General features: G+C 49.2%; 2 protein-coding genes across 5 annotated transcripts; one reads left to right on the forward strand and one right to left on the reverse strand.

Annotated features, from left to right (window-relative positions):
* Positions 1–2,246: 2,246 nt before the first annotated feature.
* Zbtb5 (zinc finger and BTB domain containing 5) lies at positions 2,247–22,486 on the forward strand. Of its 3 annotated transcripts, none has more exons than XM_032891372.1 (2): positions 2,247–2,407; positions 18,340–20,508. In XM_032891372.1, the coding sequence occupies exon 2, from the start codon at positions 18,344–18,346 to the stop codon at positions 20,354–20,356; it is 2,013 nt and encodes a 670-aa protein (XP_032747263.1). In that variant the 5' UTR covers positions 2,247–2,407; positions 18,340–18,343; the 3' UTR covers positions 20,357–20,508. The 3 variants fall into 3 exon arrangements, with proteins under 3 accessions (XP_032747263.1, XP_032747256.1, XP_032747274.1); XM_032891365.1 differs by lacking the exon at positions 2,247–2,407 and adding an exon at positions 3,191–3,695 and having other exon boundaries at positions 18,340–22,486; XM_032891383.1 differs by lacking the exon at positions 2,247–2,407 and adding an exon at positions 13,045–13,887.
* A 606-nt stretch (positions 22,487–23,092) lies between these two features.
* Grhpr (glyoxylate and hydroxypyruvate reductase) lies at positions 23,093–32,530 on the reverse strand. Of its 2 annotated transcripts, none has more exons than XM_032891395.1 (9): positions 32,396–32,530; positions 30,886–31,016; positions 29,984–30,056; positions 29,342–29,458; positions 28,327–28,415; positions 27,360–27,464; positions 26,161–26,296; positions 24,687–24,817; positions 23,093–23,401 (listed from the first exon to the last, which is right to left on the reverse strand). In XM_032891395.1, the coding sequence occupies exons 1-9, from the start codon at positions 32,497–32,499 to the stop codon at positions 23,280–23,282; spliced, it is 1,008 nt and encodes a 335-aa protein (XP_032747286.1). In that variant the 5' UTR covers positions 32,500–32,530; the 3' UTR covers positions 23,093–23,279. The 2 variants fall into 2 exon arrangements, with proteins under 2 accessions (XP_032747286.1, XP_032747297.1); XM_032891406.1 differs by having other exon boundaries at positions 32,216–32,430.
* Between the last annotated feature and the right edge of the window lie 33,429 nt (positions 32,531–65,959).

A 65,959-nucleotide genomic window follows, 5' to 3' on the forward strand; every position in this document is an offset into this window, starting at 1 on the left:
CCTAACAACGGGGCCACTTCCTCAGCCCTATATTATGTGTTTTGCACGAGACAGATGAAGAATCTTTGATAGGTTTGTGTGGCCTGTAGGCCTTTTCTCTGTGGTGTGCTTTCTGTGATGTTCCCCGAAAGTGAAAGCATTGAACCCAGGACCTCATTCAGCCAGGCAACCGTCCTGTCACTCAACTACATGCCCTGCCTTTTTTCAAATTCTCTCTCTCTCTCTCTCTCTCTTTTTTTTTTTTCTTTCCTTTGCAATAGAGACTTATTATGCAGATCTGGCTGGCCTGGAATTCACTACAGGACAGGCTAACCTGGAACTCCCAGAGATCACCTAGGAAGGTGCCAGGATTGAAGATTTTCTACTACTGATGGAGCTATACAAGTCCCATCCCCAGCCCCACCAGTGCAGGTTATTGGATTTAATTTTGGGTGTTAGTGACAGAGCCCAAGTGAGTGTTAGGCAGCATTCTACCACTGAATTAAGCCTCTCAGGAGACCCTTATTTTGGGGGGACAAAATCTTGCTCAGTAGTTCAGGCAGGCCTCGAACTTCTGATTCCCCTGTCCCTGCTTCCAGAGTGTTGTGATTATTAACAAGGGTGGAAAACTACCACACCAGGCTGGTATTATTTTGAATGTACATGGGTTCATTTAGTCAAGAGGAAAGCATTATATGCATATACCGGTATTTAAAAACTCTTGTCCACACACAGATTGTATCCTTTTCTTCTAATTGCTGTGGGGAACAGTCTGAGCTGTACTTCCCACGTTTCCCCTGTTTCAGTTGTGTACGGTTTTAGAAAGAATTTGCCAGCAAGAAGAGAATGTATATTTTAAAATTTGAGATTTCTTCAAGGAGAACATCTATGGCAGTCCCACCAAAAAATGGGAAAGGTGTCGACTTACAAGCTTTGTTGTCCTTTGTTGTTTACTAATAGGATGATAGGAAATATTATCTAGTTACAGAATTACCATATGATCTACATATGGGAAAGGGTTTTTCATTAGTGCTTGGCTTATTGTCAGCATTTTATATTGTCTTCGTTAGTTTTTACTGTAGCCACTTGGGAAGAGGGATTGCTTGCTAACTGATTTAGTAAGGTCCATCCCTTGTGGCCTGTCCATCCTCACACAGGCGGTACAGAGCAAAAGAAAGACAGCTGAGTCCAAGCCAGGAGGCAGCGTGAGTCTATGGTTTCTGCTAGAGTTCCTTCCATGACTTTCCGAAACCATGGTGATAAGCCCAATAAACACTTTCCTCTTCCAAACTGCTTTGGTCAGTTTTATCAAAGCAACAGAAAAGCAATCCAGAACATATATCTTGATTTTACTGCTCGCTGGTGTACACGTATGTGAACTGTAAAACGTCAAGAATTGACCATCAATTGAAAGTCACCAACTAATGAACCATGGCCTTAAACAAAGCCAAAGACACAGACACTTCCAGGCGTTAACGTCGGAAGGGACTTGCAAGACACGGTATTCGATCGTTCTAACTGTATTAGAAGCCTGCGTGTCGCCTCCTGAGGTCACTCACTTCAGAGCTCGGCGGCACTCGCCGGTTCGGACCCTCCCGTTGCTAGGCTGGGACGTCTGAGCAACTGAGACGTGATGCGGGCGACGATCGGCCCAACCACCATTAGACCAACGGCATTTCCTACTCATCGTGAAGCTTGCCTTTGGGATCCATTCGGCTCAAATGGCTCCTTGGGGTTTCGTTTTTCTCTTTTCTCAAACAAGTTAGAAATAACCTACAGCTCGCAGGGTGAGGAGGCCACCAGCTCTTCAGATTCCAGGTCACTGCGGGACGAAGGTAGGAAAGCCGTCAGCACCAGCCAATGGAGGGACTCGGGGCTGGGAGTAGTCATTGCGATTGGCTCAAGCAGATGGAAAACACTAGCTTTCCTTATTCGTGCTGAGTCTTGATTGGGTGTAACACAAAAATAGCTTTTCTACAGGCCAAACCTGGTGTTGCTAAGTGACAAGTCCCGCCTTCGAAGGCCTTTGAGATCAATTTTACATGCTGTAAGGCAAATTGTGATTGGTCAGAGAGCTCACGGATGCTGTGGTAGTAAACACAGCCAGGGTTCTGGGGCTGCGGATTGGTCAGATTTTCAGGACGTCACTCCTGCCGTGGCCCCGCCCTCCTGATGATTGGCCATTGGAGGTTTGTGGGGGCGGTGACATGTGTACCTCACATCCGTTTACTGTCGGCCTCCGCCGGGTTCTCAAAGAACCGCGCGAACGGGCTGAAGGACCCGGGAGCAAGGGGCGGGGCGGGGCGGGCGGAAGTCGCCGCCGGGGACGCTAGTCTGGACCTTCCCGCCTCCTTTCACAGGGTCGGTCCGAGCGGAGGAGGGCCACCGCCTCCTCCTGCGAGGAGAAGGGGGGCGGAGCCCGACTCAGGTGAGGCGTCCCTATCAGCTAGAGTGGCCTTGGCGCGGCGCGCTCACGTGCAGGCGGTTGAGCACCAGGAGCGCGCCGAGGTATCGGGGAGCGCGCAGACATACCGGGGCCGCCTGTCCACCTTGTCTTGCTGCGGAGGGGTATTGTTACCCTTCGCCTCGGAGGGGCCAGGCGGGTGGTAGCCCGGTTCTTGTGCGCAGGCGTCCCCTGTGTCCCGACGCCCGGCGTCTGTGCGGGGTGGGGCAGGGACTAGTGCCCTGCGGATCTCCCGCTGGAGATGGAGCCTCTCCGTATGCAGTGGGAACTCGCTCCGGATCTGCATCCTGGCGGGATGAGCCGGGGAGCGGCTGCCCTGCGGGATGGAGACGAGTGGCCCTCTTGCTTCTGTCCTGGGTCTTCCTGAACGCTGAGGCTTCGTTTCATCTGAGCAAGGCCATAAGCTGTCTAGATTCGGGAGCCGGCGGCCGACAACAGGGGTGGAGTCAGCGTTTGGGAATGCCCCAACTTGTTAGACAAAAGTGTTTAGTAAGCATTTATTGAATGGCCACTTCTTCCAGGCTTCGTGCGAGGACCTGTGGGGTGCGGTGTTAAGAGACAGCGGTCCCATCTTCCCTTTGGAGGACCGACTGCTTTGCATGTAAACAACAGTAGAAATAAGGGAGTGGGTTAAGGGTTCCTGCTTTGTTTTGTTTATCTAAAGTGCCACTTACTATGGTCAATCTATCTCTGAGCATAGTGGAGAATATTGTAGGAGCCACATTTTGGGTTTTTTTTTTTTTTTTTTTGGGAGGAAAATTTTTGGGTCAAAGACTCAGCAAGGTCTTGATTACCTTAGTAGTGTGCTCTGAGTCTGGTTAATTTAAATTACTAACACTCGTAGCTTTCAAGGACTGAAAGCAAATATTTCCAAAACATGTACTTGTAGTGTTGAGTTGTATTTACACACATTTAGCTTATAGAGATTGAAGAGAATACTGTGCCTTAATCCTTGGTGATTTGTCTTTGTATGACATGCTGTGCTTTATATGGTTTTAAAAAGTGGACCGGGCACTTGATTGTTTTGCTAGAGATTTTTGTTTTCATTTGCTGAAAAGTCTTGTGGTTGGCAGTAAGCTAAAGGCTTACTGGGTAGGGGAAAGGACAGAGGGCAGAGGAGAGTGTTAAAGAAAAGCTTGTAAGCCAAAGGAAGGCCTTCCGCTGTCCCTTTAACCCTTCTGGAAATCTCAGCAAGCTTGGGAAGACAAGAGAGACAGAGCTGGCCGCTGCTGCAGCCTTGGTGACCCGCCAGGTAAGGTCAATAGCTCGCGGGCTCATTCTGGGCTCTTGGGGTTTGCAAATAAATGGTCCAGGGCTTTGTGAGAAGTCTGTTTTCTGAAGATTTGCCTTTTTTTTCCTCCCTAAAAGTTGGGTGGAAACAAAACTTTTTTGTCTGCTGGGGTGCTGGCCATATTTTATTCTAGGTAGTTAATGTGTCTCCAGTAGAATTCTGCTGAACTAATAAGTAATAAGATTTTGGGTAAAAGCACGTTATAGATGGGGCATTTTCCCACTTTTAGGGGTCAGTGTGTTCAGAAGAGACTATTCTAGACTACCCAAGTGTAAGAATTAAAAAAAAAATTGTTTGGACAGCAAAATGCACGTTTTGGTATTTACCAAAATGCACTTGGTATGTCAAGTTCTTAACATGAATTATATCCTATTAAAAAAAATACTTTAAAGTCCTGTGTTCCGTGGTGAGTGAGAGCAGCAGAAGGTGGTGTGGTGCTGACTCCTGAGTTGGCCTCCAGTTTCCTAAGAAAGGGGAAAAAGGACCCTAAATACAGCTTCCATGTCAACATGCAACTCAAGCAATGTCTCAGAATGTGAGTTAACTGTAAATGCGCTTTCCTGGTGTTGGTTGTGAGCCCGCGCTCTTTGGCTGCACTTGCTCTTGTTAAACAGGGATGGAGTGAGTACAGCACCACACTGCACCTTTGTCTGAGGTGACCGTCTCACATGTTCAAAGACCTGGTGCTTCTTAGATTCCTGCTCCTTACAATTTTCTGGTCTTGCCTTTGGGTTCTAGTTATCATTCTCTTTGCTAAAACACTTTTTTTTTTTTTTTTTATGGGAACTGGAGAGATGGCTCAGTGGTTAGGAGTAATGCCTGGACTTCTTCTGATGCCTAACACCCACATGATAGCTCACATTTGTAACTCCAGTCCTAAGGGATCCCACACCCTCTTCTGACTAAGCCAGGTCAGTCAGTCAACAGAGTCTCAAGGGAGGGAGTGAGGACTGAAAAGGGGGGAAAAAAAAACTAGACAAAACTATACCATGACTTCAGCCGGTACTGAGGCTGAAGCAGCTTTATTCTTTCCCAGTCTGCTTTTATATCATTCTGGGTACATCCAAAACACATGGTCAGTTCTTAGATCAAAGACAGAGTAATCAAGCGAAGTAGTAAAAGAGATCCCACAAGGTAGTTAGATTGCAAAGAAGTAAGCGGAACCCCACGGTCACTCTTTCTAATATTCTTATCGGCGCCTACTTCCTTGTCCAAGCCCAGCGACAAATGCCAAATTCCTAGAAGCAGCCCCCAAAGCTCTCAACGACTGAGGGAAACTTTTTCAAAAGCTTTTGTTACTGGCCTGAACAGATTAGAGATGATGTGGGAGAAGTGACTTGATTATAATAGAAAAGATGCTAGGATCTTAGTATTCAAGCTTATCTGTAGATAAGTTTTCTTCTGACCTATCATAATTGAATATGTGATAGTTCTAGTGGTTCTTCAACTCTAAAACTAGGCTTTAAAAAATAATTTATATTTTAGGTGCATTAGTGTTTTGCCTGCGTGCATGTCTGTGTGAAGGTGTGGGATCCCCTGAAACTGGAGTTACAGGCAACTGTGAACTGCCATGCTGGGAATTGATCCTGGGACCTCTGGAAGAGCAGTCAGTGCTCTTAACAGCTGAGCCATTTCTCCAGCCCTGAAACTAATTTATTAAACTTTACTTTCTTTGAGGAGAGGATGTCATAAGTAAGCTTATTATAGCTTAGTTGATAATGTTTACATGGAGCTCAGACCTTCGGTTCGAGCACCCTGGATGCCAGGTCAGGAGACCCTGTCTCCAAACAAACAAACAAAACCAACAGCATTCTTTCCATCTTCTTGTGTTACACAGAACCGTTCAGTTTATAGCCACTGGCATTTCAGGCTTAATAAAATGTGGAGCAATTAAAAGACTTGTCCTCAGTTACTTCGTTGTAATCGTAATGAGTGAGTTTTACCAATCTGCCTTCATGCTCTTGAAGTTTGTTACTAAGAAGAGCTGATGAGGAGCGAGGCTCTCCCTTATATAAATGGAAATTAACAAAGTATTTGTTTTGCAAACTTTAATGAATGATTAAATGGTGGTGTACTTTTTGGAAATTATACATGATAATTGTTAATTTTTATAATCAAAAAGTGGGTTTATAAATCCTTTATAGTCAGCTTTTCAAATTAAAATGACTAGAATGAATTGCTTCCTGTTTTCCCCTGTATATGATATTGTTAACATGGTATAATTGATTTTTCAATACATCTTAATAAAATGAAATCATCTCAACATATCTTTCTCTAAAATTGCCTGACATTCACCTTTTGTTATCCTACTTTAGTTTCTACTACAGAGAGGTCAAGGAAAGATGTCAAGGGAAACAAAACCTGTTTCCTCCTCCCAGAAAGGCTACACATATACACACCCATAACACGTCTAGTGCAACATATGTCGTATTCCTTATTGACCAGAAGCTCAAAAGCAGCTCAGCATGGTCAGATACTGAACATCATAAATTTTATGTGACTCATACTGCTTTAAAAGCAAACTCAATATAAGAAATTAACTTTTTCTGTCCTCTACCTTTTTACTGGTAAGAGACTATTACTAGAGGTTTAGGGCAGAAGGCCTCTAGAAGGCCCAGTAGGCCAGTCCCACCTGGCCCAGCATTGCCAACCAAGCACAACATTGGTGAAGGGTGGAAAAGCAGCTTTAATCGGTGTGAGCACATAGGGCAGGGCAGACGGGTTCAGTGATCGCGGATCTGTCTTGTCTCAGCTGACAAGAACTTGAGATGTTGTAGGGAAGGGAAACAGGCAGAGACTGAAGTTTGCACAGCTGGCAGAGCAGGTAATCCTGGTCAGGCCAGTGGTCTGACTGGTCACTGTCCTTGTTCTGGTTCTAGAGCAGCTGCTGCCCCATTGGCATTTGCATCTGCTTCCCACAAGATTTCTCTTGCTTTAGGAGAACCTCTGTTCCAGTCTTGGGGTGATTTGCTCCTGTTTGGGCCTGGGAGACCTTTCCCAGCCATTGATAGGAGGGTTAGTTCCATTTCTCTGTTCTAAAGACGATTTTTCATCTGTCGTATTATTCCTAGAATCCAAGGTAACTGCAGAGCGGGAACCCAGGAGGACAAAGTTAGAGAGGGGCAGAATGGAATCAGTGAAGGCTGTTTGTCAACCCTATAAATATCAGTGTCCCCATTACCTAGACATTGCTTTCTTTCTCAGAAAATGTCACCCCAACCCCCACTCAGAAATAATACTCTAGCCAGAGGAAGTGATGCACACCTTTGAACCCAGCACTCAGGAGGCAGGCAAGCAGAACTCTGAGTTCAAGGCCAGCCTGGTCTACAGAGTGAGTTCCGGGACAGCCAAGGCTACACAGAAATCTTTATCTCAGAAAATCAAAACAGAATTAAAATTTCCTTCCTTTACTTTCTTTTCCTTGTTTTGAGACAAAGTCTCCCTCTGTAGCTCTGTGTAGCCTGGAACTTGCTCTGTACATCAGGTTGGTCCCAAACTTGTTGCCTTGTTGCCAGCCTCCTACCTCTCTGCCTTGTAAGTACTGAAGTTATAGGAGAAAGCCATGGTGCCCAGCAAGAAGTAAATTCCTCTGTTGGGAATAAAATGCAATGGAAGGTATTTGTGCTCTGTGCACACCGTTGTGCAAGCGTAGTGTAGAGGTAAGAGAACTCTCAGGAGTCTGTTCTTTCCTTCCACCTTTATGTGGAGTCGAGGAGTGGAACTCTGGTTGCTCACTTGCACATCAGTGCTTTTACCTGCTGAGCCGTCTTGCCTCCTCCCTGCTCCCCCCTGAGACAGGATCACATGTAGCCCAGGTTGGCCTCGTGTGTTGGAGGACGACCTTCTTATCTTCCTGCCTCCACTTGTTGAGTGTTGACATTGTGTGTGTTGGACACTGCATTTACTTTACTTTACTGATTAATTAGTTTCCACCTTTATTTTTATTTTACGTTTATGGATGATTTGTCTGCTACTTTGTGCACCACTTTTGAGCAGTGCCTAAGGAGAGCAGAAGTTGGATCTCCTGGAGTTGGATATACAGGAGGTTGTGGGCCACCATGTGGGTGCTGGGAATCAAACCCAGGTCCTCTAGAAGAGCAGCAAGTTCTGGTAGACACTGAGCAACTTCTTCAGCCCCTACTTCTTAGTAGTGTTCTAGATTTATGTATGTCTATCTTACGCATGTGGCTGTTTTGCTTATTTGTGCCTATGCACTGCGTGTATGAAGAGGCCAGAAATGGGTGGGTCCACTGGAACATGAGTTAGACTACACAAGTCTGTGGCTGCTGGGAATGGAACATTTATATTCATTCTCTCTCTCTCTCTCTCTCTCTCTCTCTCTCTCTCTCTCTCTCTCTCCCGCCTTTAAAGATTTCTTTATTGATTTTTTTATATAAGTACACTGTAGCTGTCTTCAGAAACACCAGAAGAGGGCATCAGATCCCATTACAGATGGTTGTGAGCCACCATGTGGTTGCTGGGATTTGAACTGAGGACCTCTGGGAGAGCAGTCAGTGCTCTTAACCACTGAGCCATCTCTCCAGTCTAAACATTATTAAGGAAGTCAATCTGTAGAGAAAATGGCCAGTTTTTTTGAGTATTCACACTGATGTCCTAAGCAGTGGTGTTAATGCATTTTCTTCATCATACTTTAGACATTACTGAAAATCTGTTTTTCAGGTAATAATTGTACTGTACACACACTGTGGGTCAGAGGAACCAAGTAATAGATTGTTTGCTGTTCTTCCAGCCATACATACCCATAGTGAATCATTTTTTGAGGTTTATTTAAGAAACATGAACCTCCCCGCCCCCACTCATTAGAAGGTTTTAGAAAGGCCGCTTTGGGGTAAAATTCCTATCTGCTCAGTGAGAGCTCACATACAACTTTTATTTTTTATTCGTATTTTTTAAGATTTATTTTTATTTACATGCATGCATGTGCAGTCCTGCTGAGAATTTGGTGTCCATCTGTCTTATCCTCCTGAGAGGTGAGGTTACAGATGTGATCCATTGCACCTGGCTTTAAAAAGATGTTTTGAATAGTATTTCAAAGAAGGCATGGGTCTCCTGGAGCTGGAATTTCAGATGGTTGTGAGCTGCCCAGTGAAGCTAGGAACATGCTTAGGTCCTCTGTAAGAGCAGCAAGCACTCAACCACTGAGTCACCTGTCAGGCCCTGAAAGCCTTTAGACTGGACCTCAGATTCTCTTAGAGTTGCTTAATAGTTTTAAGTAACAATGATCTTGATTTCCAGTTGTCTTCTATCAGAACATAGAGTAGCAAATTCTATATCTTACAAACTAAGGGAATTTTAATATTTCTTTTATCCAAAAAGTTTTGCCCATATGATTATTGAGCCAGTGCTTTGTTATGTAGGCCAGGCTGGTCTGAAACTCACTTTGTAGTCTACTCTGGCATCAAATTTGGTGTCCATCTGTCTTATCCTCCTGAGAGGTGAGATTACAGATGTGATCCATTGCACCTGGCGTTAAAAAGATGTTTTGAATATTATTTCTATTATATCTGTATGGGTGTTTTGCCTGTATATATATCTGTGATCATGTGAGTGCCTGGTTCCCACGGAGGCCAGAGTGGGCACTGGACTTCTGGAACTGGAATTACAAAGGCTTGTTAGCTGCTGCGCGGGTGCTGGGAATCACACTGGAGTCCTGTGGAGGAACAGCTTGTGCTCCACCTTTAACTGCTGAGCCATCTTTCCAGCCTCCCTCCAGAACAGTTTTAAAAATAGCCGTTTCTTAGATTTTTTTTTTTCAGAGAAGTGTAACTTGAACCTCATCTTTGACTACATGGCAAAGATCCGACATGAGCCAAGTACTATAGTTTGGTTGTCGCCTAGAGATTCATATATTGGAAGTTTGGTCCCCAGAGTAGTCACGTTAAGATGTTGGGCTCTCTGGCTTCCTATGATCTCTTCCTCTTGCTTTATTCTTATTGTTGGGATGCCATCCGTCACAAGGTGAGATAGCCGCTCTGACCAGAGGTGTCTTATATGAGAGCTTGTATTTCATTATAGTAATGAAAAAGGCACATTGATATACACTAAAGTAAAAGGAGAATTCTTCAGCTCCTGAAATCAAGAAGTTCTATGGTGATACTAGCTTTAGTCATGATTGGGTCTTGGGGTTTTTTAAAAAGATTTATTTTATGTATGTGAGTACACTATAGTGTCAGACATCAGAAGGGGGCATCAGATCTCATTATAGATGGTTGTGAGCCACCATGTGGTTGCTGGGAATTGAACTCAGGACCTCTGGAAGAGCAGTCAGTGCTCTTAACTGCCAAGCCGTCTCTCCAGCCCGGGGATGTATTCTTTGAACACTGCTTTTTCTTGCTTTGGTCTCATTCTCCAGTTGGTAAAAGTGGCTACCGTCAGTGCTAGACTTAAATTCCCTCACGGTTTTTATCTGGATATCAGTATCTCCTTGATAGCATCAATTAAAAGTCCAGAGAGCAGACTTTAACCTGCGCGGCTCGGGTCATTATAACTCTCCTCTGTGCGGTGGGTGTCAAGTTGGCCATGCCACTCCAAATCACCTGTCAGAACCGTGGGCTCTATGACCTTTACTACATGGCTCAAGAGTGGGCAGGAAAGGGCCGGATGTAGCTGAGTTGGTAGACTGTTGACATAGCATCCACAAAGCCCCAGGTTTGATCCTGATGTCATAGACCTTAATCCCAGCATTCTGGAGGTAGAGGTGGGAGTGGCAGAAGTTTGAGTTCATTCTTGGGTGAGGAGATAGCTACATGAGACTGTCTCAAAAAGGGGGGAGGGGGTAGAAAGCAGTTTCCTCCAAAGACATTGTAGACAGACAGACGAATCAAAAACAGCTTTTTAGAGGTACTAGTTGACTGTTGACTTGTGAGGAAGTGTTAACAGGTTTCCTACCATTTGGGATATTCACCTCACAACTTCATTTAGTTCTGTCTTACAGTCTTGGAGGATGAATGGGCTTAAAATGAACCTTGGAGGTTGCCAAGGCTGAAATGGTCTTGAAGTCAGGCTTACAGTCTGGAAGGATTCTGTCACTCTTAAACCATTGAGCATCTCCAGCCTCTGAGGCCTTTTTTTTTTTTTTTTTTTTTTCTTTTCTTTTTTTTTTTCCGGAGCTGGGGACCAAACCCAGGGCCTTGCTAGGCAAGCGCACTACCGCTGAGCTAAATCCCTAACCCTGGGGCCTTTTTTTTAATGCTCCAGAGCTCCCCTTTTAGAAAAGGCCAAGGCTGAATTTGCCATAAAGTTGGGCCCTTACTTGGCTGCTGTTGCTTCCCTCTCCTACTTCTTGGTTCTAGCTCCTCCCAGTAGCATACATCTCTCTCACGGAGTCCCCGTGAGGTCTGCTGTGGGGATTACAGATGAAGGCAGCATGAATCAGAGCCTCCTGCACGTTCATGCTCTTGGCTGGCTGCTGAGAGTCACAGTGATTCATTCCTCTTTGCACGTGCATTTGGAATATTGACTGTGGCACTTAGGGACAGAGAACATACTGAAAATGACACCAGTATTACCTTCAGGATTGTTGGCTTTAACTCATGGCTCTATTTCTGCCTTTATAAGTTACGCTGTGTCAATGTAAAAATGAGCTCTTGTTCCGAGCAGTATAAGAAATGGTTTATTCCGAGTCAGAGCAGTGAACATAGATTATTTACCCTGAGTAACATACTCTGCTGGAAGAGGTCGCATGAACTTTTGTCGTCACAGAACAAAAGGAAGTCATGAATTAGTGTGTTTACCATGTGCATTGGTGGGGACATCAGGAAATGTCTTCTGTACACTTCCGATACTTTGACATTCTTAGCTTTGGGTTAGTAGAAGCTAATGGTCTGCTAAATTTGACAAAACATAGGTGTTGTGGGGCATAGTGGTGCATACCTTTAATCCTAGCATCCAGGGGGTAGATCTCTGAGTTTGAGACTATCCTGAGTCTACATGGTGACTTTCAAGACAGCTAGAACTACTTAGTGAGACCTTGTCTTAAAAATAACAACAAGAGTTGGAGAGATGGCTCAGTGGTTAAGAGCACCGACTGCTCTTCCAGAGGTCCTGAGTTCAATTCCCTTCAACTCCATGGTGGCTCACAACCATCTGTAATGGGACTGATGCCCTCTTCTGGTGTGTCTGAAGACAGTTACAGTGTACTCACATACATAAAATTAATCTTTTTTTAAAAAAAGATTTAAAAAATAACAAAACCATTCTAGATGTTTTTGAATTTATTTATTGTGGGTAGGTAGCATGTGTGCCATGATATATGGATGTGAGAGGACAACTTTGTGGAGTTGGGTCTGCCCACCTTTATGGCCTTTGTGCATTGAACTCAGGGCCTCAAGCGTATGCGGCAAGCACCTTTACCCTCTGAGCCATCCTGCCTTCCCTCATACGAAAAGTTGTACCCAATAGTCACAAGAATGTTGGGTTAGATACAGAAGTTGTTTAGAGATGGCTATTGAAAGGGACTAATGGGTGGTGGGGGCAGGGACTAGAGCGAGAGCTCAGTGGCTAGGAGCATTTTTTCCTCTTGTAGAGGACTGACCTGTGTTAGGTTCCTAGCACCCACGTGGTAGATTACTGATTCAGTAACTCCAGTGGCAGGGGATTTAGCGCCCCCTTCTGGCTCCTAAGGGTACCAGGCCCATGTGCAGACAAGACACTCATATGCATAAAATATAAATAAATCTTTTAAGATGGGGAGGGAACAGTAACAGCATTTCGGTCTCAGTTTGAAACAGTCCATTTCTTCGTAGTCTTGATGGTTATCAGTTTCGATGGCCTTCAGTGCAGATGTGGCTTCCTTTGCTGCTGTTATTGGGGAAGGGGGTTATTTAGATTTATGAGACCACTGCTTCTTGAAGAAACTGGGAAACAGAACAATAAAAGGAAATGGGTTTATTAATGGTTGCAGCAAACCAGGGAAGGCCCTTACTTTCACCTTTTCAGAACAGTGCTACCAGTTCCCAGGAAGCTGACACCACGACAGGGACACACTTATGTAAGTTGTCAGACCGTGAACTTTTCCTGGGAGACAGGTGCCTCTTCTAGCTGACAGCAGTGTTGGCCTCTCTCTCTCATCGCGGCGTTCTCAAAGACAGTTTAACTTCTCTGGGGTCTGTTTAGTAGCATATGATAGCCAAGTGGAAGCACACAAGTATCTCTCTCTTTAAAAATGTATACACACATATTTAAAGGTTTATTTTTATTTTTATGTGCATGGATGTTTTGCCTGCCTGTGTGTCTGTCTATGTATGTGTGTCTGTCTATGTACACGTTCATGCCTGGTGCCCTCACAGGCCAGCAAAGGGTGTCAGGTCTCTTAGAACTGGAGTTAAGTTTTTGGTGCTCAGAATTGAACCTGGGTCTTCCAGAAGAGCACTAAGCCCCTACCCTGCCCTTTTCAGTCTCTCAGTCTGACGGCCTCATCATGCTGCTGCTGCTGTTGTTGTTGTTGTTTAGATGTACAGATAAACTAATACAACCCACTGAGACTTGTTGTTGTCTGTGTGTATATTAAGGTCTGAACACTTTTATTGGCTAACCAGTTAGGTTCATCCCGAGGAATGGATAATTCCCTCTCTCTGTGGTCATTCATTGCCTGTGGATCTTTGTCTACGGGTGGGACTCAGATTTTCAGGTAGCTCCTGAATATCTCCTCTCCTACCAAAGTGGTTCCAGTTCCCACTCTTTGATTTTAGTCTTGAGGGATTGGAGAGCTATGCTGGATTTGGTGTGAAAGTTCCCAAGGTATGTCTGAGACAGACCATAAACAGAATACAAGTGGGAGCTATGGGAGGTTGTCCAGCTAGTGTCAGGTAACAGTACCCAAGAGCCATCTCTCTATAGCCTCTCAGCCTACTTTTAGAAGTGCTGGGACCAATGGCATAGGCAACACTGGCTGGCATCAAGTCCACAGTTGGCCTGCTTTAGTCTAAGTGCTGAGATAGCTGACCACCATGCCCAGAGTAAGTTCATTTTATTCTGGCCAGTTCCCCTCTCGCCTCAGGGTAGTTTTCTCTGAAGATACACATCACGGAATAACTGAAGAATGAAACTGGAATCTTGAGCTTGAAGCATTCTACCATTGACCTGAATCCCCAACTCAACTACACAAGTCATGCACATTTCTAAGGAAGCTGAGGTAGGAAGATAGCATTTGAGGCCTGCGTGGGGCTATGTAGGAAAACAACTTTTTGTTTTTGTTTGTTTTGAGACAGGGTCTCTGTAACCCTGGAAGTTGCCTGTCTCTGCCTCCCAAGTGCTGAGATTTAAAAGGTGTGCTATCATGCCTGGCCCTGTTGCTGCTGCTGCTGCTGCTGCTGCTGCTGCTGCTGCTGCTGCTGCTGCTGCTGCTGCTGCTGCTGTTGTTTTAAAGATATGCCCTGTTCTATCTCCCACTATTATGTAAACCTTTGTCGTGGGTCATTTTCGCCTCGTCAGTAGCCTCTTGTTAAAGGTCTGTGGACCATGGGAAACTTTCTTCAAAGCAGTGCTCTTGGGATCCCACCTTCAGGTTGAAAGTGCTCTGTAGAAAGCAGGGCTGGCATCAGACCTTGGCATTTTAGTGAGTGACCTTCTATAGAAAAGTGGTCTTTTCTTCTCAATAGTCCACTGACATTTTAAAAAGTAAGCAGATTTTTCTCACAACTGCTGCTTGTTGAAAAGGCACCAAATAGACTATTATCGTCTGTCGTGGTTTGAATATGCTTGGCCAAGGGAGTGGCACTATTTGTAGGTGTAGCCTTGTGGGAGTAGGTGTGTCACTGTGGGTTTGGGTTTTAAGACCCTATCCTGGCTGCCTGGAAATCAGTCTTCCTTTAGATGAAGATGTAGAACTCTCAGCTCCTCTTGCACCATGCCTGCCTAGATGCTGCCCTATTCCCACCTTGATGATGACACAATTAAATTGTCTTTTATAAAACTTGGTCTCGGTGTCTGTTCGTAGCAGTACAAACCTAAGACAGAGGTTGGTCCCAGGGACTGGGTACCGCTGTGATTGCTGACCACGCCTTTGTTCGGAAGAATGGATTTTGAGATTTTGGATTTGGGTGGCGGTAGAATGCTTTAATAGGGCTTAATGGGCTATCATAGGGGGCATATGGAGGACCTCATTACTGAGAGTGATTTGAATTGTGCAGACCTGGCCTGAGAGGTCTCAGTGGGGAATTTCAGTATGGGGCCTAGAGACTGACTGTTGTGGTATTTTGGTGAAGAATGTGGCTACTTTTTTGCCCTTGTTTGAAGAATCTGCCTGAGGCTAAGGTGAAGAGACTCAGATTAATTGCATTGGCAAAGGAAGTCTCAAAAAAGCCCAGCCAAGAACAAGCTTAGCAAGCTTAGAAAGGAAAAATATGAAATACATGGTTCGAGTATTAGAGACACCAGGAAGTGGAATGGAGCTGAATCCTGTGTGCTAGGAGACGGCAGGTTAAGGGAGTGGGGCTTTGGGGCTAGATCCTACCCAGCCAATTTAGATCCAGGCATGGTGGTGTGCACCTTTAATCCCACCTCTGGCTCCCAAACTCACCCTTTTTTAATTTAAAGTTTCATAATATTGATTGGTGATTGTGTGCTTGTGCACACACAGTTCAAGGACAACTCGCGGTTATCATTTCTCTCCCAGGACTGAGCCCGGTCTGGGCAGGAAGTGCCTTACCTTCGGAGCCACTCACCAGACCCTGCACTGTTTTCTCAATCACGTTTCCATTTTCCGTCTGAGTTTCTGAGGTCAGAGTTAGGCAGCTCATTAGCTAATCTTGTGTTTGTTCAATTTTGTTTCTCCTTTGTCTTAATCTGGGAGGTTTGCGCAACCATTTTCTTCCAATTCTGTTAATACTCCTTGCCATTTCGAATGTCCAGTACCTTTTCTCCTTCTCTCTTCCTTCTCTCCCCTCCCCACAGGCCAGCGTTGAACTCAGTCTGCCTGCCTCAGCCTCCCTGGAGCCAGGATCTCACACACGCCACTGCAGGCACTCAGAGGAGCACTGCTTGGTCTCCAGGTTCAGTGCCAGCACCACACGGAAGCTCACGACCACCCCCAAGTCAGTTCAGGCCGTGACTTCTGCCTCCACAGTACCCGGCATGCACACGGCCCACAGACACACATGCAGACAAAACTCCCCTACACATAAGATAAAGAAATCATCTTTTAAAAAAGGAGGAAAAGTACTTTTATGGGCATATTATCTCATCTAAGGACATTGGTCGCAGGTGCTTTGTTTTGTTTTGACCTCAGTTTCCCCCTAATCATTTCTGTTTGTCCCAAATGGTCCCCGACTCTGTTCTGTTTATTTGGTGCTTTGCTTTCATCAGAATTATTACTCCATTTTATGTGTTGTGAGTATTTTCTCTGCATGTATGTCTGCATTACTTGTGTGCCTGGTGTCAGTGGGAGTCCAGAAAAGGGTGTCAGGTCCCCTGGAGGTGGAGCTACAGACAGTTGTGACCAGCCACACAGGAGTCACCTGTGTCCTCTGAAGAGCGGCCAGTGCTCTTAACCAGTGAGCCGTCATCTCCCCAGCCCCTGGTGCTGGCACTGTGTTAGAGGCTTTTCCCCAGTGTGCTGCTCCTTCACATTCGCAGTAGACGAGAAGGCTAGACTGAGGGAAGCTGAGTGATTGGGCTGTCCTTGAAGATGGATGTGTTTTACCATATGGGAGCCAAGTACTTTATTGGGCTTTCCAGTTATCCCACACATACAAAAGTCCAGTCTCCCCGGGAAGGACAAGCCTGGCCACTCACACTGCGACTCATTGAGCAGGTCGAGGTGGGAGTGGTGGAGGTGAGGAACTGCAGACTGACTCAGAGCTTCGCTTCCACTCAGCACTCCTGGGCCCGCCCTCGGGAGAGTCTGCTTCAGCACCCCTTCCCGGCTATCAGAGGCAGGGGCCCCCGCATCTTCCTTAGAATTGTCTGTTTATTAGTCTTTTCTCCCTGAGGGGTAGATCCATCTTGCTGGTCTGTTTCTCTATGGTACTAGACATGCTAGGTGTTCTGCGGACATGTCTGTGAACCAGGCTTAGTTAGCAGTTCATTCATTCAGCTCCCTGTCCTCAAAGACAAAATGGACGGCTTGTGTTTCTGTATAGAGCCAATAGGAAGCCCCAGAGGTGCCTCACTAGGGTTAAAGTAAACCTACTGTTTTATCTGCGAATATTTCCCTATCTTTTAAAAATGCTACTTTTAAAAAAGAAACGACACATGCTACCTAAAGGAAGACTTATTTATCAACCCTAAGTGAAATTGTAAGCAGTCATTTTACCTAGTTCTGTAGGTGCCCTGTCATTTCTGAGAGCATGGCTTTGAGTCAGGCTTCTTTGTGGCCTCACTTCCTCTTCTGTTATTTCCTATTATTTTTCAGATAGAATCTATTGTTTTTTGTTTTGTGTTTTACATTGTAAGGTATTACTGTAAAACATTTTATCCATGTGATCCATGTACTTCTAGCAAGTTTGTAAGTTACAACACTGAGCACAGCTGAACTTGATACATTTCTGTCACACACTGGGGTCCCACCATCCCAGCTCCAGTTCAGTATTAACCACTGTACATTTACCTTTGCTGTGCCCTGGTTTTATTTTATTTTTTAGCTTGTATTTATTTTTTTATTTCATGCACATGAGTGCTTACTTCTACATATGTCTTTGTACCATGTGTGCAGTAGGCCAGAAGAGGTCATCAGTTCCCCTGGAACTGGAGTTACAGAGGTTGGGAGTCACCATGTGGTTGCTGGGAATTGAACTGGGGTCCTCTGGAAGGGCAGTTACTGCTCTTAACTTCTGAGGCATCTCTCCAGCCCTGCTTTATACCTTTAAAAAACCCCAACCCCTCCAAAAGACAGTGTCCTTGGTGCTGGCTTCAGGACTGCAGTAAGGGGTGTGGGGGGGGGCATATTTGCAGTCTGCCCCATCTCTATAGCTAGTAATCCTCTCCACTATAGACTCGGCCTTTTCACTAAGGTTGCTAAGGCTCCTGGAATTCACTGTTCTCGGGAATGCTGGCTGCTAACAGCTTTCAGTGGGGCTTTTCTAACAGAGACCCTCAGTGTTCTAAGCAAGTTACATGAAGGGCTAATGGATCTGGAGCTCGAGCTGAACTGACTTTTGCCCCTTAGTTGACAAGGTCTTATATGTAGGCCCGTTACTAGACGTCATAGGCTTTAAAAGCTCCGAATGTGGCCAGCCATCCTTTTAAGTTGTTTAAAATTGCACTGATTTGTATGCGTGCGTATGTCTGTCTCCTGGTGGGTGTTTAGTGGTCACAGCTCAGCTTTTCTCCTTTTCCTCCATGTGGGACCCAGGGATGAAACTTCAGTTTGTCAGCCTTGGCATCAGGAATATTAACTAGCTGAACCTTCTTGTCAGCCTCCCCTCCCCCTCCTTTTTTTCTGAGACAGGGTTTCTCTGTATAGCCCTGGATGTCCTAGAACTCACTTTGTAGATCAGGCTGGCCTTGAACTCAGAGATCTGAGTGCTGGGATTAAAGGCTTGTGCCACCGTGGCCTGGCTAACACACTTCTGAGTGCATTCGATGTTCTGGTTCTGAGTTGAGCTTTGTTAGGTCTTAACACAGTTTTCCTCTGTGTCTTGTATAGGACAATGGATTTTCCTGGTCACTTTGAGCAGATCTTTCAGCAGTTGAACTACCAGAGACTTCATGGGCAGCTCTGTGACTGTGTCATCGTAGTGGGGAACAGGCACTTCAAAGCCCACCGCTCTGTGCTGGCCGCATGCAGCACACATTTCCGGGCCCTGTTCTCAGTGGCAGAAGGAGATCAAACCATGAACATGATCCAGCTGGATAGTGAGGTAGTGACAGCAGAGGCCTTTGCTGCCCTGATTGACATGATGTACACCTCCACCCTCATGCTAGGGGAGAGCAACGTTATGGATGTCTTATTGGCAGCCTCTCACCTGCATTTGAACTCTGTGGTGAAGGCGTGTAAACATTACCTGACGACCAGGACGCTCCCCATGTCTCCCCCCAGTGAGCGTGTCCAGGAGCAGAGTGCCCGCATGCAGCGCTCTTTTATGCTGCAGCAGCTGGGACTGAGCATCGTGAGCTCAGCCCTTAGTTCCAGCCAGAGTGTCGAGGAGCCATCAGCCCCCATGAGCTCATCCATGCGCAACAATCTGGACCAGCGGACACCCTTCCCCATGAGACGCCTTCACAAGCGCAAACAGACTGTGGAAGAACGGGCCCGGCAGCGCCTCCGATCCTCCATGGATGAATCTGCCATTTCAGATGTTACTCCAGAGAGCGGGCCTTCGGGAGTTCATTCCCGGGAGGAATTCTTCTCCCCAGATTCTCTGAAAATTGTGGATAATCCTAAACCTGATGGGATGGCTGACAACCAGGAGGACAGCGCTATGATGTTCGATCGGCCTTTCGGTGCTCAAGAAGATGCCCAAATGCCCAGCCAGTCAGATGGCAGTGCTGGCAACATGGCCTCTCGTGCAACTCAGGTTGAAACTAGTTTTGAACAAGAAGCTGTAGCTGAGAAAGGCAGTTTCCAGTGTGAAAATCCTGAGGCTGGCCTTGGGGAGAAGGAGCACATGAGAGTGGTGGTGAAGTCCGAGCCCCTGAGCTCTCCCGAGCCGCAGGACGAAGTGAGCGATGTGACCTCCCAAGCAGAGGGCAGCGAGTCTGTGGAGGTGGAGGGAGTGGTGGTCAGTGCCGAGAAGATAGACCTCAGCCCTGAAAGCAGCGATCGGAGCTTTTCAGATCCCCAGTCCAGCACTGACAGGGTCGGGGACATCCACATCTTGGAAGTCACAAATAATCTAGAACACAAGACCTCTTTTAGTATTTCCAACTTTCTCAACAAGAGCAGGGGGAGTAACTTCAGCACAAGTCAGAGCACTGACGACAACCTCCCAAACACCACCAGTGACTGCAGGCTGGAAGGCGAGGCCCCATACTTGCTGAGTCCAGAGGCTGGGCCAGCAGGTGGGCCGTCCTCTGCCCCTGGTTCCCATGTAGAGAACCCATTCAGTGAGCCTGCAGACTCCCACTTTGTCAGGCCTGTGCAGGAGGTGATGGGCCTGCCCTGTGTGCAGACCTCAGGCTACCAAGGAGAGCAATTTGGGATGGACTTCCCCAGGTCTGGTTTGGGTCTCCACTCTTCCTTCTCCAGGGCCATGATGGGTTCCCCAAGAGGAGGAGCCAGTAACTTTCCATACTACCGACGAATAGCTCCCAAAATGCCAGTCGTAACTTCTGTCAGGAGCTCACAGATCTCTGAAAACCAAGCCAGTTCCCAGCTAATGATGAACGGGGCCAGCTCATTTGAAAATGGCCACTCTTCCCAGCCTGGCCCTCCGCAGTTGACCAGGGCATCTGCGGACGTCTTGTCCAAGTGCAAGAAGGCCTTATCAGAGCACAATGTCTTGGTTGTGGAGGGAGCTCGAAAGTATGCCTGCAAAATCTGCTGTAAAACTTTCCTGACTTTGACAGACTGCAAGAAGCACATCCGAGTCCACACAGGAGAAAAGCCGTACGCCTGCCTCAAGTGCGGCAAAAGGTTCAGTCAGTCCAGCCACCTCTATAAGCACTCGAAGACGACCTGCCTGCGCTGGCAGAGCAGCAACCTCCCCAGCACTCTGCTCTGATGGCTGTCCTCGGGGGACGGCACAGGCCAGGGCTGCACTGGAGCTAAAACCAATGCCGGCAGGCGGCTCTTGCCCTGGACTCGGGGTCTGGGCTGTCCGGTGGCTTTCATGAATTTCCGCCAGTAGTAAGCAGAGAACTGTTAGTGTAGCACTTAACTTACCCTGCACATTTCTTAGGGTGGAGGAATGCAGTCGTAAAGTAGTTTGTCATTGTTAAGAGTGTCACATTTAAAAACGGAAGTGCAGAAAACATTTTAACACTATTTTAAAGCTCCGTGGAGCATTTAATTAAATTTCCTGTCTCCCGTGATGGCAGTATTCCATCCCTGTACAGCCATGCAAAGCCCATGTGTAACCAGGTGACTTGGTGCTATCTGACAAAAGGCCCTGGTGACAAGCCTGTCTGCCACAGATGCCCAGAGTGTATCCTGAGCTAGTCCCGGGCCTCAGAAAGGACTGTGTTTTTTACTTCTTATCCGAGTTGGCAGTTGCAGGCACTGCCCTCTGATGGTGCTCACACTGGGTCCAGGTAGATGTGCCCTTGATAACAGTACCTTTGAGTACCTCTCTCTGGCATAGGTGTTTTTAGTAATTTTTTTTATTTGTCCTAAAAACTAAAGTTGTAAGTGGAGTATGTCCTTGTAGGGAGTGACAGTGAGGTGTTTCTGTACGTGCTGTGTTAGCAGTGTTTGAACCAACGTAATTCCGATGCTATATTTGTTTGACGTAAGTGGGAAGCTGGTGTCTGTCTTTATTCTGGTGATATGGAGTCCTGTGTATGGGTTCTCATGGTGCATTTGCCTTTCACTGCATCGGATGCCCCAGGCCACCCACGATCAGCTGCTCTTGACATTGCCACCGTCACCCCCAAGCCCCATAGAACGCCTCTCCTGGGCGTACCCAGTCAACCAGCCACAGCGGTGCTACTGCTGCTGTGCTTTCGTTCCTGTTCTGTGCTGGGCTCTCAAAGCCTCGCCTCAGCTCTCAGTGGTGTCGCTCCTTTAACTCAGCGTTGAGTCATTTGAAACTTAAGTGTAGTAGCGTACGTGTCTCAGTTCTTTACAGGCTCTGGAAGAGTCAGGCAGCCTACAGCATAGAATTCACCAAAAATATCCAAGGTTCTAGGAGTGGCATTCAATTCTGTCAGGGTCTCTCTATCCTCCGCCTTCCTGTCCACTGATCGGCATGCTGTCAGGTTGCTGCATCCTGACATGCACCCAGGAGAACAGCACAGGCACACGTATCTGTAAGCTCAAGTTTAACAAGAATTCTTCTCATACTTTTTTCAGAGATCCCAAACCATTGTACGCAGTTCAGAGAAATTCATTAACTTTAGAGAGCCACATGTCTCTGTATATCCTAAGACAGAAGTGAGCATGTGTCCTCTCTGGCTGATGTGACCATGAAGCTGTGGCCAGACCTGTGATGCTCCTAGAGGGCATGGCATCCGAACTGATTCCCAGGAAGGGCCTGAGTGGGAAGCTGGCCTCCTGCTGAGCAGCGTGGGGAAGAGACCACTGAAGGCACTGAAGGTCACTTGAGAAATGCGGTGTGGCTTATTGTCAGCACCCGTTGACACTCGATGCAGGTGGGTCTCTCCACCCACCTTCATAGGGACCAGTGGGAGTCAGGCGGTCAGCATGGAGGACCAGTGAGGAGCTAATGTCACAGGCATAGAGTAGCAGTAGTCCCTCCTGTCTTAAAGATGTGGTGCTTCGAGCCTACTCCTCACTCAGCTTCGATACAAGTGGACTTTGCTCTGGGGCCAGTGCCGGCACTCGATGGCGCCTGCCTGCCTCTGCTGCTGGGTGGACCTGGAATCTCATCTACCTCGTAGTCAGTCTCTATATGTGAGAAGCAAGCTTGAGGCCAGTGTCCTCCAACATGCTGTAGCACTCAAAGCTGCCCCAGGGTCCCTGGGAAACTAGCCCAGGGCTGCTGTGACCTAGAGTTTCACCGGGATTCTGACTGGGACTGGGGGCCTGACTTTTGATGTTTAGCCTTAACGATAACCCGGAATAATCATGTACAATCTTCTGGAGATGGCATCGAGTGTAGAGGCACCCGTCGGGTGCTAATGCTGGTCGAAACATTTTAAAATTAAAGATTTGTCATATTCATGCCTCTAAACACACGGTCTCCTTTGCTAAGGTTTGGGTTGAAATAAAACGGAAGGGCTCTGTACTGACCCACTGCTAGGTCGTCTTCAAGTCAGTGGAGCCTCCAAGATAGGAGTGCACCCATCCTTGAGGTACTCCAGCTTTCCCTGCAGCTAGCTGCCTGCCTGCCTGCCTGCCCGCCTGCCTGCCTGCCCGCCCGCCTGCCTGCCCGTGCTGTGTGGGAAGGGAAGGTTCACAGTGGCAGTGCTTGTGGCCTGGCCTTGGGGAGGAATGAAGGTGATTTAAAAGGAGCACCTACCCGGAGCACGGGGAACAAGGGGTAGACATGGACACCAATCAAAACTGGGAATCCTGCCTTCACTCCTGCTGACCGATGGCGCTGGCTTGCCTTCTCCCTTCAGTTTTCTCCCCTTTGTAATCTGCTCTTTCACTGTGGACATGGCATTGAGTTCAGGCCCTATGTTTTTCTGGTTCTGCTTGTATCTCCTCAGGGAGAGGAAAGGGAGGAAGTCTGGTTGAGGGCAGTGTGGGAAGCAGAGCCAAGCAGATCCCGGATTCCCTGAGTCAGCAAACAAAAGATGCTCTTTTTGTTAGTGCCCCAAGTCACAGGCCTAGACACCGTGTCAGAAACTGTTTAATGTTAGAATTACAGGCTTTTGGCAAGTATGTGGCAAGCCCATCTGTCCGTTCCCATGTCCCCTGAGAACACAGCAGAGGGGGCATGCCCCAAGCTCTGGCCTCAGTCCAGACTTCAGCTTGGGTTTGTCCAGCGAGATGTCTCCAGCCCATGAAAGCCCATCTGGCTACAGCTTGAGTTCACTGGGCATTGGCTCCCCTCTTAGGCCAGCCAGCAAGTTGTTAGCCGCCAGCAAGGACATGGTGTTGCGAGTTTTGTAGGTGGCACTGCCGATGTGGGGCAGGATCACTGAGGGGAGAAGGAAGCATTGATCCCAGGTTACCAGGACAAAGGCTGTGCCTCTGCACTCCTACCAATGCGCCCTCTGCCTGTGTCCTCCTACACTTAGAGAGGGTAGATGTTCCCCATGAACCCCATTCCTTTAGGGTTCAGAGGGGCAAATGCTGAGACCCATTTGGGTCTCCCATTCCCCACACACACGCACACAAAAGATTTGAACCCTTACAAATATGGTAGGCAACAGGGAGTCACTTGTAGACAGTGAAACTAGGCACCAGCGTAGAAGCCTAGCAGCTACCACACCCTGCACCCTTGAAAGTGATGGCTTCTGAACTACAAGAGGTAACTCCATGATGGAATGCTGGGTGATACCGTAGGTGCCTCTGGTTCCAGTGCAAAGCAAATGAAATTCTCTCTAAAGAGCTGCCTGCCTTCCAAAGCAGTATGGGGACATGAAATGGGGATGTGGCCAGTTTTCCTGGCTGTGGACAGCCAGTGTTTGTTGTAGGCTGGCCACAGCGATCAGGTCAGGAGGATTTTACTAAGGGTTGCAATAACAGGTGCCTTCACTAAAGAGGCAGCAAGGGCATGTGCACAGTGCAGAGGGACACCAATAGCCCTGATTCCTCTCGGAAGGCTGGAGACAAAAAGGAAAGGCAAGCCCCGAGGCCAGGGTCTCAAAACATTCCCAGGACACCAGCACCCTCAGGACCCATTAAGTGCACAGTCTCAGGCTGCAGCCCAGACCTGCAGAAGCCCTTAGGGCAGGACCTGACAATCCAGTGACTGTCCCTCCAGGAGACCATAGACGATATTAGAGCAATTGCACTTGCTGACAAAATAGCAATAGGGCAAGCCCAGAAGTATCTAGAGCCCTCGAGGACAGGGACAGAAGCTCAAAATGCCTAAGGCTGAAGAGGGGTCCACACTCAGAAGTTGCCTGGGGGCCTGATGGCTGGTGCTCACCAGGCCTAAGGAACTCTCCAGCCACCCCATGAGTGAGCTACCACTAGAAACTTCTGGTGTCATTACTTTCCCATACACTGCCAACAGCCATTTAGAGCCATGAGTTGCTAAGCTATGGGAGTTCGGTCAGTCTCCCTTTAACAAGCCCGTTTGCCTCTTGGACCTGTCTGGGGACCCAGCTGAGCACTGCACTCCTGTTAAACAGCCCTCACTATTTATTATTCTACGCACTCCCAATCCCAGGCTGGGTTAGCATTGCTTCAGCTAGCTCCGCGGCCAGGCCTGCTCCACAGGGCAGCTATGCATTTGCACTGGAAACGGTTCTTACCGCAGTTCTTGAGGGTTAGCAGGGGGTGGCTTGGAGGCAGTGGTTCTGGGGTGGTCACATCCAGTCCTGCTGCTGCAATCTGACCACTGGCTAATGCCTGGTACAGGTCTTCCTGGTTTACCACATCTCCTCTGGAGGTGACAATGGTGATGGGGGAAAGGCTCAGATACTCCCTCCACCCAAGCCACCTTTAGGGCAGAACAACTCAGAATACATTTTCCCATACACCAAGCGCCTGCACTGACTTCTCAGGCAGGACTAACTACAGGGAGTCTGCATGAGAGTTCTCATCTTGACCAGCGCCCTGCCACTCGCTAGCTCGTGACAGAGCTAATAATCTCTTACGGGGGCCACCGGGTTCCTAAGAAAGCCCTACCGTCCAGGAGTTCTGGGGCCTGGGAGTGTAACACAAGCACTCTGCATGCACAGGGCCCAGGAGACTGCAGTTGTGTTAGACCCACACAGGCGCTTCTGATCTAGCTGGCCCCTAGACCGTGGTCAAGAACCACGGAATACCCATCACATATTTGGCCAACAAGGGCAGAGAAACCTACCTGCACCCGTGTGAGCCACCAATGAGGTCAAGAACTGGCTTTCTGGAACCTTCCTATCGTGCACTCAGTAGTCCTTGAGCAATGGACTATCAGCATGCAGAGCCCTGGAAAGCCTGGAGTGCATCCTGGTGCTGGGTAGGTGGAAGCCAGGGCTGCCAGGGGCATGAGTCCTGCTTTGTTTTCAATCCCACGCCCAGGTCGCGCTTGGTGGCTAAATGTTGGTAACCCCAGGTAACGCCGGAAGTAGGCAGACACTTTCGGAACACATGAACCCTTGAGGTGGTTTCACCTAACGTTCTCAAACCTGGTTTCAGGTTCAAAGGAGCTAGATACGGTGCTGCACACCTCTAATCCCAGCCCTTGGAGGCTGAGGCAAAAAGATTACAAGTCCAAGCCAGACTTGGCTTGAGTGAGGCTGTCTCAAAAGCAAGGGTCAAAGGGTGCCAACTAGGGAGGAGTTAGGGAGGCAAGGACAGGGGCATTGCTACATCACAGGACCACTGCCCTGAAGTGAGTTTTAGGGTCTGTGCCCCCAAGCCCACACAGGTTCAATGAAGTTAGGCCAGGGTCAGTAACATGGAAGATTGGTCTCTGAAAGACCCTACAGAGGCCCCAGCCTTTGCAGCAGAGGGAAGCGGGCCTGCTGGAGGGCCCTGGTGACTTGCTCCCAGAGTCACACTACTGTGAGCCGAACCCTGGGCAAGGTTGGGCTACTGCAGGGAACCAGAAGGCTGGGCCCTGTGCTAACTGATCTTCCTCTGGAATTTCTCAAAGGGTTGTTGGTTTATGGAGGTTGACGTGCCGTCCTGAGCCCTCTCATCACCAACCAACAGAGAACAGAAACTCCCGGTCAACTGCATTCGACACACCCATCTCCCGGGGTGTGAGGGGACTCAGGAACGAGGACCGCCCTCAGCTACCTGCTGATGTTGATGAAGACAGCAGTGTTCTTCATCTTCTGGAAGAAGTCCTTGTTGCAGAGCCCCCTGGTAGCCGGTGTTAAGGAGCAGGACACTACAATGAAGTCTGACTCGGCAGCCAGCTGAGCAATAGGCACTGAGAGGAGAGAGCTTCATCAGAGGCTGACCACCAGGGAGGGGCAGCAGGATGGCAGAGACCAATGAAATGGAGCAGCTCCCATACCCACACAGGAAACTCCCAGGATTCCAGGCACGGTGGCATACGCCAGCAATTCCAGGGCTCTGGAGACCGAGGCACGAAGGCTACCTTGACTTTGAGGCCAACCAGAGATATACATTGACACTAGCTCAAAAAACAAAATCAGAGGGCTAGGGAGATTATCTCAGTGTGTAAAGTGCACATTGCATGAGCATGAAAACCTGAGTTTCGATTCCCAGCGACACCCACCTAAAAATCTGGGCAAGACTCCCAAAAACTCCCAACCCAGGAGAGATGCAGACAGGTGGTTCCCTGGAGCTCCCGGCCTGCCACGCTGGCCACATCAGTGAGTTCTTGGTTCAGTGAGAGACCATGTCTCAAACACTGTGATGTCGGAGTTATAGAGATGGCTCAGCAGTTGAAACTATCATGAGGGCCAGAGTCGGGTCCCAGCACCCATATAACAAGCCACACAGCCTGGCTATGCCTGCAGTAGAAACTCTGAGATGGGCAGAGACAGAGCAATTGCCAGGGCGTCCCACCTAGATGAGAAAACTTCAGGTCTAGGATCCATGATGGAAGTCTGTGCCCCTGACTGGTCCTCCATGTCTCAAGGAGGTAGAATGCATAACACAGAAAGATCACAGAAGCCCCCGGACAACTCAAGCTCCTGCATCCTGGCTGTAAATCCACACACACACACACACACACACACACACACACACACACACACACACACACCTGAATTCTGCCTGTAAATTAATATCACACACACACACACACACACACACACACACACACACACACACCCCTGAATTCTGCCTGTAAATTAATATCACACACACACACACACACCCTGCATTCTGCCTGTAATTAATCTCTCTCTCTCTCTCTCTCTCTCTCTCTCTCTCTCTCACACACACACACACACACACACACACACAGAGAGAGAGAGAGAGAGAGAGAGAGAGCGCGCACAGAAGTCAGGGTTTTTTCTTACCAAACTCTGCCTGAAACTCTGCTGCTTCCTGAGGCCTGGGCTGGCGCCCCGTGTAGAGAAATCTCTGGACACCAAATGGTTTCAGTCGCCGAGCAATGGCCTGACCTAGAGGCAAGGAATCCATGATTTGCTCCTACCTTCCAGAGGGCAAGTGCCGGTTACCGGTAGAGGTGGGTCCTTTTTCTGTCTTAATGGGGCTTAGGCTGCCCCAGAGTGACTGATCCCCAGCTAGTATACTGCCCTCAGGGACCTAGAGGCAGTGCCACACTCTGGCTTACACTGGCTCCACATGGTCCCACTTCAGCAAGAACTGGATGTGGCATCTCTGAAGAGAGGGGTTCAAGAGATCTCCTCCCTCCTTCTGAGCCCCCTACTTCCGTGAATGCAGCCCTACCTCATGTGACTTTTGGTGGCATTACCAGCTGCCGACTTGCCCTACCAGACCTACCAGAGTTTTTCATGCATGCACACAGGTGAGGGCACTTGTGTTCTCAGACTTGAACACACCCCGGGGTATTGGACTCCTCCAAGAAGCTCCAAGGACTGTTGGCTGTCCAGACAGGTCACCTTCGGTCCCCACCCCCAGGCTGCCTCTGTCCAGGCAGGATGACAGCAGCCTAGCCTCCCACCAGGCTTCAGAAGGGTCAGCACTGAAGGAGAGGGGACCCTCACCTGCAACTCCAGAGTGGGAAGCAGCCCACCTTCCAGAACTGGGGTCCAAGGTTGGTGCAGGCTTTCCCACGGTAGCCTGATTCCCATGGCTAGCCCAGCATCTTATAGCCTTTGCGCAAATTAGTAAAAGAACCCTGGCTCTCAACAAGCTGCCCCTGAAACCAGGGTTCTGGGAATTCGAGCTGCCTTTTTATTCCTTTAGCCACATGCACAGCCTCACCAAAGGACACCCAGGGCCTGGCACTGGGGTCTCAACCAAAAGGGGAAAGCCGGGAGCGGGCAGTGGGAGCCTCACCTATGCGCCCCAGCCCCACAATGCCAACAGTGCTCTCGGAGAGTCCATAACCGCACATCCACAAGGGGCTCCAGGAGCTCCAGCCGCCGCTGTGGGGAGAAGGGCGGTGAGCAGCAGTCAGACCTTGACAAGAGAAAAGGGACCACACAGGGGCCCACACCCAGAGCGCTCCTGGCCTTTGTCTGAAGCTAATTCTGCTTCCAGGTCATAGGACAAGAGTGGCTAACAAATGAATGGATCCCTTTGAAGCCAAGAGGGACACAGGGAGTGAGGCCGTAGGGGAGCTGGGAAAGATAGATGTAGGGCAGAAGGGCGACCTGCCCCAGGCGGAATGCGAAGCAAACTTAAGAGTGGGGTTTCCGAACAAGTTCTGGAATCACGCAACACAAAGGTGACCTCCAGAGTGCACCCCGAGACCCTGCGCGGGCCAGACTCGGGCTTCTCACCCAGAACCCTTGCACCTGATGGGAAAATGCTTTTCTCTGTTGCGCCCATGGTGTCACGTGGCCGCTCGTGCTGCCCCTGGGCGTTATCGAGAAAGATCCCTGTTCCTCACATTGAAGAGACACGGCAGTGTGATGTGGGCAGCCTTGACTCTCCTCTTCGGTTTTTTTTTTTTTCGGAGCTGGGGACCGAACCCAGGGCCTTGCGCTTCCTAGGCAAGGGCTCTACCACTGAGCTAAATCCCCAACCCCAGCCTTGACTCTCAAAGCTATTTCTTGTCCTCTAGCTTGTCAACTTCAGCATGGGGGGTGAGGGAGGGCAGCATTCCACCCCCAGGTCCAGGATCCACTCCACTGCTTCCGGGTCAGAAGAATTTGCTCCTCCCTCAGCTTCACCTCTCATGACTTCCCTTCCTGTTCCCTTTAACGCAGCTCTGCGTGTGCTTTGTGCTTTAATTATTTTAGCTGAATCTATCTCCCTAATCCAGAGACAAAGCCTATCTGGACGGGGCTGCCCTGAGCGCTCAGGTCTTACTGCGGAGCCTACCTGACTTTCCCAGGCATCCACTTACTTCTTTACTTCCTCTATGGCTTCCGGCAACCGGCGGCAGGTGGTGAGTAGGAGGGAGACAGCAAGTTCTGCCGTGGCGTCTGTCAGGACACCTGGTGTGTAGCCCACCCGGATCCCGCTAGGAAGCAAACATCTGGTTATAACATTGGCCTTAAGCCACTTCACCCATGTCTCCCAATGGGTCATTTCCATGATGTTCTGCTGACTGCCAGAAAGCTCAGAACTGTAAATGGTCCTCCATCCCATCACTCCCCGCTCTGGGGAGGATACGAAAACAGAAGCTCAGGATTCACAGTCTGCAGCGAGTGACTACCTAACCGTCCAGAATTTCTTCATTGGAAAAAGAAAACAACAAAAACAAACAAACAAAAAACAACAACAACAAAAACAAAACCCTGGCCTTTTCTTCTTCCAGGAGATCACAGAGATCAGAAAAGAGAGCAACCATGGCAGGGTATGGTTGGTCACAGGTCATCATTGCCCTCTAACCTTCTGGGTTAATGTGCTTTGTGCAGTGGTGGCTACTTAGCATGGGCCACTTGGCACTCTCACGGAAGCACATGACACCAGGCAAGGGGAGAGCTCCTCTGGCGCAGCCTCCCCAAAGCAGACCCTCCCTGTCCAGAGTCCCAGCTATACTCACCGTTTCTTGATCTCATCTAAAGCCAAGTGGTCGACCCCCACAGACAGGGTGCTGATGACTCTGAGGTTGGCTCCTGTTGTGCAGAAAACACATGTCTGTCCTCGAGGACAAAGCCACGTTCTGGGGTTGGTCTTAGGAATACCGACTTATCATTTCTTAAATGAGGGGAGGAGGCTGCTATCCCCGTCCCTAGTATTAAGTTGATCTACTCTGCCACTGACTATAGGAGCTCAGGGAGAGTTCTGTCCTAGCCACTGAACATTCTTCACGCCTTTTCAGGGCTCTTAACTTTCACCCACCAGTGGCCGTGGGTCCCCTTTAGCCACACCAAAGGTCTCTCCCCACCGACACTTGAAGTGCTGAGCTGGCTGTGCTCTCCTCTACTAAGTATCTGTCTGGTCAAGGCCAGGGTGAGAGTGGTTCCGCATCGAATCTGGCAGCCTAGGGTCTGAAGTGTTCCTTAAACTGACACAGTACATTCCCTACCCCAGGAATGAGACCTGGGGCCATTGCTGTGCGCACATGTCCTGGTTACCTATCAGTGCTCAGCACAGACAGTGCTGGGCCACTATCCTGCAGCACACAGGCCCAGAGAGATCTCAAGGTCACAAAGCAAGGCTGTGGCACAGCAGAGAGGTTCAGAGCCCAGGATACCCTCCCTTCTCCACCCTCCAACCTCTACTCCCACCCAGGTACCACATGGTCTTTGCCCTCTTGGAGCCTCCCAGAATCTTACAAACCAGATCAGGGACAACATGTGTCAAGTGGAGCTACTGCTGGGGGCGCCCTTAGAAGACAGGAAAAACACTACAGACAAGCTCAAAGGCCAGTTACAGCAGGCTGGTGTGCTCACCCGGCACGACCCCCCTCAGAACGTTGGCTCAGGCCGACTCAGCACATACCCGCAGCATCCAGAAGTTTCTTGTCCACGCGGTCACTGAGGCGGCAGAGCAAGCCATAGGCCCCCGCCACGCCTTGCTCCAGATCCTTGCTGGGGATGGGATCATCCGAATTCCACTGCTCTACCTCACAGCTGAAGGAAAGGGAAGCCACTCAAAGAATGCAGGGAACCTCCTGGGTCCTACGGCGTGCACGGCTGGCAAACATGGGCTTCCACGTGCTATGGCCTTAGGCTAGCCAGAGTTAAGGTCACTCGTGGGGAGGCTCAGAACTGTCTGGAGTGTAGCTGGAGGAGGGGATGAAGGGCTACCAAAGTGGGGAAAGTTGACAAGAGCTGAAGGCTCCCCTGGCCATGGGAGCACTTGAGTGTGCTTCCTTAGCAGCCCAAAGTGTGAGGTGCTCCTCCAAACCCTTCCACTGAATCCAGAGCAGTCCTGGTGTGTGTACACAGGAGACACTGGACAGTGGCTGGCAAGTCCCCAGGTCCATTCGTCTCAGCTTCCAGGACCAAAAGTACCAACAAAACAAGTCCTTAGGAAAAACTGTATTGTGCTAGAAAACCTTCAAAACAAATCACATTTCCCAAACCATCAGAATTTAGTCCCAGCACTCTAAAGGCAGTGGCAGACCTATCTCTGTAAGTTCGAGGGCAGCCTGGTCAAAAAGCAAGTTTCAGGACAGGCAAGGGTGCAACACAGAGAAATCCTGTCTTGAAAAACAGAAAACAAACAAACAAACAAGCAAACAAAAACTGACTGCTGAGTGCTCTCACCTCCACCCAAACTGGCACCGTATTGCAAAGCTGTCAAGACAAAGTGGCTAAACCGGCAGTGGGAAAGGACTGAGCATAAAGGCCAGGTCTGCCGCCTGGAGCTCAGTGACCCTGGGGCCCTGTGTTTTCAAGTCGGTGATAGAGAACTTCTAAAGCTGACTTCACAGTGTTGGAAGGACTGAAAGTCTGTGTTCACAGCTCCAGATAAGATTCAATAAACAATCATTCAAAGATTCAGAGAACAATCATCAAACGCAAACGGCCCCATCCAGTATCCAAGGAGGCAAGCCAATGGCTGCCATAGTCCCTGAACACTCCTGCCTGCCAGCTAATCTCAGAGGGTAAAATTCACGGCCTGAACCTTGCCTCTTAGGCAATCTCACTTCACTGAAGGCTGGAGACCAATATCCTGGAGCCAGGAGCAAGCCGCCACTCAGAGAATTTTCTCTAAGGCGGCCCCAAACTCCAAGCCAGCCCCTCGAGGACACAGCTGGCAACTCCTGAGCAAAGCCCCCAAGCGCCAGCGCCACCCTTCCCGATCCTGGCTCCACTTAGCCTGCCTGCCAGGCGCCCGGCTCTTGGAAGGTAGCCCCCAGTCCTGGGACAGCTCCGGAAGCCCCAGCCGTGTGTCTGGAGACTCACGATCTACCCAGCGCGGCTGCAGGGGTGTCTGAGGTTGGGTGGACCGGACAGCGTGCCAGGGGCTCAGCTACAGTCCCCACGCCGACGCGGGCGCTTACTCTGTGGCCTGGGCGAGCGCAGCCCTGCCCTGGGCCGGCAAAGGACCAGTGACGAACACCTTCATGAGTCGCGCCGGTTTCACAAGACCCGCAGCTGCAAACATTAACCAACCTAACCTAGCAAAAGGCGACGGAAGTGTGGGCGGGGCCGGCGTTGGGGGCGGGGCCAGCGCTGGGGGCTGGGCCGAGTCCGGGCCCTAATCCATCCAGTGTGGCTGGGGTTGGCGCTCTGCAGATTTGGGTATCCGGGGAAAGAGGCCCTTTATTTGTGTGGGTTGAGTGTAGGGCTTCAAGAGCCTTCTTGGGTGTGTGTGCTTTCAAGAGTGACAAGGTCTCGAGACTGTCAAGCATCCCTAAGAGCCTGGAGTGAAAGGCATACTGAAGAGGGCACCTGTGTGAGCGGCTATGGATATGTCTCTGACTATGCTGTCAGAGTGAGGAAAGGAGAAAGCCCTGATAGCCCTGTGAGGGCTATCTTAGCCAAACTATCCCAGACAGAGGCTTCTGGTTAAACACACAGAATTCTAAGCCAAGCCTGACCTGCGTGCTCTCAGGAGGCTAAGCAAGAGGGTCTGAATCCCGACATTATAGCTTTAACACTTAGGATGATTCCCTGGATTGTGATGATATTTTAACCTGCTGACGGTCTGGAAACAGTTCCTGAGCGAGTCAGGGACCAGGTATGCTGGGTCATGGGTAAGTCCAAGGTTTGCAGGTAGATGGGACTGAGTCTGGATCTTGGCTCTAACCCTTTCGAACTGTTTGACCATGAGATGACATCCGAGCCCTAATCTGCACTCCCGCCCCTATTTCTTCAGGCATATAATGGGGATAACATTTCCATTGAAAGTTGTTTTCACTACTGAACGGGGCTGCTTAGCCCGAGGGTGGGAGTACTCAGCTGCCTGGGGCTAAATGCCCATTTCACCATGGTGTGCAATTATTAAACTTTGTGTGCCTCAGTTTCCTCATCTGTACAATGGGGATTGTAGTGGTACTTGCCTCTGCTTGCTGAGCAATGACATGTGTACTGTGCTTATAATAGAGACTGAGCCAGGCATGGTGACTATGCTTATAACCCATCATTCAGGAGGTAGAGGCAGGATTGCAAATTCAAGGCCAGCCCAGACTTCACGGCAAGTGATGCAGGTCCTGAAAACAGTTTAGGGCTTGCTCAGGGTCCCGGGGCCTACCCATGAGTTCTGCAGCCTCATTTCAGTCCCAAGGCTGCTCAGTGACTTGCTCTCTGGTCTGGATGGGCCCCAAGGGCAACACAGTGGACCCTTCACTGATTTTATGGAGACCCACAAGGACTCCAGTATATAATATACACAGTGTTGACAGTTGTCAACTGGGCCATTTGGGGTACCCACTAATATAGCAGAAGATGGCCTTGAACTTGCCAGAATTACTTGTACCTAGCACTACTTTCTGTTCGCATCTGGGTCCATGCCAAGTCTTTACCCTTACCCTCCCTTTCCTAAGTAATACATTAATGTGTCCCCTACTGACCCTTATGTGTGTTGCTAGGTCACTACAGGGGAAGGAAAGGTCCTGAAAGTTGTCAAACATTGACACAAGGAGGTGTTTTTGTGCCCCTAGGCCAGGTCTGCTGGGCTCTGCTCAACTCTCTCCACATATCCAGGTTGGGCAAGGACAGTGAGCACTGGACAAGCATGTCCACAGGGGGCCATGGGTCCCTGCCTCAAGGCAAAGGGTCAGCTGACACTCAGAGGGTACTATAGATTGGAAGGAATGAAAACAGAACACAAGGCCAGCCAAAGGGTCTGCCTTCTGCTTCAGAGAGGCTAAATCCAAAGAACATCGGACATTGACAATGTTTATGGAGGCCTTAGCTCAGGAGACCATGCCAAACACTTTTCCTGGGAACTCTCTAGTGGCCATGTGTCCCCAAGCCACAGACCAGAAGCTAAGGAGAGTGGGAGAAGCTGCTTAAGGTCACACAGCCACTAAGAGGCAGCCTTTGGACTCAAGCCCCGACCTTGGCTCTATTCCCCGCTCTTTGCCACCCAGGAAGTGTTGTAGGAGTGGAGTACAGGGCTCCAGGGGAGAGCAGTTTTTGGCACTGGCCTGGGAGAACTCCCAGAGGGACAGCATTGTGATTGACCCAGAGGTGGGCACCAGGAGAGGACGGGGAATGACAGGTGCCTTGGTGCGTGGGCTGGCAGAGGAGGGCAGGAGGGGCTTATAGCCCTGAAGCTCAGTGTGTAATGGGTTGAAACCGGGTAGTCCAAGGTCCTGGGTTCAGACGCAGGAGCCTGGGGACACCTGGCCACAGAGAAGATGGACCACCACTTCATCAGGGGCTGGAAACTTAATTCAAAATGGCGGTAAGAAAAGCTTAACAGTTACTGTCATCAACCAGCAGCAGGAGTGAGTGATCAGCCACCGGCAAATATATCAAATAGTATCAGAAACACCAGACACATGAGCTTCTCAACCACAATAGGTGGAACCCCTCACCTGAGACTAAGAAGGACCCCAAGACTGAAGTGTGGCTGGCATACTGACTTCCTAACCTGGTTACTCACCATGAGCCTCATCCGGGAAAGTGTCACAGTGGAAGACTCTGTCTCTGTCCTTGGACATCAGTTTGAACACAATTTCTCTTGCTCACGATACCCAAGCTGCCTCAAAATAGTCTGCACCCGGACTTTTGGTTTACACACTGATGAGCTGAAGTCCCTAAACTTTCCTGGCATCTGTGCTAACTGTCGGCCTCCAGCTTCAAGACAGCCAGTATGACCTCTGAAGCTGCTTCAACCCTTTCCTAGCCGCCTGTAACCCGCCTCGGTAATTTTGTGTCACGTGATGTGTTAATATTAGGAAGACCGGGCCACCCTGTGTGGTGTTGAATGTTTGCAGCCTCAACTCAGAAGGCTGAGGCAGAACTGTTGCGAGTTTGAGGCTAGCCTGGGCTACAGAATGAGTTTGTGGCCAGCGTGAGAGACAATGTGGGGGTCCTGACTCAAGAAAGAAAGAAGGAAAAGATTAGAATAAAGGAATTTGTGATCCCAAGTGGCCAGCTATCCGGCAAAATGGGGGCTAATTGGCGACGTGAAGTTAATGAAGCCGACACAGCTTGTAAATTCGTTGTTAATCTGTAATCCTGACACTGTGTAAAGGCCTGGCTCTGCTTCTGGTTTGAAGTTCTGGAAATGCTCCGTTTGGACCATGTGGTGTCTACCGTTCAATGCGGGGCCTTTCCCAAACGGCTAACAAGTTGCTCAACGGCAGCAAAGGTTGTGTAAACACAAGAGGAGCGTCTAGGACGCCAGTGACCCACGGGACAGGGGCATGGAGAAACCAGCATTTCTCCACAACCTTCTGCCAATCTCTCATACCTGTGGCCTCTTCTCCGAGGCGGGCACCATTCCTAGGTTTTTCTGCACCTTTTTTTTTTTTTTTTTTTTTTTTGGCACTCTCTATGCCAGGCAATGGTGGCACATGTATTCAATCTCAGCACTCGGGAGGTGGGGTCATGTGGGTCTCTGTGAGTTCAAGGCTAGCCTGGTCTACACAGTGAGTTTCAGGAAAACCAGGGCTATGCAGAGAAACTCTGTCTTGAAAATAGCACCAACACCAATGACAAGATAGATAAATAGATAGATAGATAGATAGATAGATAGATAGATAGATAGATAGATAGATAGAAAAGAAACTCCATTTTTTTGCTAGACGTCCATCTTGGGACCCACTAGCCTCTGACTCCAGACCCTGGAAGATAAGTTTCCAGTAACCCTGACTCGATGACTCCCACCCAGAAACGCACAGCCTTGACCATCTACTTGCCATGATATGCCTAACTGCTTTTTTGTTTCTGAAGCCTGCTCGTGCAGACAGTCAAGGTCTATTTTGAGGTTGCCTTGTCTACCTAATCACCACAGAGCAGAGCTCCTGCCTTGCTTGTACTGATACTCAAGGTCTTCTTGTGGTTTCTCCTTTAAAACCCCTTCCCTCAACCCCTTTCTCACAACCATCTCAAGAATGGCTTGAAGATTGTTGTCCTGCTACCAGTAGTCAATAAATCTTTTCATTATAATTTGATTGAGTCTACGGTCTTTTCCCAGGGATCAGGGACTCCATAACAGTTCAAGCTTATGTTACTCTATCTGCGTAAGTTCCTAGAAGCAGAATTGCTGGGTCAAAAATATGTGCACTGCAGAAAAGGAAGGAAAGATACAAGCACCAGAAGTTTTGATAGATCCTGTCAAATGCTCTTCATGAAAACTTTTCAATTTAATTCCTAATAGCAGTATATAAAAAAGCACCCATTTCCCAGGGTACTAGTGTTAAATGATAATGTATTACGATTTTAATTTTCAGCTCTTTCTTGAGCAAAGTTGAGCCTTTTTGTACATTTAAGAGCAAATTCTGGGGCAAGCGAGATGACACAGGAGTTAAGAGCACTTGCTACTCTTGTGGAGGACCCAGGCTTGGTTCCCAGCACCCACACGGTGGCTCAAAAGCATGTTAATACTCCAGTTCCAGGGGATCTGGTGCCCTCTTGTGGCTAACCACAGTGCACACACATGCGTATAGACAAACACTCACAAACACTTAAAAAAATAAATCTTTTCTTCTGTCAAAAGAACCACTTCAGGGCCTGTTGATATTCTTAGCTTCTTCAGATGGACAGTCTGTCTTTGTCTTGGGAATTGGTAGCACACTGAGGAAATTAGACATTTGTCTGTAGTAGGGTTGCCAATATACGGTACGTGTCTCCCAGTTTGCTGTTCATCTTGTGATTTTTATCAGTTCCCCTCCTTTGTGGGGGGAGGTTGAGGTGATAGGAATGGAGTCCAGGCCCCCACAGACCTTAGGAAGGTACCCTAGCGCAGAGCCAGACGGCCCCTTACCTGATTTTATTGATTTGTTTGAGATGGGTTTCCTCTACCTCCCCGACTCTGGGATAACACGTGTGCTCCACTGCACTCTGCTTTTGTAAAATTTTTCTGTAACAAAGAATGTTTTTATTCTTATGACTCCTAGGCTTTGTCCCAGGGATTCGCTAAAATGTATCTCTGTTGCAAATGAATGCTCTCCCAAACATGGTGGTCTAACCCAACAGCCGCCATCTTACTGTGGTTGCTTACAGTTTCTGGGCGTTTGGGCTTAGCCCGTGGGTCTTACACTTTCTGGGTGTCTGGGTCTTAGTGTGCACACAGCCAGGTAGTGGCTGGGCTGAGGCAGCTGAAGGCTTTGCACACTCGTGTCTGGTTGACGATGCCAGCCAGCAGCTGAACTGTTGTAGCAACGTCTACACAGGACCCCACTGTGCAAACTTGGACATCCTTAGGGTCCAGAGCCTGGGTTCTACGCCTGAGCCATGTTGAGAGTCTGAAAATCGAAGCTCTCTGTTTCTGAGGCTTGAGCCTGGAAACTATCAGGCCAATGCCAAGCTCTGAGCATCTCCAGCTTCAGGACTCTCTTCTGATGGAAGAGGGTCAGAGCCCCAGAGTGAGTACTAACACTGCCATTGTGCTCCCTAGGCAGACAGCACAACTTTTGTCGCTGTTGTTTGTTTTCTTTTGTTTTTCCAGACAGGGTCTCTCTGTGTAGCCTGGCTGTCCTGGAACTCATTCTGTAGACCAGGCTGGCTTTGAACTCACAGAGACCCGACTGCCTCTGCCTCCCAAGAGCTGGGATTTAAGGTGTGCTCCACCCCCAGACTCTCTCCACCCACCCCCCAACTAATTTAATTTTTTAAAAACAAATTTCATGCTTTCTTATTCTGGAACTTTTGTGAGTCATTTTTGTTGTTATTATTGTTTTCTGAGACAGCACTGGCTAGGTAACTCTGGTTGGCGTAGAGCTATATGGACCAAGCAGGCCTTGGACACAGACTTATCCCTGTCTCCCCGTCAACTTATATGACTCTTGGAGTTTCAAGAATTTGTTATTTTTTTTTTCCAGACAGATAGCATGTTTAGAAGTTATTACGAAATAAGGCTTTTTTCTGTCTAATTTTAAAAAATTGGGGATGGAATATAGCTGGATAGGTAGTGTGCTTGCCCAGCAGTCACAAAACCACAGATATAGTCCCTGGCATCTTTTTTTTTTTAATATTTATTTATTTATTATACACTGTAGCTGTCTTCAGACACAACAGAATAGGTCATCTGATCACAGATGGCTATGAGCCACCATGTGGTTGCTGGGATTTGAACTCAGGACCTCTGGAAGAGCAGTCAGTGCTCTTAACTACTGAGCCATCGCTCCAGCCCAACCCTGAGCATCTTATAAACCAGGTGTGTGGTGGTACTTGCCTATAATTTCAGCACTGTGGAGATAGAACCTGGAGGACGTTTAAGGTCATTTTCAGTGACATAGTGAATTAGAGGCCAGCCTGGGCTACCTAATACCCTGTCTCTAAATAAACATATAATGAAAGTTTACCACCATTAAATCCTGAAGCCGTACCACCTGGGATCTGTTTCTAAACTTTAGGTTGTCTTCTGCGAAGCTCTCAGTTTGTCATAGGTGTTGGTGCCACAGCAGGTAAATTATTGTACATTTGTAGTATATTGAAAATACCAAGATTACCTATTGAGTAATGCGTTCTCTGCAGACTAAACTTCAAAGTCTGCTAGCATTCCCTCTGCTGGTTGGGCCCTACTTTACTCATCTGTCTGCTTAGCCCACTCGCATTTTTAGCCATAAAATACATTTTATTGAAAATAGAGGTTTGCTATGTAGCCCAGGATGATCCAATGCCTCGCTCGCCCTCTGACATTAGCATTACAGGCATGCACTACCATATGGTGCCTCAAACTCATTTTAATCTCAAGTGTAGCAAGTCCCTATGGAAGAAATGTTAAAAGGTGTGAACACCTCTCCCGTCACAGTAAATCCCTGGTGTTTTTGGAAACAGCCTCCTGTGGAAAGCCATGTTGAATTGAAGGCCCCTTCTCTGTGCCCACAGACCTCTAAGATGCCTGAGATTGGGGGTTCCTGTACCCCACTGGGCTATGAGATTCTTGAGTTCAAAAACCTTCCCTTGTTCACCCTCTTTGGCAAGCAACATAGTAACAAGCTTGCAAAAGGACCGGTTTGTCTGTGATGGAAGGGCAGAGGCTCAGATGCAAGGAACATCGGGGCCTGGCCATTGACCAGCCAGCCTTGAGGTTGGACCATGAAGAGGAGTGTCAGGAAGAAATCTCTGAGGGAGAGCTTAGGAGTCAGTCTTCCAAGGCCTTGTGTGGTTCCTCACAAAGTTTTAAAGTCAGAGGCGCAAGGCAGGTGACTGTTAGCTTTGGCAGGAGGAGCCATCTTGAAGCCAGAGGCTGGACTACAGGGGCGTGATAGGTCCATGGGATATGAGTGGGAAAGTGGGATTCCAAGGTATAGAAGCCCGCACACCCCCTCATTTGTGTCTGTGATGGGCGGGCATCTAGAGGCCGTGGGGAGATTTATCTCCAGCAAGCCTACCCTATCATATCACCTTTAAAAGGTACAGCTTCAGAAACCCTCCTGTCGACTGTGAGGAAGTGACCGTCTGTGTGGTGGGGAGAGCCTAGGGAAGGGTGCTGCTGGGGCCTCTACCGAGGAGGACCTCAGTCCTCTAGACACAAAGAGTGTATTGTGCTAACAGTGAGCTCTTTCTGGGAGAACAAGCCAGGCCAGTGCTAGGCTCCGCTGTGAGACCCGAGATCCGTGAGAGGCAGGTGTGACTCTAGGGATGCCACGACAGGATTTAAGGATACTGTGGTGGGGTATGCATGTGTATGTGCGGGGGGGGGGGCCGGGGGTGGCATGGGAGGAGTTGCCCTGTGGAAGCAGCCAGCCTTTGTGACTTGTGTCATTGCTGAGGCATCGTGAGAAGTTGGCTGCTCAAAGGATTGGGGCCACAGACTGGTTGGGTGACATGTGGCAAAACCCTTCTGTCTAATTGGGGGAAATCACTGGGATCTCTTCGTGGGTGGTAGGTGCCAAGCCCTGGACCAGGTATTCAGGCTGCACAGGAGCGGGAGGCACAGTGGGATTGGCTTATACCGCACCCTGCTGGCCAGAGGACGAAATACATCCATGGCCTGTCCTTAGCCTTGGGCTCTGCCGCCTCCTGGTGTTCATTCGCATTGTTGTGACACGCGCCCCTGCAACCACTCCTCTGCAGGCAGGTCCTGGGTCTCTCTAACTTTTGTCAGAGGTGCAGAGAGATTTGAACCCAGATCCTGCTCGGTCCTTGGCTACCTTTTCTGATTACTTAGCTTCTGTTAGATCCTCGGACTCGTCTCCACCCTCCACTTCCGGCATCTGGAGGCTTGCAGGTTTGTACTAACCCGATAGCCTCCCAGCCCTCCAGCGGCTATCCCAGAGTCCTGGGTCACTCTGCTCCCCACTGTCCTCAGCTTTATCCAGCATTTGTCCCTTTGCAAGTCCCCAAAGCTATCCCTGTTAGCTGGCTTTCTCCCTGCACCTGCTCAGCACACACTCAGGCAGAGAGTAGCCGAGCTGAGGCCTTTGCCTAGAGGCACCTGGAGACCTAGCTCAGCTCAGAGAGTATGGTCGGCTTCCCAGGGCGGGGGGGTGGGGGTGGGGGTGGGGGGAGTGTTGCAGGAGGAGACAAATTGAAGATGCATTCCAATACTAGGCAAATACAAGTACATTCATTAAGAGGTTAAATCTCAGGTTCAGAATTATGTACTTCCTAACTGTTTTTTCAATGCAAGGTTAACAAAAGGATACATTATCCTAATGTATCCTAATGGGCGTTTCAAGTTAACATTTACTTCCTGCCTGAATGTCCGTCATGCACACTGTGGAGGTTTGAATGAGAGTGGCCCCATAGCCTCATATATTTGAATGCTAGGTCCCCAGCTGATGAACTGTTTGGGAAGGATTAGGAGGTGTGGCTTTGTTGGAGGAGATGTGTCACTGGGTGTGGGCTTTGAGGTTTCAGCATCCCATGCCTCTCTCTCTCTCTCTCTCTCTCTCTCTCTCTCTCTCTCTCTCTCTCTCTCTCTCTCTCTCTCTCTCTCTCTCTCTCTCTCTCTCCTCCCTCTCCCCCCTTCCCATCCCCTCACCTCCGCCCCCCCTGCCTGCCTGCAACTTGCAGATCAGACGTTAACTCTCAGCTCCTTCTCCGACACCATGCCTTCTTGTTACTGTGCTCCCCACCACGATGATGACGGACTGCCCCTCAGAAAGGATGAGTCAGCCCCTGACTTAGAAGTTGCCTTGGTCATGGTGTCTGTTCTTAGCAGTAGAACAGTAACTAAGACAGACAGCTAACTGTTTGTTCAACAAATGGTTGACAAAAACTAATCTTATCCCAATATGCTGCTACAGCTAACATTAACCGCCTGCATGACTTTATTTGAAGTAGAACTTAAAATGAGTTTTTGTTGTTATGGTAGTGGCGGCTTTTATTTTATTTTATTTTATTTTTTAAGGAAGGGTCTCATGTAACTGAGACAGGTCTCAAACTTACTCTGCAACCAAAGATAGCCTTGAACTCCTGATCCCCCTGCCTCTGCTTATCATGTACATGAATTATAGGCCTGTACAACTGTATCTGGCTTGATATATATATATATATATATATATACACATATATATACATATATATATATATATAATTTTTTTGAGGCAGGTTCTATTTTCCCTGGCCCAGATTGGCTTCAAAAATCTTGAATTTTTCCTACATCACCCCTATGAGATCTGAGATCATAGGTAGGGACCACCTTGCACAGCAAGATTCAAGGTTACACCATAAATGTTTCTTCTTCTTCTTCTTCTTCTTCTTCTTCTTCTTCTTCTTCTTCTTCTTCTTCTTCTTCTTCTTCTTCTTCTTCTTCTTCTTCTTCTTCTTCTTCTTCTTCTTCTTCTTCTTCTTCTTCTCCTCCTCCATCTCCCTCTCCCTCCCCCTCTCCTCCTCCTCCTTCTTCTTCCTCCTCCTCCTCTTCCTTTTCTCCTCCTCCTCCTTCTCCATCATCATCACCACCACCACCATCATCATCACCACCATCACCATCACCATCACCCGTTGAGTTAGGGTTTTACTAAGCTGTCCTGTCTAGATGGGAACTCACTGTATACATCAGGCTGGCCTTGAGTGTCAATCCTCCTGCCTTTACCTCTGGAGTGGCCATCACTACAAATCTTGGAGTCACTAACCTTTTAACAGTGCTCTCTCCAGACAGAGAGCAATTTGAGCCAGAGGCTGACTACAGACCTCAGGGTTCCTTGTGGACTGTGGAGAAGACTCTGCTTCTCTTAGGACCTTGCTTCTTCATGAAGCATGAAGCAGATGCCTTGCAGCAGAGACCAACCCATCTCCTTCAAAGGGCTGGGTCACAAACGTTTCCAACTTTCAGGCCACGTGGTCTCTGTTGTAACTCCTCAGTGCTGTGGTTACAGCACAAAGGCCACCTCAGACAAAGCAGATGAGTCCCAATAAAACATTATTTGCGGCTGCTGAAATGTCAACATCATCTGTCTCATATATCACAAACTATTCGTTAGATTTTTTTTTTTTCTGAGCATGAACCATTTTTAATATGGCAACCTACAGGTGACCAGAGTTAGTCCACCGGAGTCATTTATCCCCAACGTGCTAGGGCAGCTCCGCGACTGCAGCATGTTAAGAGGCAGATTCTGATTCAGCGCATTTGAGGAATGGGAAATCTGCTTTTCCTATGAGCTCCACGCAGTTGTGGCTCCAGCTGCATTCTAAGTGGCAAGGAGAGGGACAACCATGAGCTTAGCCAGTCTCTGATTTTATAATCAGTCCGGTCCCGCAGTCAAGTTCCAGCCAGGCAACTGGGACACGCTGGGTGCCGGCCTCTTTTCCTTTCTTACTCTTTTTGTGTCTCCCTCCAGTCTGCCTCCGCCAACTCCAACATAAACTCCTTCTGTGCAGGGACCTCACTGCACTGTTTGCTGGTCCTACCCAACGGACCATCAAGTATCTGCTAACATCGTTCTATCGCCACCTAGTGGACACTTTAACAAACTGCGGGGTTGGGGAGGAAGATGCTCGTGATTGACAAGTTCTTTGGAGCAGAGACTTCCTGGAGGAACAGGAGCAGGGATAGGTGCCAAGACGAAAGAGGATCCGGACAACAGAAGTGGTCCGGAAGATGAGGTAGAAAATGACAAACGGGAAGAGGAGAGGCCCCAGGGAAGGGAATTTCCAGGCCAGTCACTTTGAATGTATGAAAAGGTTATTTAACCGTTACCACGAAGAGCAGTGAAGCATGTGGTGGGACTCCTCTTTTACACACGTGGAAACTGAGGCACATACAAATGAAGTGGCTTGTTCTGGGCCTCAGATCCTCTCGGAATTGGATCTCGGAATGAAGGCCAACTTTGCAGATGATTAAGGGTGCGCGCCTAGGTTTGCGTTTGGGGACTGTGATTTATTGGTGGGTACTGGGCATGTGCAAGAATGTCTACCCTTAACGCAGGCATGAACGCAGAAGCCCAGGGTTGGGGGCTGGGGAACAGAGTGCCTGCCGTTCCGATGTCCAGCAAACAGGGTCAGAGTGGCTTTTGTCCTGCCCAGAGCCTGGGAAGGTTGACTTGAATTTCACAGTCTCAAGCAAAAAGCCTGGTCCCTGACCACAGGGGGTAACAGAGAGCTTTGTTGGGACCCAGTCGTGTGCCCAGACCTCTGAGAATCACGTTTGGGTTTCAGTTCTCTGTGAGGATTGTCCCTGGGGGGCAGTGTGTGTGTACAGAATGCAGGTGGGGTGGGGGCTGGGCCTTCCCAAGAGGGAAGGGAGCCAGCAGGCCCTGCCTCCAGGCTGTCCGATGTTCTCCTCATGAAGACAAGAGGAGAGGTGTGGGGGACCCAGCTCCCCCAGTCCAGCTGCACAGAACCGTGCAGCTCCCAACTGCAAACCTGCGCAGACACACATCCCACAGTGTGTCCGCGGAGCAGAGAGCTCCAGCCCGAGCGACTTAGAGAGAGGAGGGAGCCACACGTGGCAGCCAGAGCCAAAGCCCTGGGCTATGGTATTCACTCCCTGAAAGCCGAGGGTGTGCCTGGTTAGAAGACTCACTCTTTGTTTGTTCGTAGTGCCAGGGTTGAACCAGGAACCTCTTGCAAGCTAGGGAAGCACTAACCACTGACCAACTCTTCTCGACTACTCTTCTCTTTACTTTCTATTGTGAGAAAGTCTGACTCAGTTGCCCAGGCCTGCCCTTGAACTTGCAACTCTCTTGCTTCTGTCTCCTGAGTAGCTGGGATTGCAGGCCTTTGCCACCAGGTATGGCTGAAGTCCCACTTCTGAGGTGAGAAGACTGAGGCTCAGAGGACCAGAAACCCCAAACCAGGTCACCAAGTTTAAGCTGATCTGAAAACCACTACTCCAGGGACTCGCCCAGCCGCTATTGCTCCCTAGGCCATATCTAAAGCCGCTCATCCTTCCCTAGCCTCTGGGTATCACTGGAGCATCCACTTCTACCCAGGGCCTCTTCTGCCTCCTGCTTCCGGTTTCCCCCTAACGAGGTCCATACCATAAACATCTGACATCTCTCTCTGACCCTCAAAGTACTTCCATGTTTCCAGTGTAGAGGGTGGGGTCAGCGATTCTAGGGCAAGGGTGGGAACAGGCAGGGGCGAGCCTGTTCTGAGAACCTGATGTTCTGTCTGAGTCCTGTAGGGCGCACATTTGGGAATGCCTTTTGACCCACAAGGGAGTTCTTGTAGTGGTAGACCCTGTCCCCCAACCCTCTCTTTCCTTTTTTGAGACAGGGTTTCTCTTATACTCCTGGCTGTCCTGGAACTCACCCTGTAGAGCAGGCTGGCCTTGAACTCACAGAGATCTACCTGCCTCTGCTTCCCCAGTGCTGGGCCCTGTCCCCATTTTAAGTGGGAGAGCTGTGGGGTTCGTAGGGGATGTAGCCTGCTTCGATGGGGCCATTGGATCTGACCCAGTTCCCCAGCAGTGGCCCAAGGTCCCACATGTGCATCAGACAGCTGAAACTTCTTTTTGCCTGACAGTGTCAGGTGCCACCAGCCCAGCAAGTGTGCTTCAGGGACACCTGAGGAGGAGATTGGAGTGGCTGGATTCTCAGAGCTTCCTAGTGGGAGCAAGTTCCTCTTTCTCTTCCTCCTCTTCCTCCCCTTCTTCCTCTTCCTCCTCCTCTTCTTCCTCTTTCTCCTCCTCTTCCTCCCCCTCCTCTTCCTTCCTCTTCTTTTTAAATTTATTTTATTATTTATATGTGTACACTGTAGCTGTCTTCAGACACACTGGAAGAGGACATCAGATCCCATTACAGATGGTTGTGAGCCACCATGTGGTTGCTGGGATTTGAACTCAGGACCTCTGGAAGAGCAGCCAGTGCTCCTAACCCCTGAGCCATCTCTCCAGCCCACACATTCCTTTTTTGACCCAGTTCAGGGCATGGCTGGGCTGAAGTAATGCCAGAACAGTTGGTTCTGAGAGCCAGGACCCATCGGTTCATTTCCACACAGACGATGCCTCTCCTTTCTCCATGATCCAAAGGAGCCACTGCGAGGCGGGAGTGAGGAACTAAGACCCAGAGTCAGGAGAGCGATTGCTTGCACAGGGCTCAGCTCCTGTTCCTACAATATGACCCAGAGAACAAAAGTGGCAGAAGGTGCCGATGCAGGCTTAGCCGTGGGCCAGTGGCCCTGTCTCCTAGATCCTGACGGTGCATCATTGGTCCAAGAACAGAGCCTTCCTTGGCCACCAGCATCTCAAGATGGCTTCCCACTAATAAAGGGTCCCCATGGGAAAGCCTGGGGTGGGGGTGGGGTCAGAGAGACATTCAGATGTCACACACAAGTCCCGTTCCACCTTTGCACTCCATGGCGCTGCAGAAGTGGCTTCTCCCACCACAGCAGGAAGACCAGACCCCTGCACTCAGCTTTGCCTCTGTCTTTAATTTAGGCTGGGTGTCTAAATCGGGAGTCACCAGAGTTGTGCAGGCCTTCTCCGACCCCGCCTCCACCCTAGGGGCGCCATGTTCAGGACATGCCTTTCTGCTCCAGCGCTGGCCAGGCTCCCCACCACGGCTCTCTCGTGTTTAGTTGTATTTTAGGAGAACTCCAAATCAAATCAGGAAGATCTCATTTCCACAATCATCTGGGGAACCCAAAGGCTCTGGGGAGGCTCTTGAAGCTGAGGATTCGTCCTGGAGGCAGAACTCAGCTCACCCAAAAGTTCTCTTGGTTCCGACCTCTCTGCACACCCAGAAGCCCTCTCGGCCCTCTCCTCTCCGCCCCGGCTAGTCCTCTGGTCCAAGCCACTGTTACCCGTTACCTCTGTGGCTGTCTCTGCCTATCTCCCTGCGTCTGCTTTTGTAGGCAGTAACTGACCCCAGATAGACATAGTTTTTTTTTTTTTTTTTTTTCTCTTTTTTCGGAGCTGGGGACTGAACCCAGGGCCTTGCGCCTAGGCAAGCGCTCTACCACTGAGCTAAATCCCCAACCCCTAGACATAGTTTTTATTTAGGGCAAACACCTCCTCCAGGAAGCCCTGGAGGCTCTTCTAAGCCTCCAGTGAAAGAGGTCCCACTTTCTTGCTTGTGGTAAGTGTTAGGCCAGGGATATCCCATGGGGCCCCTGAGTCACGGCCATGGGGCTCACAACCACCCCAAGGTAGTCATCGTCACCCCCATTTTACAGATGAGCAACTGTGGTTAGAGGCTTCCCCCAAACCCCATGGCTGGCATCACTAAGTGGCTTCTCCTAAGCCTGAGGGCCAGCCAGGGTGCTTGGAGGCCGAGTGGAAGAGAAAATCTGCACAGGTAGGCCGAGCACCCAGAAGGCATAGCTGCAGCTTGCGTGTGCCCGTCCCACGGCGTGTGAGCCGACCTGCAAGCGTGTGCCCCACTCCCCCCTGTAAAACATGGCCTGACCTTTGTTCCGCTGGGACCAAGGGTGCTGTCTTGAAGCTGTCCTGTGGAGAAAGGGAAGGGGGGCCTTTTGCGGCTTTCCTACTCTGGGGCATTGAGCGTGCCTGCCCCTCACCCTCTCCTGGGAAATGTGACGCTCAGCTGGAGGCTAAGGTGGCACCAGTTGGTTCTCCATGCCCAGCTCTGTCTTTGCTGTTCCTCACCAGTTGTAGGCCATTATGCTGTGTGCCTCAGTTTCCTTCTCTGTAATGTGGGGTACCTAAATGCCCCCGCCCCTGTGTGTGTGTGTGTGTGTACAGCCCCAGATACCTACAATCAGAGAACTTAGGTGCCTGGGGTGGAGGATCATGAGTTTCAGGCCAACTTGGGTTCCAGTGAGGCCTTGGCTACTTAATGAGTCCTCACCACAATAAAATCCCAACAACAAGGAGTCTCTGGAAATGCAAACACATGGAGAGGAGGATCGCAGTGTGCTTTACGGTTGAGGACACTTGGTCAATGGGAAGGTGCTGTAGAAATTGTGCTTGAGTCCTTAACAATTCTTCAGCCAAGAAAGAGCATAACCCCCGCTGTGTTTTATAAAAAGGAAAGAGAGATCCAGGATATGTTTGGTAGAAGCTCGGTGTGCTGAGGTGAAGGGGGTGCCCCTGCGGGTCCGTGCTGAGGCATCCCTTCCCCCTGGGGTACCAGCCACACAGATAGAGTATGGAATAGGGCTTATTTAGGGACGGGAAGTGAGGAGGGGAGTAGAGACAGAGAGAGGCAGAGAGACAGAGAGAGGCAGAGGGAAAGGGAGAGGGAGAGGGAGAGGGAGAGGAGAGGGAGAGGGAGAGGGGAGGGAGAGGGAGAGGGAGAGGGGAGGAGAGGAAGAGGGAGAGAAGAGGAGGGAGGAAAGGGAAGATGGGAAGGTGAGGGGTAGAGGGAGAGGGAGAAGAGAGGCCAGGCCAGCCAGGAATACAGGGAAGGTGGGAGGTGGGTGGGCAGAGAGGGAGAGGGGCAGAGAGTAAGAGAGTGAGGAGGGGCCAAGCAGCCCCTTTTATAGTAAGCCAGGCCTACTGGCTGTTGCCAGGTAACTGTGGGGCACAGCCTAGAAGGAATGTTAACAATTCCGATTCTCAGTGATGACCTGTGAGGTTCATGTGAACCGGTTTCATCAGGACCGCAGTGACGCGGATCTGCTGCCAGAGAGCCTTTCTCCTTCTCTGCTTGGTTCTCTAGCAGTCATTTGATATGGGGAGCGGGGATGGGGTGGGGTGAGGGAGGAGGTCAATATTTATTCTCCCCTATTCACAGTGGAGAGTTGGGGTGAAGACTAAGCAAGGGGAAACTTCTGCAGAGGCTCCCTTGGGCCCGGACTCTGGACAGACCGTGTGGGTGGGTGCATCTCCTAAAGTGGAACCTGGGGCTGTCTGTGAGCAGCGAGCCTTGGGCAGGGAGACCCATGGGAAGACCCCCGTTGTGTACAGGCTGTGTGACAGACAAACTGCCCCGACCTGCCCTCTCCACCTCACCCAGGGCCTCTGGGATGTCCCTCCTCACCCGCTCCCCTCCCCCCACCCCGAGGGAAGACGGAAGAACCCGAGCTCTGGCTCTGAGAAAGGCCCTCTGGGAAAACCCTGGGAAACCTCCCACCTGGTGCAGGTGTGGCTGGTGCCTTTTTTTTTTTTTTTTTTTTAAGTTCTTTTTTTAGTTGTAATATGGAAATTTTCTACTATGCAAACTTTGCTAGAAATATAACAAGCAAAACTGTTACTAGTGCACTGCTTGGGAAATAAAACTACACAAGGCAGGGTCCCCAGGTATGCCTACCTCAGCTCTCACCAGGGCTCCCCAAAGTCAACCTCAGTGTTTATCCACCAAATCCACAGAGCGTAGACTTCCATGGAAAGCTGTCTTTGGAATGCGTGTGTGTGTGTGTGTGTGTGTGTGTGTGTGTGTGTGTGTGTGTGTGTGTGAGATCTCTGTATGTGCATGATGTGTATGTGTGGGGACATGTACCGTGTCATATGTGTGTCAGGGAACGACTTTGTGGGGTAGGCTCTCTCTTTCTACCAGGGGTCTAATTCAGGTTACCATGCTGTGTGGTGTCCCAGTTTGCTTGTCATAAAAGCAGCTTGGGAGGAAAGCGTTCATTTGTCTCCAGCTTATAGTCCCTCCTGGAGGGAAATCAAGGCAGGAACTGAAGCAGGGGTTAAGGAGTCACACTGCTTGCTTCCAGGCCTCCTTCCTTCCTTCCTTCCTTCCTTCCTTCCTTCCTTCCTTCCTTCCTTCCTTCCTTCCTTCCTTTCTACTTTTTCCCATTGTATGACTGCTTCAGTCGAATGCTTGTATGTGCACTTGGTGCCCAAGGAGGTCAGAGAGGCTCTTGGATCCCCTAGGACTGGAGTTACTGATGGCTGTGAGCCACCATGTGGGATCCGAGAACTGAACCTGGGTCCTCTGCAAGAGCGGCAGGTGCTCTTAGCCACTTATCCGTCTCTCCAGCTTTCTCAGTTACCGTTTTAATATATACCCCAGGCCCCCCTGCCCAGGGCTGGTACAATCTCCAGCCCATCATGGGTGGAACCCTTGTACATTAATTAGCGGGCAAGAAGACATCCCTAGATATGTCCCAGGCCAATTTGATGGCGGCCACTCCTCAGTTGAAGCTCCCTCTTCCCAAGTGTTGCAAGCTGGCATCCAAATTAGCCGCCACACACGGCAGGTACCTGTACTGCTGGGCCATCTCACCAGCCTCACCAGCCCCTGGAATGCTGTGATTTTAGGTAGAAGGTCGCCGCCCTTCCATAGCCTGACTCATCCGTCTAAGAGGTCTTTGGACAAGGGCACCATATTCAGCAGTTATGCTTCGGATCGTTTTCTCTCCTTCCATTCCAACTGCGTTACCCCAGGCAAACATCTCTCTGTGCACATGCCAGCGAATTCCCAAGGCTCAATCCAGAGCCTGTTCAGCCGGACTTAGCCAGACGGTACCAACAGATTCTCTGAAGCTGTTGCGACAATGCTCCCGGAGGACCTGCGGCTTCCAGTCCCCTCCCCAACACTCATGGCTGTCAGATTTTTAAAATTACTTGCCAATCCATCCTATAGGATACCAGACAATTGTTTAAATCTAAACCTGATAGATTGGCTTTTGCCTATTGGACTCTTATCCGGGAATCTTCTTAACCAGGTAACTGCTGTGTGGCACACGTTGGCCGCGTGTATACGGATGCGGCAGACGAAAGCACCCAGCCATCATTCCCTGCTATTCATTTCTAGAAGCTGCAGCCAGGTCTCCCCCAACCCACCCACTCTCCCAGTACACTAGGGAGAGGCTGACTGCTTGAGTGCTGTGCCTCCCCTGGAAGGTAAAGTTGAAGATGTCTGCCGAAATGAAGAGATACAGCAGAAACTTAAAGAACTAGGCAAGGCGGGCTGACCGGGGGACTCTGACTTCCGGGTAACAGAAATTCCAGGAAAGCAGAAGGAAGAAAGTAATTAATTTTTTTTCATGTTTCTTAGAATTGAAGCATGTTAATACTGAGACCAATGAAAGAAATAGACTCACACGAAGAGATTTCAGGGCACTGGGGACATAGACAATGCCCTCCAAGTTTGCAGAATGGTGATTCGAAGAATAATGGATGAGAATGGATCATTTAATTGTGCCAGTGGAACCACGGTACAAGGAGAAATGTGTTCAAGGTCTAAAAGAAAGAGGTTTGGTTAAATCTGTGGCAAAGATTAGATCAGACCAATGATAAATGGGAGTTGGTTAGGTCCTGGGAAAACAATGTTATGTCCAGAGAAGCAAGCCATGGTCTCCTGGGAACTCGCTTGACAAAAGATTAGCAGAGATCAGTTTCAAACTCAGAAACTGTAAAAGCAAAAGCTGTTTGTTTGGGGGATCTAGGAATGGCGATTAGGGGATCACAGGTTTAGACAGGGCTGGCCAAGAGCACAGAAGCAGCTTGGGAAAGCAACAGAGGACCCAGGAAATCCAAGTCACGTGGGCAGGAAGCTGGGTGCAAAGTTTCTCCCAAGCTGGACGTCCGCCATGGGCTGGATCAGTAGGTGCTTTACAGAGCCCACAGTGGCACCCACCTTGTCCTGTCAGGAGGACAACAGTCTCCATTGTCCCGTCTTTGCAACTCCATCATCGACTCCACGTCTCTACCCATTTGAGGATTTAAACGGTTTTTTTTGTTTTTTTTTTTTTTAAGGCTGTTTTTGCTCGTGTGTGTGGTTTTGTGGTTTTGTTTTTCTGAGACACGATTTTTTTAGGGCTGTTTTTGTTTGTGTGTGGTTTTGTGGTTTTGTTTTGTTTTTCTGAGACAAGGTCTTACCATGTAGCTTAGTCTGACCTTGAACTCACACCCTCCTTCCCCCCCAACCCCCCCACCTTCCATGGCTCCCTCATTTCTTTGTCCACTGCTTAGCTTTGCAAAGCTAACTGCATGGCCTCTAGCTCTTCTTTCATGAGTTTATTGTCTCCTGCCCACATCTGTCATGGCGACTTCTCCCTTACTCTTGAGTGGTAAAGTCACCTTTCTTTTTCTTTTTTTTCTTCTTTTCGGAGCTGGGGACTGAACCCAGGGCCTTGCGCTTGCTAGGCAAGTGCTCTACCACTGAGCTAAATCCCCAACCCTGTAAAGTCACCTTTAAATAGCAAAGTCTACTCATTTTTCACCTACTGTGCACCCCACAAATGCTGTCCATGGGGTCCTTCTCCTTTCAATGTCCTCTTTTAGTATAAAGGGGTTTTCTTTTTCTTTTTTCTTTTTTTTAAAGTACTGTTCATTTAATGTACCCTGTAGCTGTCTTCAGCCACACCAGAAGAGGGCATCAGATGGTTGTGAGCCACCATGTGGTTGCTGGGATTTGAACTTAGGACCTTTGGAAGAGCAGTCAGTGCTCTTAACCTCTGAGCCATCTCCATCTCTCCAGCCCCCTGGTTTTCATTCTGATGTAGCTCAGCTGTGCATGTTTTGACTTTGAGTTCTTACCCATGAGTTTTCACAGGTACCTCCCTATGGTGTCACCCAACCACACATCCCATTTTCCATCTCTGAGACTCCATGGCACTCAGGCTGTAGCCATTGCCTGCCTCCCACTTATCATGATGGGCAGGAAGTATCGGTGATTCAAACAAAGGAAAAATCCAGAGGTCATAGTAGGGCACATGAGAATCGTGTCTTACCTGGTTTCGTTTATTTGTTTGCTCTTTTCCTTCCTTGGTCAGATGTCATTTTCAGTTTACCTAGTTAGACGGGGCCACGCACTTGACTTGGCCGTGGTGTATGTGTTATAGTGCACGGTCCTTCATGAACCCTCAGATTCTTCTCTTTCCTCCTGTCCAATGTAGAGGAGCTGCTGGGAAGGCACTAGGTGCTGGTGGGGACAGAAGACGGAAGGTGCTTCCTCCTGGAGTGACCAGACGAGAGGCAGTGACTAGCTGGAACCCCATTGCTCTGCATGTGAAAAGTATTACACGTTTATTACAGTGACCCTTCCGGAGAGTTCGGGGGAGGTTTCTTATGGCAGCTCGAGTTATTGAAATCCAGCAGAAAGCCTTTGCACTGGCTGGGGCAGCTGTCATGCATCCTGCAGGCTGGAAACCAGTAGTTTTATTGGTGCGATGTCAGCTCTCGGTTTCATAGATGCACCTTTCTCTGTGCTCTTGCCGTAAGTCAGATCTTGGTATTGGAGTTATGTAGAATTAATTGGGAGAACTTGAGCTTTCGGCTAAGCTCCGGGAAAGGTTAATGGCACTGGGCTAGCTGACAAAGCTTACAGCAGGTGCTTTAATGAGCAGGTACTTTCTTTTTCAAGTTAAATTTTGTTATAGACTAAAGTGCATTTCCCCGGATTCCATAGGTGAAGAGCTAACAGCTCAGGGGACTGTGTGGGGGATCCGGGCTTCAAGGAGGTCATTCAGGTAAACTGAGTCACGAGGGTGAGGCTGATGTGCAGTGGTGTCCTCGTGAGGAGAGCTACACCAGGGACTTGGGGTGTGGCTCAGTGGTAGAGCACTTGCCTAGCATGTGCAGGCTCTGTGTTCTGTTAGGTGGGGGGGGAGAGCGAGAGGGAGGGGGAAGGGAGAGAGAGAGAGAAAGAGAGAGAGAGAGAGAGAGAGAGAGGAAGAGAGAGCAGAATATGTTCACAAGGAAGAAGACCATGAAAGTTGGATATCTGCAAGTCAAGGATTGAACCTTCTGGAGACACCAGCCCTGCGGACACCTTGAACTTTGACTTCTAGTCTCTAAAGATGTAATAAAGAAAATTTCTGTTGCTTACAATGCCCTGACTATAGTGTTTTGTTACAATATCCCTAAAAGAATAATATAGTTCTTTTTTCTTTAGTGATAAAATGTAACAATAAAAAAGAAATCTACTCATAATTTCACTTCCTAGGAACAACCATTGAAAAAGTTTTAACCATGGGCTGGAGAGATGGCTCAGTGGCTAAGAGTACTGACTGCTTTTCCAGAGGTCCTGAGTTCAAATCCCAGCAACCACATGGTGGCTCACAACCATCTGATGCCCTCTTCTGGCGTGTCTGAAGACATCTACAGTGTACTTATATATTATAAATAAAATAAGTATTAAAAAAAAAGAAAAAGTCTTAACCAGACATGGTGGGATATACCTTTAATCCCAGCAGGGGGGGCAGAGGTAGGGGGATCTCTGTGAGTTCCAGACTAGCCAGAGCTGCCCTGTCTCAGGAAAAAAAACAAAAAAAGAATGAAAAAAATGTTGTTGCAGCTATTTCCAAATATGGAGTCATTCTCTGTGTTTACAATTTAGAATCTGCCTAATGTCCTATTGTCCACATGTTCCATTGTATATAGTTATTTTTCAGGTCCTCACAGTAATAAATGTTCATCATAAAATATTCAAATATCACAATGCAGAAAGCAATTCTTGCATTTCTTCTATGCCAACTGGGTTTTTTTTTCTACTTTTTTGAGTCAATCTCTTAAAACCCTTTGTTGTTTTGGCTTTTGTTTGCTTGCTTGATTTTTTTTTAAAAAAACATTTATTTATTATGTATACATCATACAGCTTTCTGCCTGCAGTATTCCTGCAGGCCAGAAGAGGGCACCAGATCCGATTATAGATGGTTATGAGCCACCATGTGGTTTCTGGGAATTGAACTCAGGACCTCTGGAAGAGCAGACAGTGCTCTTAACCACTGAGCCATCTCTCCAGCCCTCTTTTTTTGTTTTTTGAGACAGATTTTTCTACCATATAGCTCTGGCTGTCCTGCAACTTCCTATGTAGACCAGGCTGGCCCTAAACTCAATGAACTCGTGGTTACAGTCAATCTTGTTAAGTAGGCTCTCTCTCTCTCTCTCTCTCTCTCTCTCTCTCTCTCTCTCTCTCTCTCTCTCTCTCTCTCCTCTCTCTCCTAAACCTCTCCTGGTTGTCCTGGAACTCCTCTATAAAGAGGCTGCCTGAACTCGAAGATCTGCCTGTCTCTGCCTTCCAAGTGCTGGAACTAAAGGAGTGTGCCACTACAAAATGGAGGACTCCCTTTCTCCAAGCACAGATGCCTGACTGGATCTGAAGAAGCACACGCGCCCGCTCTAGCTTCCCACCCGTATGATAATTAGGTGCTGTGTTATGACCAATCAGCCCTTTCCTAAGAGCCCTTACATACCCTACCCCTCCCCCAGCAGTAAAGCCGTGCTGTCTCACTGAAACTGTCTCTCTGGAAGTCCTTCAGTGCTCAGTGCTTCTGCCAGCCCCCCCGCCCCCAGGAGAAAGGAGACCCATTATCTAATCTCTCTGAGCACAAATATTCTCATCTGTAAAATGGGATCACAACTGTGCCTACCTCTAGGGTTGAGGTGAGAATTAAATGCAAGATTCGCATCACTCATTATATTTGACACAATTCCTAGCTCGGACAGCACCATGATGTTTGGAGCAGACATGGGGTCTCAATAATTCCAGGAAACTGACTAGACACCATAAGAAGCCCAGAGAGGGACTGGTAGACCAGCACTTCACTTCCAGTTGCTTATCCAATCTTGGAGAAGTTTGCCCAAGGCCTAATTGGCCCAGGAAACCCCTGCTGGAAGGCTGATCTCTCACACTGTCTTCTGATGCCTGCCTTGGGCTAGACCAAGGACTGGAAGGCCATGCAGGTGGCTGATTTTAAAATCTGTTTTCTCCACAGCTGAGAACGTAGCTCGGTTGGCAGAAGCACAGAATTTGATATCCACTGCCACGCAAACCAGGCCATGATGGCCCACGGCTTAATCCTAGTTCTTGGGAACTAGATGCACCGAGATTAGCAGTCCAAGATCATCCTTGGCTACCTAGGGAGTGTGAGGGCCAGAGTGATGGCTCAGCTGTTCAGAGCACTGGCTGCTCTCCCAGAGGACCCAGGTTCAGTTCCCAGCACACACACAGCTTCTCACAAACACATGTAACGCCAGTTTCAGAGGATCTGGTGCCTGTTCTGGCCTGCTTGGGCACCAGACATGCTCACGGTGTGCAGACATACATGCGGGCAAAACACTCGCACACATGAAATAAAAACAAGTCAGTCTTAGCCAGGGCATGATGGTTCACACTTTTAATCCCAGCACTTGGGAGGCAGGGGCAGGTGGATTTCTTGAAGTGAGTTCTAGGTCCACCTGATCTACATGGGGAGTTCCAGGCCAGCCAGGACTGCATAGTGAGATTGTGTCTCAAAAAGAAAAACTTTAAAAATATTAAACACAGAATTGTGTTATGATTCATAATTTTTGGGAATGCACTGACATAGTCAGAGGCAAAGTTTCCAAGAGATGTTTTGGTTCAAAGTACTGTATCACAATAGTCACGGTATAGAAATAACTCAAGTGCCCATTAGCATAGGCAGAGATAAAGAAAATGTATCTACACACAAGGGAATATTATTTGGTCTCAAAAAGGAGGGAAATTCTGGAAGGTTCCGCAACATAGGCAGACTCTGAGGACAACTCTACTAATGAGATAAGCCAGCCACAAAACAGACAAATACAAACTCCACTTCTGTGGGGTCCCAGGAGCAGTCGGTTGGCCAGGACCTTTCCCAGGGAAGGCAGTTGTTGGAGGAAAACGGGAAGGTGTTAACTCTGTGAGGTGAAGGGGCTTTGGAGGTGGGAGGTGGCCATGCTAACCTAAAGCGGAACTGTATTCAGTGCCGCAGCCAGGACCCTTGAACGCAGTCACGTGATGAGGGTTTGCTCCATTCTTTCCCCAACAACGAAGAAAAAAATTGCTTCTTGGGCTTTCTCATTGCCCTAGCTGGGGAGTTCTAAGCACCGCACCTGGCCCCACGCGCACAGAGGGCAGGGGGCAGAGATGCTCTCTGAACTCCTGGTACACTCGCTACCCTGCCAACTCGCTGCCTTTTTCCAGACCTCAGGTGTTTCCAAGGACGTGGATGCCAAGGCTCCTTCCCAGCGCTGAGGAGCTCAGATGAGGATGAGAGTGGAAACAGGTACTTTTTAAAAAGTAGAGAATTATAAATTATAAATCGAAAATCACACTCAGTATTCCAAGATTAAAAACATTCTTTAGAAACTGGCTTATTAGAGGACATGCTTCCTGCGTTGTGCGAGCATGTGGGCGGGAGGGAGGGGGCCGGGTCAGCAGGGCTCTCGGTAGGGGGCAAGCAGGTGAAATGATTATAAAATATGTCAAATAAATGGTCCTTTTTCTCTTGCCAGGAGATAAGGAAAGGTAATTTGGTCTGTCAGTTGCGCACACAGAAGACGTCATGGTCAACTGCATTAATACTGAATACTTTGTCCAGAGTCACAGAGCTAAAAGAAATTACAGCATCTCGCTGCTGTGAATTCTGGCATGACTCTCAGCAGACCTTCCCCACCTGAATTCACAAGAGACGCTAAGAATGAAAGGCAGGCTTCCCTCTGGGACTTCATTTCCACAGCTAGTCCCGTCTCTGCTCCATCCTTCTCGGTCTCATTTTGGCTGGACACAATCCCAGTTGTTTCTCAGGATTCCCTGGGGACCACCTGTGTCTCTGGTCCCAGACTTCGATGGGCCTTTTCCTGCCTCTGCTTGTTGATCCTTAATGCACATCCGTCAAAAACAACTTCCTCCAAGGGACTTCTTTAGGGTACCATGCAGTCTCCCTCCATCCCCTACCACCTTTCCCTGGGCACCACACATACACTATACAGTTACAATGGGTGTGTCCTGTGCCGGTGCCCTTCCCCTAACAACCAGGGACTGCTTGGATGAAAGACTCCCAAGGGGGCCATCACAGGACCGGGCAAAAAGGATATGTCAAGGAGGTCTCTAGAAATCACTTTTTAGAAAACGGTCTATAGCTGTACTGGCTAGTTTTGTGTGTCAACTTGACACAAGCTGGAGTTATCACAGAAAAGGAGCCTCAGATGAGGAAATGCCTCCATAAGACCCAGCTGTAAGGCATTTTCTCAATTAGTGATCAGGGTGGGAGGACCCAGTGTGTGTGGTGCTGTCCCTGGGCTGGTGGTCCTGGGTTCTATAAGGAAGCAAGCTGAGCAAGCCAGGGGAAGCAAGCCAGTAAGTAACATCCCTCCATGGCCTCTGCATCAGCTCCTGCTTCCTGACCTGCTTGAGTTCCAGTCCTGACTTGCTTTGGTGATGAACAGCAACACGGAAGTGTAAGCTGAATAAACCCGTTCTTTCCCAACTTGCTTTTTGGTCATGATGTCTGTGCAGGAATAGAAACTCTAAGACAATAGCAGAGCATATATGTTTGTTTTCCAATTGTGGTTCTTTTTAAATTTCAATTGAAATTTTATTTTGAGACAGGATTTTGCTGTGGAACCCTGTCTAGTCGGAACTCACAGAGATTTACATGCCTCTGCTCCCAAACGCTGGGATTAAAGGTAAGGACCAGTCTTACAATCTTCTTTTTTTCCTTCCTTCCTTCCTCCCTTCCTTCCTTCTTTCTTTCTTTTTCCTTTCTTTCTAGACAAGGTAACCCAAGGCTAGCTTTGAACTCACTAGACTGACTTTAGATTCACAGAAACCCTCCTGCCTTGGCCTTTGGAGGGAAGGAATTGCAAGCGTCCACTTCCAAGTCACCGCTGTTTTTGAGCTGGTGCTGGGTTAGGGTTAGAAAGAAACTGGGATGCTCTCTGAGTTTGTTGTCTGTTTGGGCCCCCACAGGAAGCTGCATTCGGAGCCCTCGGTGGATGGATGAAGGCCTCTGCACTTTTGGGGACTTGCTTGTCTCTGGCTGTTGAGCCCCTTTCAGGGCAGTTCCCCTCCCTCATGTTGTAAGTACTGCCTTGTTATTAAGCTGTTCACCCAGTCAATTTTATTATCCATTAATTATGCATTAGCATTCAAAGGAAATGAATATCTGCCCAGTTGCTTAAACCCAACTATTAGCTATGTATTCTTTCCCTTCCTTTAGATGAATATCTGTTGTCTCCTGCTAAGGCAGAAGCCGGGATTGGAGCGAGAGCTATCGGAAGCTCTAACACAGACCAGGAGACTCTTCTTAGCCCTGAGGGTTGAGCTGCTGTGAGTCTGGGGGACACTGGGAAGCGAGGTGCACCATGTGTCAGGAGCCTTAGCTGTCAGGAAGTGGGGCTGGGTGGGGGCTGGGTGGGGGGGGGGTTGGGGGTGGGTGAGGGTGGGGGTGGGGTCTGCACAAAGATTAGTTTGATGGCTTGTGGGGTTGGGGGAAGTGGGAGGAACCCCATGCAAGAATGAAGTAGGTGCTGATGTGAAGCCCAGAGGACTGGTCATCTCTGTCACCTAACTCAAAACTCCTTGGAGGCCAGCCTCCTCAGTCCCCGGGGGACGCAGACTTGCTGTGTGTGACATGGGCCATCAACCAGCATACGTAGCCCTCCTACGATGGGTTTATAGCAGATGCGTTATATGACGACTAACCGAAGAGTCTGAGAACTATCCAAAGCTTGCTCCAAATCCCTGGTCTACACCATGAGAGTAGGCACTGGCCAAGGGGTTGACTGTTCTAATCCTAGGACCCACAGTCAGGGAGATGTCCAGCTTGGCCTGGGGTGAAGATGCCCAGAGAGACCATATTGTAGTCAGTATCTTAGGGGTCATAAATTAAATTTGGCTGGTGCCAAATTTGAAGCTGTTTTTAACTAAGAATTTTTACATTTTTAAATGGTTACAAAAATCGAAAGAAGAAAACCACTCTGACCCTTAATGATTATAAGAACTCACGTTCTTCTGGACCATGGTGCACACTCCTCTAAACCCAGCATTCTGGAGGCAGAGGCAGGTGGATTTCTTAGTTTGAGGCCAGCCTGGTATATAGTGAGTTTCAGGACATCGGGGCTACACGGAGAAACCCTGTCTCGAGAAAACCAAAACCAAAACCAAACCCAAACAGAAACTAGGAATCAAGTTTTGTTGGAACACGGCTTATTTACTTAATGCACACGACTCTGCCTGTGGCTCCGAGGGCTCCGGAGCAATGGCCCAGTGCAGCAACGAGGAGACCTTGCACCCCGAGAAGGCTAAACATGGAAGGCCCAGCCAGTTAGACTTCAGGACTTCTCTGTGGCAGTCACAAGGGGATTTTAGTGTTTTAAAGATTTAATTTTAATTATGTGCGCGTGTGTGTGTGTGTGTGTGTTTGTGTGTGTGTGTTTGTGTGTGTGTTTGTGTGTTTGTATATGTGTGTGTGTGTGAGTGTGTGACATGCAGGTGCTCATGGACACCAGGGGCATCTGATCCCTGGAACTGGAGGTTGCTGGAGAGTAGTACACACTCTTACACCCTGTGTCACCTCTCCAGCCCACAAGGGAGCTTTCTCAATGACGATCTGAATGGGACATCCCAAATTATTTTGAGACCTTTGGTTAGATTTCCTTCGTCAACACTGAAGCACTTTCTTGTTTGGGTGTTGGGGAGACAGAGGGAATTCAGAACTGGGGAGAAGGCCTTGTGTAGAGGCATTTAAACTGCAGCACGGTGGGTGTGTGTTAGGCTTGGTTTGTTGTAAGAAACACCCCAGGTACCCGAGAAGAGAAAACAGATGGTGTGGTGGTTCATGTTTCAGAGATTTCAGACCAGGGTCAGTTTGTCCTGTTGCTTTGGGTCCTGTGAGGGGACAGATATCATGGCAGGGGATAACTGGCCATGGAAAACAAGAGAAAGAAAGGTCAAACGGCGTGCGTCCTAAAATCCTTTCCAAGGTCAGGTCCCCAATTAAGTACAGACTTCCCACCAGGTCCGACCTCCTAAAGGGTCCCTGTCAAGAGTCCTTTGGGTGTCCTTTAAAAGTCACAGTTTCAGGGCTCAGTGAAATGCTTGTCTGGCACATGGAGGGATGTGGGTTCAAAACCCGGCACTGTAGAAACAATTTAAAGATTCTAACTGGATTGGGGATTTAGCTCAGTGGTAGAGCGCTTGCCTAGCAAGCACAAGGCCCTGGGTTCGGTCCCCAGCTCTGAAAAAAAGAAAAGGAAAAAAAAAAAAAGATTCTAACCATAGTTGAGTTCATACCATAAAATACTATGGTAAATTTTAACAAAACAGTAGGAGGCATAGGACGCTTACGGTTGGCTCTGCCTTGAGAAATCTGAAAAGGCTTCTGAGAAGAGGTGATGCCTGAGGGTAGCAATCGTCTGGAAAGCCTGAGGGACATCCCCTGTGTTACGTGGTGCAGATCTGCAAAAGTTCCTGGCAGCCCTGTTCAGTGGGCCATAGGGTAGTGTGGTTGTGAGGGAGAGACCGTAACTCTGTGGAGCATAGGCAATCAAGGAACCCATTGACTCCAGAGAGGCAGAAGTCTGGCAACCAGGCCTGGCTGGTGACAGGGCATAGGCGCTGTCCGTGAGCCTCAGAGCCCACCCAAAGGGACCCGGGACTGGAGAGCAGAGCCACCACAGAGGGAAGGAGCAGTTCTCCAGGAAAACTTACAGACAGCATGCATATCTATTCTAAAGAGTAAGAAGGACCCTTCTAGGCAGAGTGGACAGAAGTCTGTGACCTGGATATTGCCCAGAATTCTAGTCTCAGGCTCTTGGGGGTGCAGGATGCTGCTCTGAGCTGAGCTGCTGGCTTCCCTTTCCCAGGTAGCAGCAACTGCTGACCTCTGAACTCAGAAGTGGGGGAGAAAAGCAGCAGCCCCTCCCACCTCTCCTTCCAGTGTTGGGGCTCCTACTGCACTGGGAGTCCCAGGCTTAAGTTCTTTGCAAGCAAGGGCGTACAAGTGCCTCGATTCTCGGGCTCCCACTGCCCAGCTTCCAACCACAGGAATTAAATTTGTGCAGTGCATTTAACAGACAACGAACATTGTCCAAGGTCACAGATACATGTTGGGATTACAAGACACGACACTGAGCAGAGACCAGCGGTCATCCACAGCCCTGTGATGGCTGCCTACACACACTGCCCGTGCCTGGATGCACAGAGCTGACATGGCCCTGTGGGCCACTGGACAGCCCCTCACGCTGCACCCTGCTTGTTCTGTATGCGATGCCTCATCTTTGGGTTTTAATATCTTAATTAATTCTTTAAGAATTTCATACAATGGGTTTTGAGCATGTGTATTGTATGTATCCTATATCATCCTGTTCCTCCCCTCCAACTCCTCCCAGATCCATCTACCAGCTTCTGTACCCTCCCAAGTTCACTTCTCTTCTTCCTCCCTCTCTTCCCTCCTCCTCTCCCTCCTTCTCTTCCTTCTCTTCCTCCCCTTCCTTCTCCCCTCCTCCCCTTTCTCCCCCTCCTCCCCTTCTCCCCTTTTCCCCTTCTTCCTCTTCCTCTCCCTCCTCCCCTTTCTCCTCCTTCTTCCCCTCCACTTCCTCCCCTCCTCACCTTCTCCCCTTTCTCCTCCTTCCCCTCTTCATCTCCTCTTCCCCATCTTTCACCTCCTCCTCCCCCCCCTCTTTCCCCTCCTCTTCCTCCTTCCTTTCCTCCTTCTTAACCTTACAGATTCCATCTGTGATGCCCATGTCGTCGTGGGTGTGCGGTCATCTACTGGAGCTTGTTCGACCTATCAGGGACCACACTATCAAAGAAAACTGAATCTCCCTTCCACAGAAGCTACCAGCAGTCAGTAGTTAGAGCTTGCAGCAGTTAGTTTCCTTTTGCTGTGATAGAACACTGCGACCAAGGAAGGCAACTTATAAAGCAAAAGGAGTTTAATCTCACTTATGGTTCCAGAGGGTTAGAGTCCACTCACCCGTGGTGGTGAGACCAGAGCAAGGCAGCAGGAGTAGCTGGATGCTCACGTCTCGGACCACAGGCAGGAGACAGAGAGCACACTGAGGAAAACAGGAGGCCTTTGAAGCCTCAAATCCTGCACAGTGACACACCTCCAACAAGGTCGTGGGACATTCTCACTCAAACCACAACAGGGCTCATGCATCTTCCACCCTCCATGCTGGGGCTCTGCCTGGCTTGCTCTTGTGCAGGTCTTGTGCATGGCTGTTGGGAGTTCTTGAGTGCAGTGGTCCAGACACTGTGTCAGCTCTGGTGCTCCCCAACCTCTGGCTTTTACAGTGTTTCTTCTCTCTCTTCTGAAATAGTCCCTGAGCCCTGGGGAGGGGGCGATATACGGTCCCATTTGCAGTCAAGCACTGCACTGATGCTCTGGTCAGCTGTCAGTCTGTTAAGGGCCATTCACTACACAGGTAACTTCCCTGAGGAGGCTTGGGAGCTGGACTGATTTATGGGTAGAGAAACAGAGACTTAGAGGCAGGTCGATGTCCTGCGACAGAACTTCTTAGAGATGGGCTCTGCAGGAGTGGCATGCTTGTTTCCTATTTAAAATATGCGTAAGGAGACCGACCGCCTGGCTTTCAGATCTGAGCAACATAACCTGAGGAAGCTAGAGAGCCAGGCCATCCAGTCCTCTGGTTTCAGGAGTGGGGAAACTCAAGCCCAGAGAAGACTCCGGATGGTTATTCCAAACGCCAGGACTACAAGGTGGCCCAAGGATCCAGCCTGCTGCATTCGAATTCCCGGGAGGAGCACTTAGGGGCTCTGTATGGGGTGCTGCTTCTAAAGGGTTTTAGGGACACTTGAATTCTTTCTCATTTGACCCCCCCACCCCTTTATAATTCAGAGTGGGAAACATTGCTTTTCTTGACCTTAAAGATTAGGGCTACCAAGTTGTTCACTTCTGTACTATTAGAGACTAATTTTAAGCAAATTAAATGTAACCTTCATTTAGGAGTAATCTTTAAATGTGGCACTTTTATGCCAAACTCAATAGTTATATAAAAATCTGCTAGGTATGGAAAGATGGGTCATGGGGTATCACTATCACCGTGTCCCTTTCCTTCCTCCAGCCTGGCTTTGGGACTTGCTTTGACCAATAGAATGTGACGGAAGGTGAGATGTGGTACACTCCTCCTCCAACCTTATGATCCAGCCCCCAACCAGCCATCCACAAGATGGGGACTAGGCCATGTTGAGTCAGACAGTTGACGACAGGTGCACTGGTAGCCCACTGAAGACGAGCTGAACCCCGCAGTGCAGTGGTTCCCACCTGTCCTAGAGACTCCCCAGCACAGATACATCTTGTTCAAAACAACCTAACTTCAAGTTGGAAAGTTCTTCTCAGTCGCTGATAGAGGAGAGGGAGGCGTGTTTAAAGTATCCACCACAGAGTGTAGAGGCGATATTCTCTGTGATAGCCCACACACGCTCACTCTGAGGAGGAATGATTATTCTCTGTGATAGCCCACATGTGCTCACTCTGAGGAGGAATGATTATTCTCTGTGATAGCCCACACACGCTCACTCTGAGGAGGAATGATTATTCTCTGTGATAGCCCACACACACTCACTCTAAGGAGGAATGATTATTCTCTGTGATAGCCCACACACGCTCACCCTGAGGGGAATGATTATTCTCTGTGATAGCCCACATGTGCTCACTCTGAGGAGGAATGATTATTCTCTGTGATAGCCCACACGCGCTCACTCTGAGGGGAATGATTATTCTCTGTGATAGCCCACATGTGCTCACTCTGAGGAGGAATGATTATTCTCTGTGATAGCCCACACACGCTCACTCTGAGGGGAATGATGAGTGGAAATATCCCCACACAGCACAGAGATGGGTGAGGGTTGAAGGGGATAATTTCCAGTTTCTCTTCTCTCTTCCTCTCTCTCCCTCCTCTCCCCTCCCCTCTTCTTGACAGTGTTGACATCTGAACCGTGGCCTCACATGTATCAGGCAAGCATTCCACCCATGGCATTCCTTCCCCCTTTCTAAATTTCCTGGGATGCCATCACATCTCTTTTACAGAAATGCCCTTTCATAAAGTGCCAGCTGGCCCTGCCGGAGTGACGACAGCCCATCATCCAGGCTGCCACTGGAACACATTCCCATCTGTCTGAAAACTAGTGGTTGACACAGGCTAGAAAGACCCACTATCACATATGGAAGGTCAAGCCACTCTCTCACCGCATTCCACAGCACTGGGCATCCATAAATACAACTGGTCTCCATCGGACTTCCCCGTGGTCTCAATGCTGCCCTGGCTAAGGGATGCAGGCTCAGACCTCCCTGTGGTCTCAATGCTGCTCTGGCTAAGGGATGCAGGCTCAGTTGTTCCACCGGCTCTACAGCATGCAGGCCCCACGTCAGCTAGCTCACATAATTCTCCCAAACGCCTCCTCCTCTGTGGGAAGCAGGCGAGGAGGACCTTCCTTCCTCACTTAGACCCACTCTTGTTTCCTGTAACGCTGCCTTCATCCTCACTCATCTCTCTGTCCAAACCCTGCGTCAGGGTCCAGCGTCACACCGAATGCATTTTGGTTTCCCTAGCCCTGCCTCGGGGACCATAACAGAGGCAGGATAAAGGGAAAGTTATTCAGGGAGAAGCTAGAAACTGTCACTCCTAACCTCTTTGATAATGTGAGGATGAAGCCTTTGTGTGCGGTGGGGACGTGGTCCACTGTCTGCTGACATAACAATTGCATGATAACTTGAGTAGCATGTATAGAGGTTTTCAATGAGGGTCTCACTGTTGATATGTAGCCATGGCCGACCTTGAACTCCTGATCTTCCTGCTTCCACCTCCCAAATCCAGGGATTACAGGCACACGATGCCACACTTACGAAGAGAGGTTTGATTGGCTCATGATTCTGGCTGACGAGTCTGACAACATAATGCTGGCCCTGGTGAGGGACCACCGGGGCTGTGTGGAAATGTGGTAAAGGGGTCAGGACTCTAACCCCTTCCTGCGGACATTAACCCACTGTGGAAATGGAACTTGGAGATGCCTTTGTGTCACCCCTCCTCCTAGGTTCTTTTCTAAAGATTGTAGCCCCTCAACATTGCCACACTGGGCACTAAGCTCCTAATGTGTCGAGGCCTTGGGGAACAACTCACTTCTGTACGGTAGCCTGATGGGACCTTGACTACAGACCCATCCCCATATTCTTCCTATATAGCTAGAGTGTGGCCGGGCCAGCTGGTCCAGGGGACAGAGGGGACACTCACGCTGACTGAGCCTACTCCTCAAGGTCCAGACCGTGAATGCTTCTCTGGCCTGTGGCAGGTGGAGCCTGAGTTGTGTGACAATCCATACCCCAGGGTCTTTGTGGTGTCACCATCCTGAGGAGAACCCTGTCAGCATCCTCCCAGGCTGCTGCTGAATGCTACGCTCTGGGAGGACCACTAGGAGAGCCCCAAAGAACTGTCACCATCCAGTGGCCACTGAAGGGCCAATTAACTGTGTTCTGTTTTATTTGGGGGTGTTGACAGTGAGCCCCTCTCTTCA

The sequence above is a fragment of the Rattus rattus genome, chromosome 1 (assembly GCF_011064425.1).
Source record: "Rattus rattus isolate New Zealand chromosome 1, Rrattus_CSIRO_v1, whole genome shotgun sequence".
In the NCBI taxonomy this organism is placed as follows: domain Eukaryota; kingdom Metazoa; phylum Chordata; class Mammalia; order Rodentia; family Muridae; genus Rattus; species Rattus rattus.

What these genes read in the sequence shown, in the direction of transcription:
- Grhpr (XM_032891395.1), bottom strand. Translation starts at nt 32,499, where the DNA reads ATGTTTGCAGCTGCGGGTCTTGTGAAACCGGCGCGACTCATGAAGGTG. An exon ending in GAAACTTCTGGATGCTGCGG is followed by an intron (nt 30,057 to 30,885) that starts GTATGTGCTGAG and finishes TCTGCACAACAG; the next exon opens with GAGCCAACCTCAGAGTCATC. An exon ending in GTCTTCATCAACATCAGCAG is followed by an intron (nt 24,818 to 26,160) that starts GTAGCTGAGGGC and finishes TGTCACCTCCAG; the next exon opens with AGGAGATGTGGTAAACCAGG.
- Zbtb5 (XM_032891372.1), top strand. Translation starts at nt 18,344, where the DNA reads ATGGATTTTCCTGGTCACTTTGAGCAGATCTTTCAGCAGTTGAACTAC.